This window comes from Mus pahari, chromosome 15 (genome assembly GCF_900095145.1).
Source record: "Mus pahari chromosome 15, PAHARI_EIJ_v1.1, whole genome shotgun sequence".
NCBI lineage: Eukaryota > Metazoa > Chordata > Mammalia > Rodentia > Muridae > Mus > Mus pahari.
Window position 1 is genome coordinate 39069543 of NC_034604.1, and position 72089 is coordinate 39141631.

Below are 72089 nucleotides of genomic sequence, written 5' to 3' on the forward strand. Positions count from 1 at the left end.
TCCTCTACTTGTTTCTTTTACATTTACTGTTGTAAGGGACTTCCTTTCACTACATTATCTCAGCAGATTTTAATTCTAAAGTTTAAACAGTCCTCATGTCCCAGTCTTGTAAGTAGCTGGCAGTATAGTTACAGAACACTGTGCTGTTCTGTAACTATTCTAATTCTAATTATTATCTATTATCTAATATCTATTATCTAACTATTCATTCTAATTCAATTCCCATTCTCAAGTTCCCTATGAAGAAAAATGAATAAAATGCCATTCACAATGTAATTTTCAAAGACTTTTATAATATCATTTGTTTCATTTCACATTAATATTCCCAAGGTCCCTGTATTCTTTTTGTCTTTTTTATTAGATATTTTCTTTATTTACATTTCAAACTATCCCCTTTCCTTGTTTCCCCTCCAAAACCCCCCCTATCCCATTACCCCTTCCCCTGCTCACCAACTTCTGCCTCATTGTCCTGGGATTCTCCTACACTGGGGCATGGAGCCTTCACAGGACCAAGAGCCTCTTCTCTCATTGATGTCCCACAAGGCAATCCTCTGCTACAAATGTGGCTGGAGTCATGGGTCCCCTCCATGTGTACTCTTTGGTTGGTGGTTTAGTCCCTGGGAGCTCTGGGGGTACTGGTTGGTTCATATTGTTGTTTCTCCTATGGGGCTTCAAACCCCTTCAGCTACTTGGGTCCTTTCTCTAGCTCCTCCATTGGTGACCCTGTGCTCAATCCATTGGTTGGCTGTGAGCATCCACTTCTGTATTTGTCAGGCACTGGCGAGGATGTTCCCCAGCCTTACCTGACTTCTGGGGTGAAAGCATAAAGGAAAATTTCACTCACCAAAAAGGAAGAGTATGAAGGTCAGGATAAAAAAATTGATTGAAAACATTTTATCAAATATATGGAATAAACATTTACACTATTTGTAACACATTTCTAGTGAAAGCGTCTCGTAGAGTAAGGAACTACTTATCCTCTTCTGTGGGTTGCTAACTGTGCTGGACTCTTCCCTTATTCTTCCTTGAATCCTCAAAATCAACAAGGCACAATCTGAACACAGGACTCTTAGAGACTGTCAATGCTCTTGTTACAAATCAAAGAAGGTAATTATTCTCCCAACCATTGGCTTACCCAGGAGGCACCCAGCCTCTTTGAAGGAAATATCCATAATGGAATCTCAGATTTTGCTTTTAAAATACAGAAATGGTTACTCTGCACATAAAAGACCTGGAAAAAACTTCTTTTGAGAATCTTAGACAATAGTATAACCTAAGAGTTTCTCTACCCACCTACTAGAAATTTTAAATGGAGAAATATCAGCAGTCTTGCTAATGCTGCCCGTTTTGCTTCTTTTACCTCCTCACACATGATCATCCAGCTCTTGAGACTTTTAAGTATTGTTTCAGTGGGAAACTCAGTTGAGGATAATAGAAATGACCAAGCACAATAAAAGCACTCATACGCTGTGTTCTGATTAAGCAGAGCAATGTGCCTTCTTCATAAGACACATCAAGCCCTGTCCAGAAAAACTTGTCCTGACTTGGACATTTTACAACTTACCCACATTTATCTGGAACAATGAAAAAGGAGAAAGCAATAACTACTAAGAAAGCCTGATATAATGAAGTCTGAAAAGCTTTTCAAGCAATTGGGTTGAAAACTACAAGAAAATAGAAGCAAAAAGATTACATACTTTATAATCTGCACAGCCAGATACATTCGACTTAACAGGATATTTTCTGCTTATTGTATATTTTGTTTGAAGTTCCTAAAAAGTCACACAGAATTATAGACACTTACACAGAGTGCTGCTGTGGTTAGTTTAACCAGATCCACAACTAGAGCATGTGCAAATATATAACAAATTTAAGACCAGGTATAGACATCAGGTAGGAACAGACTCCAGCTGAGGAGTCCTGATTCACCACCAAGATGCTGTCTCTAGTGTGCATACAAGCATGGGCTTTGATGTGTTTGAACAGCTCCCAAAAGAGCCTCTGGCAACAAAAAGCAAGAAATCCTTACAAAAAGGCAGAAGCAGGATGCAAATAGCATGAAGAGAGGAAGAAGCTTTGGAAAGAAATTAAGGTCACCGTGGAGAAGGTCCTAAGATAAAGGCTAATAGCTTGATCCACCTCTTTTTGTTTGTTTGTTTGTTTTTCGAGACAGGGTTTCTCTGTATAGCCCTGGCTGTCCTGGAACTCACTTTGTAGACCAGGCTGGCCTCGAACTCAGAAATCCACCTGCCTCTGTCTCCCCAGTACTGGGATTAAAGGCGTGCGCCACCACGCCCCGCTTGATGCACCTCTTAAAGTAGAATAGAAGACACTGTGGGATTTGAAGTAGGAATTCATTAGGTATTTTTAGTTAAAACCCTTTAGAGTCTGGTTTTTTGAAAGAGCTTTGGCATTGCGCACCACAGTTCAAATCCTATCTAGGACCAAATGATTTTGAAAAAATATTGAGACTTTATCATCCACAAATTTTCTACTTCATAGGTAGCAATATTTTCTACTTCAGCTTTCTCATTAAGTTTAGACTTTTCAGGTATTCCTTACATGTACACTACAATTATATTTCTTCTCTATTCCAACCTACTCTTTTAAGTAATGATTAAAGCTTTAATTTAGAAAAGAGAAGTATTTGAGTTTAGCAATATTGTATACAAATGTAGTAGATAATGACATTATCTTCTACAGGTAACATTACACAAAAAAGCAAACCTGAAATTACCAGGAAGCCCTTTCACCTCACATATTAAATGTTACTCACCTCCATTTCACATGATCATATTGTGTAGTATAAACTGGCTACACTCACCAACTTCTTTCACCCACCTTCTGAGTTTACTGACATTCTATTGAAGATTACTGGTACAATTATGAGTACCCTTGATAGTATTCAAATGTGTCCATCAGCAGAAATCACTAATGAAATCACTAATGAAATGAATGAACTACCTCAAGTAATAGTAGGTCACACACACACACACACACACACAAACACAGACACACACACACATATATATATATATATATGTACATGTTTATTTATATAAATGTATAAATAAATGTATCTTTATTTAATAAAAATTTTAAATGTTTACTGTGTGTATATTTATATATGGTGGTGCATTGCATATGGACAATTTAATTAAGGCACATATTACATATTGAACATGCTATATTACCTATATTATCTTATGTTCTTCTCCCTCCTATTGACGTTAGTTCTCTTTGCATCCACAGACAGTGTCAATTCTAATTTCTAATTAATATGTTTTTACTGAGTGCAGTGTTTTCTCTTCACATTTACTTTCATTCTGACTGTGCCATAAGAACATCCCTGTTGCATTTTACAGTCACTTTCTTTGTCATACCGAATGCACCAATACCATGTGAGTAGTCAATAGTTACAGTGTATTTGTTCTAAAGAGGCATACTGTTAAGTGGAAAGTGCAGTCTTTATTTGCCTTATTTTCCAAAAACACACATGCTTAATACATCAATCATATATTTTTATTTGTCCCATGATAAGAATCTAGGGTTAATTGTAAGTCTTACTTTGTGTGTGTGTGTGTGTGTGTGTGTGTGTGTGTGTGTGTGTGTGTATGAATGAATGAATGAAGGCATGTCTGAAGGTAGAGAGGACCGTGATCTTTCAGGCTAGAATTTGAGATCTCTTTGACTTCCAGTATGTGCTGGAAGCAGTTCATCAGGTTGTCTGCAACAGCACAATGAACACTTAAATGCTAAAATATCTCTTCAGTGCTAGAAACAGGTTTATTTATATTTGTTTAATGGGGAGGCAAGAGAGAAGTGAAAGGAAGCACAGTATCCAATATGACAGGCAGACTGGAGAGAGACCCAGAGGGTCATGAGAATGAGTGGAAACATGAAGTCGCTGTTGGTGGAGTTAAAGGAAATCTATAGAAAGCCCCAGAGATGGGATAACAGAGGCTCCCAAGTGTCAACATGGGTGACCCTAGCTGAAATGTCAATCAGTGGAAACATGGAACCCAAAGAGACCATCTCCAGTAGATAGACAGAGCTGCCAATTCTGGGTCAAAAAATTTGAAGGTGGGTTAGTGACTGGGGGCTTTGTCTAATATCTAATCTTTTAAAATTTGATCATAAGTAATTGATATATTAAAAAATAATCCCTGGGCCAAATGGTTTTAGCACAGAGTTCCACAAGACTTTCAAAGAAGAACTAATGCCAATATGCCTCAAACTATTCCACAAATTAGAAACAGAAGGCACACTGCCAAACTCATTCAATGAGGCCACAATCACCCTTGTACCTAAACCACACAATGATTCAGCAAAGAAAGAGTATTTCAGACAAATTTGCCTTTTGAACATTGATACAAAAAATAATAAAATACTCACAAACTAAATCCAAGAACACACCAAAGACATCATCTACAATCAAGAACAATTCATCCCAGGGATTCAGTGGTGGTTTAATATTAAAAATCCCATCAACATAATCCACCATATTAAAAAACTGAAAGAAAAAACACATGATTATCTCACTAGATGCATGAAAGGTCTTTGAAAATATCCAACACCCCTTCATGATAAAAATCTTGGCGAGAGCGGGAAAACAAGGGGAATACCTAGGCACAATAAAGGCAATATACTGCAAGCTGATTGCCAACATCGAATTAAATGGAAAGAAACTTAAAGAACTTATACTAAAATTGCCAAAGTACTGTCGAAATTGTTTTCCTCTGGGTTGTTTTGGCTAAGTGTTTGAAACTTCCATGTTCATTTTATTTTTCCAATATTCTACTTTTGCAGTCTGTGGTCTTGAAACTCTATCTTTCCCTTTCCCTAACAAAGCTACTCTTTGGACCTGAAGACACTTATCCCAATACCTTAATCTTCCAACATCAATCATTATTCAAGAAAATACCCCACAGGTTTGCCTATGGCTCAATCTGATACAGTCATTTTCTCACCTCAGGTTCCCTCTAACCAAATAACTCGACTTTGTATCAAGTCATAAACTCACCAGCATATTTTCTCTTACTTTAAGTGATAAATATACCATATATAGTGGTTTAAGGGTTTGAATGTAAATGAACTACTTTTAATATGGCTCTAATACAGGAAATTCCTTTTTTCCCTTGGAAAGTGTTTCATGTAACTCAGACTGATGCCACCCTCAACACATTGTTAAGAATGACCTGAAATTCCAGGTCTTTCTGAATCTACCTCTCAATTACAGAGAATTACAGGCATGCACCTTCAATTCTAGATTAAAATAGCACATTCTAGTGGGTGAGTCCAATATGAATTAATATTTGGTATGTATGTGATTAAGGAGGAACCACACTGATCACTATTTCAGATGATGAAATATTTTACCCAAAAAGAAAACTACCCCAACATGTATATGAAACAGATTGAAAGTTACCATTTACTGTGACTATATACTTCTTCCAGTAGATAAAATTTCTTAATTAAGCATTTGGTAACCTAAGTAAACATGTTCTTATTCAATGGAGAAATTCCCACTAATGTTGGTGGGAGTAGTTATGCTATCTCCAGGAAATCAGAATAACCTGAATCTCCAACTCCTCTCCCTTTCTCTATTGACTGATTCATGATAGAGAAATAAAATGTAATATGTTTTCTCTAAGTTTTAGAGATATTCCACTGTCTTTGGATAATGGAACATACTTGATGAGAGACATTTGCCTACCATTCCTTACATTAAATTCGCAAAATTGACTGGGAGTTATGTTCTAGAATTGAAGTTTCAAAATATCTTGCTACAGATTCAGATTGTTAAGGATAGAGAAGATCCCTACCATCATTTTGATGATCATTCAAATATTATATTATACATCCATCATTTAAAATGTCTCTGTTCTACCCCATTCGGGAGTCCATCCCATCATCAGCCACCAAACCTAGATACTAATGCTCATGTCAGCAAGATTCTGCTGAAGGGACCCTGATATTGTGGACTCTTGTGAGGCTATGCCAGTGTCTGGCAAACACAGAAGTGGATGCTCACAGCCAGCTATTGGGATGGAACACAGGGTCCCCTATGGAGGAGCTAGAGAAAGTACCCAAGGAACTGAAGGGGGCTGCATCCCTGTAGGTGGAACAACAATATGAACTAACCAGTACCCCCTGAGTTTGTGTCTCTAGCTGCATATGTAGCAGAAGATGGCCTAATCGGCCATCATTGGGAAGAGAGGCCCCTTGGTCTTGCAAACTTTATATGACCCAGCACAAGGCAAGGCCTGGGCCAAGTAGTGGGAGTGGGTTGGTAGGGGAGCAGAGGTGGGGGGAGGGGTATAGGAAACTTTCGGGATAGCATTTGAAATGTAAATAAAGAAAATAATATAAATAAATAAATAAATAAATAAATAAATAAATAAATAAATAAATAAAATGTCTCTGTTGTAACAATCAAAGTATATATTTACCTTAATCAACAGCTCCCACAAGAAAGGATCCTCAGTAATGTTGAAATTAATTAACACTTTATTGATTAGAACATCTATGATTCAAATTCACATTAGTATTATATACAAGAAATTTAAGAAAATGTTTTTTTCACATCACAGTCAAATAATTGAAAATATAGTCATTCAATCGCAGGTTCATGTTGGAAAGATTCTTCAATCTTCTGTATTCCACATTTTGAATCATAGAAAACTTGCTTTGTCGATTAGGAATTTAAGGCCCTGTTTGAGAACATACCATTGATAGTACGAACCACCATGAAACCATTGTTCTTAAGTACAAACACCACGATGTTTATATGAAAGATTTTTCCTACTGCAAATAAAGAAGATAGAAGAAAAATAAATTTTTGAACTACCACCTTTAATCGATCGAGGATTATATAATTACTTTTAATCAAAAATCATGAACATGAGTTGGTGTGAGGTTCCCCTGTCACCCCCTCTATATGCACCTGGGCTTCTCCTGTGCCCTACCACTCCATCCTCCATGCTAAAAGGAGCCCTTTGTCCTAACTGAGAAAAGTCAATAAATTCTACATGCTCAACCCTGACTCATACCTGGCATCTGCCAAACTGAAAAAAGAAATTGTCTAATTTTTTCCTAGAAGAAAAATAAAATTCAGAACTAAATGACCACAAATGTTCATGAAGGGAACCACTCAAGACAGAACAAAAGTGAAGTGGGTCAAATTAGAGAGAATATATGTGTGAATTTACTAGCATCAACAGCATAATGTTTACATGTGTCCTGAGTAATAAAGTGTGGAATACAATCATCAGGGATGAAGCAGAAAGGGAATTTGGAAGGAAGTGCCCTAGACTGCTCTGGACTTGAACGCTTAGGTCTGTCAAAAGGTTGAAGAGGAAAAGTAGATTCTTTAGAAGCTCCTCCTTAGCTTTAGAGCCAATTGTGATAAATTATAATTCTGTACTTGTTTCTTGCTTTTGAGTACCTGTCTTAGTTAGCTTTATATGTCAAATCTGACACAGCCTAAGAGCACCTGATTAGGAAGTCTCAATTGGTGAAATGCCCAGATCAGATTGATCTATGAGCAAGGCTTGGGGAAAATTGACTTGTTCCTTAATTGGTGTAGGGAGGCACAGCCTGCTGTAGGTGCCACAATTCCCTGGTCAAGGGGTTCATCAAGCAATGTTCTACCTGGTTTTGCTTCATCTCCTGACCTGACTTCTCTCAATGATGGAATGTAATCTGTAAGCTAAAACAAATCATTTCTTCCTCTTGGTTGTTTTTTATGATGATATTTGCAATAGCAACAAAATAAATCTACAACAGTACCCATGCTTGAACTTACAGCATTATATTTGATTAATATACTGTGTCATTTTATAAAAATTAATATAATTAATTGATCAACACTTTGGAGGAATACTCAGTAGATTCCTGCTAATAAATCAATACAAAAACTTCTATAATCAAGGAGAACTTTAAGGAAATTTGCAAATGGACTCTTGTGGATATTTTTTAGTGAAACAAATTATTTTCTAGGTATGACATATTGGTAATACCAAAAACAGTACTCTTTCACCATTCCATAACATTTTCTCCACGAATTTAGAAGAGTTAATATTAAATCATGTTCTTACAAAGTTTCAGTGCAGAAGTAACAGTGATTGTCATAAGATTTTCCATCATCTCCACAAACTGGATTCAGTGTGTCTAAACAGATTGTTACAGATCTGTAAGGCTCACAATTTGGCTGTTAAATGTAAAAAGACAACATAAAATCTATTAAATAATGATCTTGGATATAGAAATTCCTCTTGATAAAATGATTCAAAATTAAGTATTAAATATAAATATTGACATACTACAATTCTGCTTAATTTAATTCTGCTTAAAATGATATTTTAAGAATATATTTCTTTAAGTCTCATAAATTAAAGGCAATGTAAGTAAATAAGTGTGATTTCATAGTTAGATTATAATTCTCCCACTTCATCTTATACTCATCTAAAAAATCTCCTTTATTGTTCTGTACTAAGAGAAATCATAAAACTGAATGATTTGTGGTTCTCTTACCCATCTCAATATTTTCACTATGCATGTTATGAAACATATGAGTATCCTTGTTTGTGTGAATATGTGTGTGCGTGTCTGTGTGTGTGTGTGTGTGTGTGTGTTGCATATATATGATCTTATATATACAGAGTTAAAAATTATTATTGGCAATTTTTGTAGACACAATATTATGGAATTCAGATGAATCTGATTTTCACATCTGTGTAAGTTTATCTTTGTATTTATTGAAAATGGTAGCTCTTCTCAACTTTTATATAATGTTCCAGTGTCTTCATTCATTGATGGTTGACCTACCTTTGACGTCTTATTTTTTGTATTCCTTTTAGTCTTCTTCTTTTCTAGGATAATTCATTCTACATTAAACAATGTAAAACATACATTTATACAATAACGGTTTTGTCCCTAATGGAATTAATAAATAATGGAATGTTCTACCTGGTCTGTAATGTTAAGTATTTTTATATCATAGGCGAAACTACTGTTTAACCTTTGTATAATCATAAACCTTTGTATAATCATAAAACAAATGTTTTTTATTTTGTTTTAGCTGTTGTTTAGATTGTCATGTTGTACATTTTGTTTGGTGACATTTAAAAAGCAAAAACATCTACTTTTAATTTTGCATTTTAATTAGTATTCATTTACCTTTTGTATGGTATTCCCTAGATGTGCAACAGCAGTCTCTGCAACCAATAAAGGGGTACAGGAAAGAAAATATATAAGAAGAAGAGAAAGAAATGTGATAGTTTGGACATTGGCCTGAGAAGCTGAGTTCAATGTTCTAGTTTCCTCATTGTGGAAAGAGAAAATGAACTCCCAAAAGTAGTCCCCTGACTTCAACATATACACTGTGAAATATGTAAACACATCAATCTCTACAAATTATACGAATAAACAATGTAAAAAAGTTTAAAGAGTCAATGGTGGGAAATATTCATAATATCTGTAAGTGACCTATGCAATTCCTTTCTCTTGTGATATTAGAAACAAAGATGTTTGATTAGATTATTAAAATATTGTACTCATAGAATGACTGATTTCAAATATAAAAATGACACTTATTGTTTGTTTATTGTATTACAATACTTCTTTTAAAGACACCATTATTTTCTTTTCCTTATGCATCCACTTCCTGGTACCTGTGTTTACCTGTGTTGCCTTTGAATATATGTGAATATACAGTTAAAGAATATGAGAATCATTTGAATAAACTACAAGAAAACATAAATAATAACTGAATGAACTTGAATTAATTCTAGGTAGAAAAAGAGAATTCTATAAGGAGATTACTGACAAAATAGACATCAAACTAATATTGGTCAAATGGATTGTTTTTAAAGGTCAATTCTTACTGATTACAAGAACTACCCATCAAAAGGATACTATAATTCATGTATTCACAGCATACAAGGGTACCCAACTTCAGAATAAAAAATACTGCTAAATACAAAGTCACAGATTCACCTTCCCATAGTAATAACAGGTGACTTTAATACCCCACTCACACCAAGAGACAAGTTATCAAGATAAAAGATAGTTAATACTATTTCCTTTTTTATAATATGATAGAATTAGTAAAGGAAAGAACCCATTTATGGTTGGTTTTAAACATTGTAACATTGATATTATCAACATGTATAAAAAATGGATGAATTTCCTTGGGAGTAGTGTGTGTGTGTGTGTGTGTGTGTGTGTGTGTGTGTGTGTGCACCTATGTGCACATGGTCCTTTTTATGCAGTTGAATATGCATTGGTGTGCATGTAGAGAACAGACAAAACTTTAGGTGCTATTTCTCAAATGTCAAACAACTTGTGTGTGTGTTGGGAGTGTGATTGTAAAGCACAGGCATGAAATTCCCATAATAGGCAGGGAGCACAGGCCAGTGTGTCCCAGGAAGCCTTCCATCTCTGTCTTTTCTGAACTAGCATTACAGGCTCATGCCATCATGGTAATTTAGGAAGGAACTTGGGTCCTTGTGTTAGCAAGACAAGCAGTTTATTGACTGTACCTTCTACATTAACCCACTGAATGGATTTCTTAGCTTTTATCCACACATGGTCCCTTTGTTGAACTTTTATAAATTCTGAGTAGTTTTACAAGATTATGATGGTTCTTGAATATTGTGATAACATATGAAAGTAACAAAACTACTTTGTCCTGCTTTTCAGTAGTTATAGGTAAGATTTTTATTTGTGATATGATTGCCAGAAGGTCTACAACAGAGCTTGCCAAGTGATAGAAGACAGCTTTTAGGAATATCATCTAGTTCTGACACACACATAGATAGATAGATAGATAGATAGATAGATAGATAGATAGATAGATAGATAGATATAGAGATATTCAATAAATATTTTAATATCAAAAATACTTGAGAGTGTTTACATATGGAAATGACCAATTTTGAATCATTTGACTTGCATCATATAAAGTAATATGTAAAATTTAATGCATACATATTATGAAGGCAATACCTTAGGTCTATCTAATACCTCACTTTATTTTCACATTTAGAATTTGATGTGGAAGAATCAGTGAGCTATCTCTTTATAACAGAACTTGACATAAGAAGACTGAGTCTAAAAACTACAAATGACATAGTGTCATGGAACACTAGGGATGAAAGGTACTACTACGTCCCATTCTTTACATTTAACCACTACCTGAGTTCCAACGTGGGATGAGGATAAAAATCATCACTCAGTGTATAATAATGGCAACAACGACAATAAAGTCCACAATAAAGTCCACTACTTGTTTCTTTTGCATTTACTGTTTTAAGAGACCTTTTTCACTACATTATCTAAACTTACTTTAACTTCATACACTCAAATGATCCTCATGGCTCAGTCTTGTAAAGTAGCTGATATTATAGCTACAGAATCTTATGATGTTTATACCACCCATTCTAATTCAATTCACATCCTCAGGTCTCTAAGAAGAACTAAACAAAGAATTCTCTACTGAGGAATACAGAATGGCTGAGAAACACCTGAAAAAAATGTTCAACATCCTTAATCATCAGGGAAATGCAAATAAAAACAACCTTGAGATTCCATCTCACACCAGTCAGAATGGCTAAGAGCAAAAATTCAGGTGACAGCAGATGCTGGTGAGGATGTGGAGAAAGAGGAACACTCCTCCATTGCTGGTAGAGGCCACTCTCAAAGTAATTTTCAAGGACCTTTGTAACATGCTTTGCTTCATTTCACTTGACAAGTTTAATATTCCCAAAGTCCATCCATTCTTGAATTGCAGGGGATGACTCCAGAACTACCTGACTTATGGTTTGAGGGCATAATAGAAAACATTACTCACCAAAATAAGGAGGAAGTACCACATTCAAGATAAAAAGGGATTTGACCCATATTGGAGACATTTTATCAAATCTGTGGGATAAACATTTAAAACCATTTATTAACACATTTCAAGTAAAAGCCTCTTGTAGAGCAAGGAACTATTCTATGACTTCTGCCTGGGTTGCTAACTGTGCTGGAATCTTCCCTTATTCTTATTTGAATGCTCAAAATCAACAAGACATAATCTTGGCTTAGAAAGACTCTTGGAGCCTGGAAATGTGCTCATTGCTAATATAAGAACTTATTTATTCTCCCAACCCTTGGTTTATCCAGGAGGCTCCCCAGTTCATTGAAGGAAATATTCATAATGAAACCTCAGATTTTCCTTTTTAAAACCAGAATAGATTACAAATAAAGGACCTGGGAAAGTCTTTATGGAATACTGGATAGTAGTATAACCTCGGAGTGTGTCTTCCCTCCTACCTGAAATCAGAAATGGAGAAATATCAGCAGCCCTCACAGTACTGTCTGTTTTGTGCCTTTTAATTGCTCAGACATGGTCTTTCAGGTTTGGAGTCTTTTTAATCATCATTTTAGTGAGGAACTTGGTTGGAGGTAATACAAATAGCCAAGCACAGATAAAACACAGGTATTATAGGTTCTCACTGGGGGCAGCAATGTGTTATAAGACGCATCAACCCTTGTCCAGAAAATCATGTCCTGATCTATGACATTTTGCAACTTATCTTGATTTACATGGAACAATGAGAAAGGAGAAGGCAATGAATACTAAAAAAATCCTAAGATGCAGACTCTTTCCAGACAATTGGATTGAAAACTACAAGAAATGGAATCAAAAGGCTGACATACTTGGTAGTCTGCAAAGGCAGACATATTAGACTTAACAGGCTATTTGGTATTCATCATATGTTTTGTTTGGGGTTATAGGCACCTACACAGAGTACACTGTGACCACCTTAACTAGTTTTCCCACTAGAACATCTATACATCTATAGCACAACTTTAGGAGCAGGAGTAGACATTAAGTAGGAATCGATTCCAGCTGAGCTGTTTTTTCCCAAAGTCCTGATTTACCAACAAGATGCTGTGTCTATTGTGCTTACAAGTCCAATATTGGGCTTCAGTATGTTTGTAAAGCGCCTAAAAGAATTGCTGGCAACAAAAATTAGGGAAATCCTGACTAGAAGGAAGAGCAGGTTACAAAGAGCAATAAGAGAGGACAAAGCTCATGAATGAAGCTGAGGCTGCAATGGAAGAAGTCCATTGAGAAAATCCAATGAAAATAAGAAATTCTCATTGACTTTAAAATTAAGATATGCCATATATGTACATTACAATTACATTTCCCTCTTATTCTAACCTGCCTTTTAAAGTAATGATCAAAGCTTTAATTATAAAAGGGAAAGACTTGAGTTTAGCAATAGTCTATGCAAGTTTAATAGATATGACATTTGGAGTGAACACACAACACACAAATACACACAAAGACACAAATGAACAAACCTGCAATCCCTGGGAAGTCATTTTGCCTCACGCATTGAACACTAATCACCTCCATTTCACTATGTGGAAACATGATCATACTGTGTAGTACAAGCTATCTAGACTCACAATCTCTTTTGCAGCCTCTTGAGTTTACGGGCATACTCTTGAAGTTTACTTGAACCATGAGGAGTAGCTTGCTATTTTACAAATGTATTCAGTAGTAAAAATCACCAGAAAGTAAACCATTACAAGTAATAGTAAGTCACACACACACACACATGTACTTATATAAATTCATAATTACATTGTTATTTAATGTTATAATTTTTAAATGTTTCCACTGTTTATATTCTTTATATATGGTACTGCATATATACTGTTAGCATTAGTTCTCATGCATATGGGTATGTACATAAGTGTGCATGAATACTTGTGGAATTGATTGAGAAAGATGGTCAGGCCCTGCCAGTTTGTGTGTGTATGAACGTGTATGTGTCTAGGCATATTGGTCTGTGTAAATGACTTTAATTCTTTTCTTTTCCTTCCTTTATGGTTCACAAAGAGTTAACCAGCCTAGCCATCAAGAGGCTTCTGGCTGCCTGGTCAGAGAAGGGATTGCTTAAAAAAAAAAAAAAATCCTTTACCTAATCCCCCACTGCTAAACAGCATGTATTAATAGCCAGACACTAACCCTTATTTAAGCACAAAAGCACAGTTGTTTCCCCACCGTTTAAGCACAGAACAGGAATAGAGAATTATGAAATAGTGATACACCATTTAATAAAGCACAGAATTCATAAAGTTTAATAAAGGACAAAGATTTACAAAGTAAAAATAAAGCAGAGAGAAAAAGAGAAAAGATGCCACAAAAAAATTGAAGAGAAAAGAACCTAGTGATTTTCAGCACAGAATAAGGAAGAGAATGTTGTCTCTGGTATCCATCAGCTAATAGCATCCAATACAGTTAGAGAAAGTTACAAGGCCATAGATGATGAGTCTTTTGGCCCTCATCCAACATTGTGTCCTACCTTGCCTCAGTTCCACTAAGGCAGAGCAGACTCTGGCATAGATAAGTTTAGCAATGTTCCTTCCATTTGGCATTTGGTAGAATAGTTTGAGGGGTATTGGTATTAGTTCTTCTATAAAAGTACAGTAGAATTCTATGCTAAAAACACATGAAACTCAAGAAGGAAAACCAAAGTGTGGATACTTTGTTCCTNCTTAGAATGGGGAGCAAAATACCCATGGAGGGAGTTACAGAGACAAAGTTTGGAGCTGAGATGGAAGGAAGGNCCATCCAGAGACTGCCCCACCTGAGGCTGCATCCCATATACAGCCACCAAAACCAGACACTATTGTATATACCAGCAAGATTTTGCTGACAGAACCCTGATATAGCTGTCTCTTGTGAGGCTATGCCAGTGCATAGCAAATACAGAAGTGGATGCTCACAGTCATTTATTGGATGGAACACAGAGCCCCCAATGGANGAGCTAGAGAAAGTACCCAAGGAGCTGAAGGGGTCTGCAACCCTNTAGGTGGAACAATAGGAACTAACCAGTGTCTCTAGCTGAGAGCTCGTGTCTCTAACTGCATATGTAGCAGAAGATGGCCTAGTTGGCCATCACTGGGAGGAGAGGCCCTTGGTCTTGCGAAGATTAAATGACCCAGTTCAGGGGAATGCCAGGGCCAGGAAGCAGGAGTGGGTAGGTTGGGGAGAAGGGCAGGGGGAGGGTATAGGGGACTTTCAGGATAGCATTTGAAATTAAATGAAAAAATATCTAATAAAAAAAGCCATCCATTAAAAAAAAAAAAAAGCACATACAGTCTGTTGTTTGGACTCACTAAACAGGAACACATTTTTGTGGGAGAAATTAAACTTATTTAATTTATTATTAAATTAGTTATTTCTGTTATTTCTCCCTTTTCATTTCTGATTTTGTGAATTTGGTATTTTCTCTCTGCCTTTTAGTTAATTTGGCTAAAGGTTTGTCTATCATATTGATTTTCTAAAAGAATCAGCTCTTGCTTTCATTGATTCGTTGTATTATTCTCTTTGTTTCTAAGTGAATGATTTCAGTCCTGAGTTTGATTATTTCCTGCCATTACCATCTTTTCCTCTTGAGTGTATTTTCTTCTTTTTTTCTAGGTGTTTCCGGTGTACTTTTGCACTGTTAGTATGAGAACTCTCTGATTTCATTATGAAGGCAGTGCTTCTCTTATTTTCTTCATTGTTTTCTATGAGTCTGTGTATATTGTGCCTTCATTTTCATTGGATTAGAGAAAGTCTTTTATTTCCTTCTTTATTTCTTCCCTGACCCAGTGACCATTGAGGTGAGTGGAGAGTTGCTCAGTTTCAATGAGTATATAGGCTTTCTGTTGTTTCTACCATTGTTGAATTACAGCTTTAATTTCATGGTGGTCTGAAAGGATTCAAGGAGTTATTTCAATTTTCTTGTATTTGTTGAATCTTGCTTTTTGACCAAAAATATGCTCAGTTTTGGAGAAGGTTCCATGAAGTATTCAAAAGGAGATATTGTCTTTTGTGTCTAGGAGAAATATTCTGTATATATCTGTTAGGTCCATTTGAGTTAGTCTGTTGGTTTCATTATTTCTGTTTAGTTTATGTCTCATTGGCCTATCCATTGGAGATAGTGGAGTACTGAAGTCTCCCACTATCAATGTGTATGGCTCAGTGTGTGGTCTAAGCTGTAGTAATGTTTCTTTTACGTACGTGAATTTCTTTACATTTGGGGCATAGATGTACAAAACTGATACATCATCTTGGTGGATCTTTCCTTTGATGAATATAAAGTGTTCGTCTGTATACCTTTTGATTACTTTTGTTGAAAATCTATTTTATTAGACGTTAAACATTAAAAACCTAGAACTTTAGCTTGTTTCTTGGTTCCATTTGCTTGGAAAACCTTTTTCCAGCCCTTTGCAGTGAGGTAATGTCTATCTTTGTTGCTAAGGATTGTATTTGATATGTAGCAGAATGATGGATCTGTTTAAACATACAATCTGTTAGTCTGTGCTTTTTTTATTGGGGAATTGAAATCAATAATGTTGAATGGCATTAATGACAAATGATTGATTATTAGGTCTCATTATGTTGATGGTGGTGGTGGTGGTGGTAGTTGTGTGTGTGTGTGTGTGTGTGTGTGTGTGTGTGTGTGTGTGTTTTCTTCTTTTGATTTTGCTGATGTGGAATTATCTATTTCTTATTTTTTTCCTGAGCATAGTTAACCTCCTTGTGTTGGAGTTTTTCTTCTAATATACTTTGTAGGGCTGGATTTGAGTAAAGAAAGGCTACTAGTGATTTATTTGAGTTAATTTTATATCTAGCCACTTTGCTAAAATTGTTTATCAAGTTTAGGAGTTCTCTGGTGGAATTTTTGGGGTCATCTAAGGATACAATCTTATCATCTACAAATAGTGATATTTTGACTTCTTCTCTTGCAATTTGTATCCCTTTGATCTCCTTTTGTTGTCTAATTGCTCTAGCTAGAACTTCAAGTACTATACTAAATAGATAGGGAGAGAGTAGGCAGCCTTGTCTAGTCCCTGACTTTAGTAAGATTGCTTCAAATTTCTCTCCATTTAGTTTGGTGTTGGCTACTGGTTTGCTGTATATTGCTTTTACTATGTTTAGGTATGGGCCCTGAATTCCTGATCTTTCCAAGACTTTTAACATGAAGGGATGTTGAATTTTGTCAAATGCTTTTTCAGCATCTAATGAAATGATCATGTGGATTTGTTCTTTGAGTTTATGTAGTGGATTACATTGATGGATTTCTGTATGTCTGCCCACAATGATGGCTACCAGGTAATATTGAGATAGATATCTTAGCTGGTGGTTGCTGATGGCTGCAGATTTCTGCAATTGTAGTTAGAAGTGTGGACTAGAAGACAGAATTTGGGGCTTGGGGAACTCACCTGGTTGTTACCTTCTTTCTAAACTTAATCTAAGACCTACAGAAATTTCAGGCTGCTATATACAGCATCAAGGCAGCCTCCAGGAGCCAGTTGTTTAATCTTTCTCAGTTTAATATCTTTTTGTGATTCACAAACCACAAAGACATTGTCTTAGTCAGGGTTTCTATTCCTGCACAAACATCATGACCAAGAAGCAAGTTGGAGAGGAAAGGATTTATTCGGCTTACATTTCCATACTGCTGTTGATCACCAAAGAATGCAGGACTGGAACTCAAGCAGGTCAGAAAGCAGGAGCTGATGCAGAAGCCATGGAGGGATGTTCTTTACTGGCTTGCTTCTTTTGGCTTGCTCAGCCTGCTCTCTATGGAATCCAAGACTATCAGCCCAGAGATGGTCCCACCTACACGGGGCCTCTCTCCCTTGATCGCTAATTGAGAAAATGCCCCACAGCTGGATCTCATGGAGGCATTTCCCCAACTAAAGCTCCTTTCTCTGTGATAACTCCAGCTGTGTCAAGTTGACACAAAACTAGCCAGTACAGACATCAACTAGAGAGGCTACCACTATGGAGTAGCAAGTTATCAGCCGGGTTTGATAGAACTGTATGGAACTCTCATATATTAATTACTAATAGGAACAACAGAAAATACAAACCTTGTAAGACTAATTCTGGTTGTAAACTCGACTAGGTAGAGAGATGCCAAACTAGTTGGTAAATCACACCTGTAAGTGTTTCTGGAAGCATTTCCAGAAAAGGACACAATGGTCAGTGAACTGAGTAGTAAGTCCTATCCTGAAAGTGGACAGTACCGTAAGCTTTTCTGGAAGTGCTGGTAGAGTGAAAAAGCAGAAGCAAATATTCTCTCTCTCTCTCTCTCTCTCTCTCTCTCTCTCTCTCTCTCTCTCTCTCTCCTCTCTTGCAGGTGTATTTTCTTCTGTTGGGATCCATGAACATCATATTGCCTTTCAATGGACATTTGTTCCAACAGCAAGCCAGGGGGACTTCAGGATTTCTGCTTGATTGGGTTGCAGTCTTGGCTGGTCTGTCTCTCTGAAGTACCTGATTTCTTGAGCTAAGTAGGGTCTGCTTTCCCTGGCTCTCAACATTAGAGTTGTGAAATTTTTCAGTCACTGTGATAAATCTAATAAAGTGTCTCTGATATTATTATGCATTCCATTGTGAAGCCCTGGCTTATTGATAGAGTCCCATCAGAAACCTGTTGTCCAGGTGTACCAAAAGTTCAACATGCAATCATCCTGTGAACCATCCTTTCACCTCCTAAACCTACAAATTTTTTTCTGAATTATGCAAGGATCCTAAAGTCAAATTATACTAAATGCTGCTTTTTGTTTTTAATTGTTTCAAATAACATTTATACTATGCCAAAAATGTTAACTTTTTGTGTAAACATTTCCCACAGTAAGATGATATTTGAAAAGAATAAATGTGAGGTTTTCTACCTAAATTATATTTTATTACTAGAACATCATATGTTAAATATCATATTTAAAATTTCATCTGCCTTTTTTTCATGTTACCTACATATAGAGTTAATATCCAGTGAGATTCTATTTATAAAGTCTAAGTTATCATTTTTTTCAAAAAACTATTTTTTTGGAAAAAAACAGTCACTAAATGTTGGAGAATTTACATTCATTAAAGCACAATAATTTCACCAGTAGATTTAAGTTCCTAGAGAGCAATGGCAAACTCATTTCTGTTTTCTCTCTTATGTTTGACACTAGACACAGAGTCTAAAATATCATTATCTTAACATATCATTGCACACATATCTTAACATATTATTATATTTACCACATTTGCCTCTTCAGAGTATATATACTGGAGGGCTAGTAAGAAGGCACAGAGGGCAAAGGGTTGTACCACCAAGCCTGATGATCTGACATCCAGAATCTGTAATCACAGGATGCAAGCAAAGAACTGTCTCAAACAAACTGTCCTCTGAGCTCCATACATATGCTATGATGCAAATACACACACATGCATGATAAATAAACAAGCAAAGTGTAATAGAAATTACATAATATATTTATCATTGTTCAAAATATTTATATATCATATATGAAAAATTTAAAGATATATTTAATTTAATACATAGTAAAATAATATTTTACAAATTATTATTCTATTTTCTTGAGATATTAGAGATGATAAATTAAATAGCCTCCAGGTCCATTGTTATTTACAAGTAAAAATAGTAGTTGAAAATAACATTCCTGCTATTTGATAATCTAAAAGTATCAAGTTGTATTTCCAACAGTCCAGGACCATTTCCATTAATACATTCAGTGTTTAAATTGTTACTAATGAGCAGAGAGTGGACCTTGAAAGTGTCAATAAACCAAGTATAACCAGGAGTGTTTACTAAGTCAATTAATTAAGGAAGCAATAGTAAAAGGCTGAGAAAGACTATTTATTCAATATACCACATTGGGAAGAAGGACAAAGATCTAGGAAGCCCCCTTTTTCCTAAAATAAAGATAAGTTTTAAATAGAAGGAAAGAAATCCGTAATTCATGGGTGTGATCAAGAAGTAAGAGAGACAGATGCCGTGGCCAGCATAGCAAGGGAGCCTTTAGTTGGAGAGAAGTAGGAAGAGAGCTTTCGAGATTATCAAAGTGAGAGAATGAGAGCCAGATATCTCACGCTTCATCAGTTCCGTACAGAACTTGGGAAGCCAAGCCAAATCTCAAAACCAGATTTTTGGTAAGCATCCTTTTCTTCGGATCTCTATTTGTTTATAGAGATAAGGAAGTAGGGTTCTGACCAAGCTCCTGTTTTCTCTGCAGGAACATTCAGAGATAATGGGGGACATTTTTATACAGGCCAGTATTCTCTCCCCAGGAGGCAGAGACCAGATCTGAAGAAATGTGGAATGATTTCTCTAGACTGTAGATCTAAACTCTTAACATAACCAATGTCTTAAAATGCCAGGCTTGTAATCTAACACTACAGTTTTAGACAGACCAGAGGAAAATGCTTTTACTGAATGTCCACAGACATTAGTTACAACATTTCGCTAAAACACTAACAAGAGGGCCAAAACAAATTTGAATATTGCGTACTTACTTATTTACCAGTGTCCAGACCCTTTTAATTATCAGAAAGGACTGGTTGGTTTGGTCATCTTCAGCACCTTAGTTAAGAAAATAATCATACTGTAATCATGAATATATAAACATAAAATGAAAGAAGGAAAGGGGAAAAAGGATCAAGTCTATTTCCTACTTTCTCTTTTATCAGGTTTCGGTTCTCAGGCCTTATGGTGAGATAGATCTTCAATCCATCTGCTGTTTCCTGCAGGGTGAGACAAAAGGATCAAGGTTCATTCTTTTGCATGTAGCTTTAGCTCATTTGAGCAGCACCTTTTGTTAAAGGTGCAATCTAGTTTCCACTGATTAAATCCATAACTGATACCTTCAAAACCTACATAAAAAATATTAGTATTTTCTGCAAAGAGTGTAAAACTATTATTTAGAACAAGGAATTCAAATCATTTAATGCCACCCTCTCCCTCCATCTTGTAAGACTTCTATAAAAAATTGTTTTACCTACCCGACTTCGATAATTCTGAATGGAAAAGCTCTAATCCTTCCTACATGGGTAAGACTTCTATTCACACAAAGGCCCTCTGCCTTCTCCATACATGAATGACTTCATTAAGTCCTTCCCACTTTCCCTCACTTCCTTTGTAACCATTCTTTTAAAATTAGCCAATTGCAAAAGACTGGGGGGAACAACCACAGACAATGAGAGAAAAGACACAGTCACTGTACAACCTAAGCAGGACAATGAGGCTATCAGATGCCCCGCAGGAGCTGTCAACATGACAGCTCCTGTCAAAATGGTGGCACCACTCTACCTCCTCAGCCTGCAGCAGGGACAAGGGCTGTCCACAGTGGTACATCTCCTTCCCTACCTCAGCCTATGGCCTTCATGAAATACCACAGCAGAAGCCATCCCACAGGAGCTGTCCACAATGCCAGCACATTCTTCACTCAACACTCAGGCCAACACTCAGCCTTCCTGAGCATCTTCATGGACATGGCAGCTCAGACAAAGCCACCTGCACAAGGAAGGACTTCCCATCCTAACCCATAGGCCCAATGTGGGGGGTGGGGGTGGTGGTAAAAGAAGTCTGCAATCCCTGAGCAGGAAAAAAAACAAAAACAAAACACCAAGCTCAGGATTTGAAATCCCACCAATCCACAATCTAGAAATCTCTGCCCTGACAAGCTCAGCCCCCTAGGAAACCCAATTTAAGCCCTGGCCTTTGTTCAGTTCCCTGATGTCTGCTCCTGGGAGCAGAGGCAGTCACTCCTGGGTTTGTCCCTCTCTCCCTGGACCTTCCAATAAATCTTTTATGATATTTGCTACCTGATATGACTGACTCAAAGGAAGAATTCAAGAAGCATTGAAGAGAAGAGAGAAAAAAGTAGAAATGTAGAGTGTGGTTGAGGATCTCAAAGCTGTATGGTTCCTGAACTCCCATGTCTTCGGGTGTCCTTCCCTTGGGACACAGTTCTGCCTTAGAGTTCTGTGGTTCCTGGACTCTAGTGTCTGAGAATGACCTTCCCTTGGGACACTGTCCCACCTCAGAGCTGTGTGGTTCCTGAGTTCCCATGTTTCACAATGCTGTTGCATTGGGATAACTTTTCTCTCAGAGTTGTGTAGTTTCTGGGCTTCCAACTCCCAGGATTCCCTTCCATCCAAGTAGAAACTTACAGTCATCAACTCAGGATAAAAACCTAGCATACTTCCTGCCCTAATGTTCTTGCTAATCCACTTTTGTGAGCAGCAGACTTGTAAAGGACATACAACGGTGATTGCTTAAACTCTAACTGAGTGAACAGTAGCCTAAAACATATTTAAATCACAAACCAATGTTTCCAATGATTCTTGTACATACAGTTGTTGGTCCTGAAACAGACTGGAGGATAGACTGACTAACTACCTGGTTTCTTTGAGGGCCTAGAGAAGGCAGAGAGGGGACACACGTTTCTAAACTGGAAACTCCCCTTCAGTTTCCTTTGACTAGTCATTATGACATAACCTCAGCAGTTGGGATAGTTTTGTTACTAACAACCTACACAAAAAGAGGCTACCACTAACCTTGAGCACCTGAGTTTAATTCCTGGAACCCAAACTTTGGAAAAAGAGAACCAAATCTCAAAACTCATCTTCTTACATGCACACACATTCAAAATAGCCTCATCAAATGAAGAAAACCACAAGGTGCTGCTGGACCTTGAGTTTATCAATAATGCAGTAATCCTGCTACATCCTCTGATGGCTAATGCTTGTACTCTTCCATCTCAGAAACATAAAGTCTATTAAAGGGCATGCAGTATGTCTTGTTATGGTTTTACTGCTGTGAACAGATACTGTGACCAAGACAACTCTTATAAGAACAACCTATAACTGGGGCTGGTTTACAGGTTCAGAGGTTCAGCCCATTATCATTAAGGCGTGGCAGCATCCAGGCAGGCAAGGTACAGGAGGAGCTGAGAGTTCTACATCTTCATCTGAAGGCTGCTAGCAGAATACTGACTTCCAGGCAGCTAGAGTGAGGGTCATGTCCACAGTGTCACACCTACTCCAACAAGGCCACACCTCCTAATAGTGGCACTCCCTGGGCCAAGCATATACAAACCATCAAACAATGTTAATCTAAAAGATGTTCATTTTGGATTCCTCTCCATGCTGATCTTGACACTTGTTGTATTTTGAATGGGAAGACCCAATCCCTGGACTTCACCAGCCACACACTTGGGCATTCCTCAGGCAAAGCCTCAGTGACAGCGCTCACCTTTCTCTAGCACCCTACTAAAACATCTAAGAGAACTGTTTTTCAGTGGAAGCCATTCTACAATATATAGTATCTATTTTTACATGAAATCCTATCATAGAAAGTACAGACCAAAATATTGTCACAGTCCTCAACTTTCTATTCTCTTGATGCTACTGAGTCTCCCAGAAAAATACCATGTAATTCAGAATTGTTTGGGAAACATTTTGACTCCTGGTATAGAACAATTTTCCCCCGCCTAAATTTAGATCCATAATTAAAACAATTCTACCAAACAAAAAGGAACAACTTCAATCATTTTGGTGGATGACTAAATCTTGTCTGTCTAAAGACCCAGATCAGATAAAGAATAAATCTCTCTATGAGGCTATCTCATGTCCTGGACCATGAAACCCTTAACTGGGATAGCCATTTGAAACAAGCCACCAGGTAAATACATCAGGCTCTGAAGACTGACACAGAAAGTAGATGCACAATCCCCTGAAGCCCTTTCATTCATTTGTTTCAGAAAAACAAGGGCTTGACCTTAGTATGTTAACTCATGAATAGACAGAATGGAGGATTTAGTGTATTTTTCAGAAAAACTACATATCAAATCATGAGAGTGGCCCTCTTGTTTAAGAACTAGAGCAGTATAGATTTTGTACACTCACTGCAAAATAAAAATAAATCAGTTCTTTGGGGTTTTTTTTTTCTTCCTCTTTCTTCAGAAATGAGGCATTCACTGTTTCCTATTTGAAACACAGTGAATGATTTCAGCAATTTCTTTGAGTTTTGCCTTAATTAGCAAAAACTTCACTAGGAACATCTTTCCCTTAGAAGATCCTTAATCTGTAAATAAGACATGGCACTCACTGAAACTTATACCCAGGCTTTAGATGTAACCTGTACAATGAAATGATCAAAAGTCGGTGGAGAGTAACTCAAGTATCCAAACTGGCATAGTTTTTCTTCAGGCGATGTATTTAAGCAAATGACTACTTGGGGTGGGGGGAGGTTGAGTTTATTTCTGTTGTGGGACTAGTCATTCACAAGGATGCTACCTTGTACTGTGTCACTGTGCACTTAATTATTCCCTTAGTAAACACTGTTAACCAGTAGTACTGGAAGCAAGATTTTTATACATCTTTCTCAAAATAGTTTTTTCCTTGCCATAAAATCACAGTAAATGCTACTAAGCCACTTTGTAATAATTCAATCTTCTAATGTATATTAACCCCCTACCCCCACCCTAAAAAAATGACCTTCCAGGTGCTTAGTCCTGCTGGGACTAGATGTCCCAGGTTGGGGTGGTATCCAAGTGGGGGCTTCCCCTTCTCTGAGAAGAAAGGAAGGGGGTAATAAGGAGAGGGATTTCCAAGGGTGGAACTGGGAGGAGAGGAGGGAGGAAAGGTTGGAATTGGGGTGTTGTGTGAATCAAAATATTACAGAAAAAATGGCCTCTCAGTCTCTCCAAAGTATGCATAAATCACAATTAGGTTTGAAAATGACTATTTTCTATGGGACTATCCAAAATATAAAATCTCTCCTCACTTCAGAACTTCTGTGGTAATGTTTCATGACTAAATATAGATCCAGTAGCTGAACGATTACTACAAAACTACAAGACCCTGTAGAGTTCTCCTTATATGGAATAATAGTATTATCTATCCTGCCCCAGAGATGACAAAGTCAATATAGTGCTGTGTCTACTGCTTTCTAAATCTTCTGAGTACAATTTCAAAACTATATTATATATAGTCTTTATATAGTTATATTACCACATGACATCTTTCCTCACCTTCCTATCAGAAAGAGAGAGATGACACCAGTATACCCAAATATTCTTTAGTGGGCTACAAACTAAGCTTCCAGTATTAGAATGACCATGACCAAGTTTTCTTCTGCATGCAAGAGTTTTACATTTAGAAATATTAATCAGGCATTAGGGAGGGGCATTCTACTTGTGCTTGGGGTACAACTAAGCCTTGACAGACTTGTACCAATGATCCTTCAGATGATCTTCAATAATGTTTGTGTAACATGGCTCCAGAAATGAGTGGGCCCCCAGAACTGACTCCATAACGGAAGCACTATCTAGGCTGTAAAACTCAGCACATCGACAGCACTATCTGCTAAAACCAAAACAAAGGCCTAGTCCATCAAAGATGAGACAGTCTCCCAATGTACTAATCTTGCTGTTCTGCTTCTATAGTTCTGCTTCTGGCTGTTCTTGTTAACTGAGGCATGTCAGCCCAGAACATGGTTTTTATGCTTAAAAGCTCATCCTGAGAAAGGCTTGGTGCTATATTGGGATCAGGAACACACAGGGCACACACCCTCTGGCTAAATAAAGACTTTCTATTGGCTTTCATGTGTGTGCCAGTAGACGTCTTTGATAGATACCCCCCACAACATTGGCACCCCTGGCAGGTAGGGATATGAAGTATTTAATTATACGTTGTGCTTTTAGATTTATAACCTACAAAACGTTGGGAATATTTTTAAATGTGGTGGACACCACGCAGGACAAGTGAGCCTCTTGGGGACAACCCACAGTAATGCGCAATTTTACTGTGGGTCAATATGTGTATGGACTTTCATAAAATAATGTTGTTTGGATGAATTAATGATTTTACAGAATTCCTGATTTGATTCAAAATGGTTTTTAGCAAATTAGAGAATTGATAGAACGCTTAAAGAGATGGCTTAAGTTGTTTTGCTAAAGACATATCATAAAATTAGAATTAAGAACAGAATGTGGGCTGGTGAGATGGCTCAGTGGGTAAGAGCACCCAACTGCTCTTCTGAAGGTCCAGAGTTCAAATCCCAGCAACCACATGGTGGCTCATAACCATCCGTAACAAGATCTGACGGCCTCTTCTGGAGTGTCGGAAGATAGCTACAGTGTACTTACATAAAATAAATAAATAAATCTTTAAAAAAAAAAAAAAGAAAAAAGAAAAACTAAAAATAAATAAATAAATTAAAATAAAAGCAAAACTATTAAAAAAAAAAAAAAAAAAAGAACAGAATGTGCCCCCTCCCTTGTGCAATGATGAGGGCTACATAAGTCAGAAAAGGAGTACAGTGAGGTTTCATGTGTTACAAGCACAGAATTGTACTTGAAAGAGAAAAATGGGCTTGGAAAAAAGAAATTTCATTCTAGGTTGGGTTTGAGTTCCTAGATCTAGTGATCTATGAATGTAGCCACAGGTTTCAAGTGTTAGACGAATAAAGAGTAAACAATTCTATTTTGAGTATAAGAAAAGAGAATATATTATTAACAAGTTTAGCTGAAAAGGGCTTGAAAAATAAGATATATGATGATCTGTTTCTTGGTAAATACAAATTGTCATCAGCTCAGAATAGGAAAAAAAAAACTTGCTACTTTATCCTGGCTTGCTTAATCTGTGTTAATCAATGATAAAAGAATTATTTCTTTGGGGTTGTGTTGAACTGGTGGAAAAAAAATAGATGGGGAATGTTTAGTTAGATATGTGTTTCAAAAGAAGAATATATAATCAATAATCCTGCTGTAATTTTCATTTGTGTAATTTTAATCTGTTTTTCAAGAGTATGTTTTCATGGTGATTATTTTTAGAGAATATATAACTTATAGCTATGAGATGGTATAAAAAGACAATGAGAAAAAAAGAAAGTGTTGGAGCTTTGCTCAATCCATCCAATATTTCTGTCTGTCTCTGTTTATGTATGTATGTATGTATGTATGTATGTATGAATGAATGTATATATGTATGTATGTGTATATGTGTGAAGTTGTTGGAGCTTGTCTTGCTTTATCCGTGTGTGTGTGTATGTGTGTGTGTGTGTGTGTGTGTGTGTGTGTGTGTGTGTGTGTGTGTGTGTGTGTGTGTGTGTGTGTGTGTGTGTGTGTGTGTGTGTGTGTGTGAAAGAGAGACAGAGACAGAGAGACAGAGAGACAGAGAGACAGAGAGACAGAGATTTCCTCCTAAGATAAAAAATCAAGTGACAGCAGATGCTGGTGAGGATGTGGAGAAAGAGGAACACTCCTCTACTGCTGGTGGTATTGCAAACTGATACAACCACTCTGGAAATCCATTTGGCGGTTCCTCAGAAAATTGGACATAGTTCTTCCAGAAGATCCAACAATACCACTCCTGGGCATCTACCCAGAAGATGCTCCAACATGTCATAAGGACACATGCTCCACTATGTTCATAGAAGCCTTATTTCTAATAGCCAGAAGCTGGAAAGAACCCAGATGTCCCTCAACAGAGGAATGAATGCAGAAAATGTGACACATTTATACAATGGAGTACTACTCAGATATTAAAAACAATGAATATATGAAATTCTTATTCAAATGGATGGTTCTAGAGGATATTATCCTGAGTGAGGTAAACCAATCACAAAAGAACACACATCATATGCACTCACTGATAAGTAGATATTAGCCCAGAAACTCAGAATAAATAAGATACAATTTGCAAACCATGTGAAATTCAAGAAGAAGGAAGACCAAAGTGTGGATACTTCGATTCTTCTTAGAAGGGGGAACAAAATCCCAATGGAAGAAGTTACAGAGACAAAGTTTGGAGCAGATACTGAAGGAATGACCATCCAGAGACTGCCCCACCTGGGGATCCATCCCATAAACAACCACCAAACCCAGACACTATTGCAGATGCCAACAAGATTTTGTTGACGGGAGCCTGATATAGCGGTCTCCTGAGAAGTTCTGCCAGTGCCCAGAAAATACAGAAGTGGATGCACAGAGTCATCCATTGGACAGAGCACAATGAAGGAGCTAGAGAAAGTACCCATGGAGTTGAAAGGTTTTGCAGCCCTATAGGAGAACCAACAATATGAACTAATCAGTACCCCCAGAGCCCCTGGGACTAAGTCACCAATCAAAGAAATCACATGGTGGGACTCATGTCTCTAGCTGCACATGTAGAAGAGGATGGCCAAGTCAGCCATCAATGGGAGGAGAGGCCGTTGGTCTTGTGAAGGTTCTATGCCCCAGTATAGGGGAATGCCAGGGCCAGGAGGCGGGAGTGGGTGGGCTGGGGAGCAAGAAGATATGGGGGGAAGGAATAGGGGATTTTCAAAGAGGAAATTAGGAAAGGGTAACATTTGAAATGTAAGTAAAGAAAATATCTAATTAAAAACTGGAAAATATAAAGAAGAAATTGATGTACATTTGAGAATTAATAAAAAATAAGACATGCTATGCAAAATGTAAAAAAAAGCAAACAAAAATAATCACAGGTTACTTATATCACTGCAAATAAAAGAAATATTAAATTTTGTAAAGAATGAAAAAAATTGTTCCTAGGAAGTAGCTAGGGAGTAACTCTAGCCAAGGAGAAGCCATGGGATCCTTCCTGATATTTAGGTGTAGCTTGGGTTCTGCTGTAGGTCAAGCTCTTGGACTATTTATTTATTTAATAAATAAAAGCCAGTCTCAAGATGGAGTAGGTTTGGCCTCTCAGGTCACAGCCGTGACCTCCATTTCTGGAGTGAACAAAGAGGTAGTCTCCAGTGTTTTGATGGTATTTTCTGTAGATATGTATTATGTCCATTTGGCCTATGATCTCTTCTCCCTCTCCCATTCCTTCCCTTCCCTCTTGCCTCCCTCAATTAAGAAGGGATATCATGTTTTCAAGGTTGATCTCCAACTGACTATGTACCTAAAGATGACTTTGAATGGCTTTCTATTCTATAAATCTTTCAAAATCTGGATTATGGGCCTTAATTCTAACAGATACTTCCATTATGAGTTCATGTGCATGCAAAGATGAATAATCAGGCCCCACATAGTACTCATTCAGAGTCACTCATATATTTACTGAAAAAGAAAATATGATCAGTAAATATATTTAGCAGATTGAAAGGTATCATCCAATAGCTACTCAGCATTTCTTCCAGCAAAGTCATTTTTTCCAGCTCATTAATGTAATTTTATAATGCATTAAAACTAAGTCATTCAGACATGTGTTTTGAAAAGAAAGAAGGGAAAAAATGGACCTATAGCTAACCAGATGATACACAGGCAGATACAGAATGATTAAGAGGACTCAAATGATAAATACTGTATTGAACTATAACATCAGTAGTCATGAGTTCTTTAAAATTATGAAGAAGACCTCAGAAAATTGGACATACTACTACTTGAGGATCCAGCTATACTACTCCTAGGCATATACCCAAAAGATGTTCCAACATGTAATAAGGACACATGCTCTACTATGTTCATAGCAGCCTTATATATGATAGCTAGGAGCTGGAAAGAGCCCAGATGTCCCTTCACAGAGAAATTAATACAGAAAATGTGGTACATTTGCACAATGGGATACTACTTAGCTATTAAAAACAATGAATTCATGAAATTCTTAGACAAATGGATGGAACAATAAAATATCATCCTGAGTAAGGTAACCCAATCACAAAAGAACACACACTCGCTGATAAGTGGATATTAGCCCAGAAGGTCAGAATACCCAAGATACAATTCACAGACTAAATGAAGCTCAAGAAAAAGGAAGAAAGTGTGGATACTTTGGTCCTTCTTAGAAGGGGGAACAAAATACCCATGGGAGGAGATACAGAGACAAAGTGTGAAGCAGAGACTGAAGGAAAGGACATTCAGAGTCACCCCACCTGGGGATCCATCCCATATACAGTCACCTAATGCAGACCCTATTGTGGATGCCAAAAAGTGCTTCCTGACAGGAGCCTGATATAGCTGTCTCCTGAGAGGCTCTGCCAGTGTCTGACAAATACAGAGGTGGATGTTCTCAGCCAACCACTGGACTGAGCACAAGGTCCCCAATGGAGGAGCTAGAGAAAGGACTGAAGGAGCTGAAGGAGCTTGCAGCCCCATAGGAGGAACAACCATATGAACCAACCAGAACCTCCAGAGCTCCCAGGGACTAAACTACCAACAAAAGAGTACACATGGAGGGACCCATGGCTCCAGTCTTGTTGGACATCAGTGGGAGGAAAGGCCCTTTGTCCTGAGAAGGCTTGATGCCCCAGTGTAGGGGAATCCCAGGACAGGGAAGTGGGAGTGGGTGGGTAGGTAAGCAGGGGGAGGGGGGATGGGATAGGGGGTTAGGAGAGGAATGTAAATAAAGAAAATATCTAATAAAAAAGAAAAAAGTTATGAGGAAGTGGCTAGAGGTTACTGTTGGGCATCTATTCTCTAGCTCTGCATCTTAGCTTTTAAAACAAGGGATATTTAGCAACCCAATGAAGCCTACTTTTGTTAAATGGAAAAACTGTTGTACCCATTCAAAAAAATGTTCATGAACTTCATAAGACGACCAACAAGCTGATTCTGATGCAATCGCACTTGGGTCTTTTTACTCAAGCTTGAGCTTGGGCTCACCTCTGACAGTGACACAGTAAGATGGGAGGGTGAAGCCTGGAACCCTCAACAGGACAAGGTATTTTAGGAAATGACAAGCAAGTAAGGGGGTTTTCAGCCTGGCAAGCATCTAATTGGATGGCTGTCATGACTTCGGTTGTCCTTTAAGCCGACAGGTGGGTGCTATGAAGCAAAGCCATGAACAATCACAAACCATCTAAAAGTGCATCTGGAACTACCAGACTAATCCTAGTAGTGACTTTATTACCATAAGCCAAATAGTCCCAAGTCTTTCTTTCATGAACTGAACTGATTTGTTTAAAATATAGGGACCAACGGTGAGGAGCAGAAGTATAATGATGAGCAGCGGGCCCAGTAGGGTGGATATCAGGGTGATCAGCCATGGGGAGCTGTTGATCCATGACTCAAACCAACCTTGTGTCTGTTTTTGTTTGTTTGTTTGTTTGTTTGTTTGTGCTGTTTTTTGCTAGACCATTTTTAACTTTAGCCATCTATTCTTTGACTACTCTAGAATAGTTGACATAAAAACATAGCCCGCATTTTTGTCACCTGTACTCTTTAGGATCCTCAGTCTCAGTGAAGTTCCCAATTAGGGCTATGTCCTTAAAATAGGGTGGTTTTATCTCATAACATAACCATCATGATTCAGTTAATTCAGGCCTGGATGTATTGGTGACCTGAAAGGACTGGACTGTCATCTCTCAGAGGGGGTCAGTGTTGTCATCGCCTAGTCCTCATGGTGTCCCTGGGGGTGGTGGATTCGGTCTGCAATCTTGTCATCAGGATGATGATATAGGGACCTTTCCAATGAGGCTGTAGTGACCTCTGGTGGTGTCTCTTTATTAGGACATAGTCTCTGGACTAGAACCAGTGAGGGCTCTGGAGATGTTAGGACCTGTTTCCTAGAGGGCATGAAGTTTAGGCTTGATATGTTTGTGGACCCTTTAGACACCCTCAAGTTCATCCAATAGTTGGCAGTCATCTGACTTGGCAATGACTTCTGTCCGAAGGTTAGAAATGATGGGAGTGAGGAACTGAACATGATCTCAAAGCTGGTCAGTCCCATTTGGTATGGGGAGTTTCATAACTGGATCTAATTTCTTGACAGATAGGCCATCGGTCAGCACCAGGGCTGAAAGTCTGAGTCAATACCCCTTTTGCTATTCTAGATCACTCGTCCATGGAGAGATGAAAGGATGTATTCACACCTGACAACCCAAGGCTGGTATATATTAAGGCCTTCTTTAAGATGTCAAAGGATTTCTGATGTCCCTCCATCCCAACAAAGCTCTCAGGAGGCCCTTTGGTGGCCTCATATACTGGCTACAAAGCCTGCTATTCATTTTCTGCACAATTTATCAGACCCTAAGAATTTCCTTACCTGGCAGGGAGTCTTGGGTGTTGGAAGGCACAGGGCAGTTTCCTTCCTGGCCTCAAAGAGCCACCTGTGACCTTCCTTTAATATGTAACCTAGATAGATCACTTGTGGTTGACAGAGCTGGGCCCTGTTTTAGCAGAGGCTAGGTAGCCCCAATTTTCCAAGGCCTCTAAGCACTCCAGGCGTTTCTGTTTGGTCTCTGTTACCACTAGGACTTTACTCATATACTGTAAGGGTCAAGGTTAGGATGCTGGCTTCTGTACTCATCCAGGTCTTCATGAAGAGCCTCATCAAAGATGGTAGGTAAGTGTTGGTGTCTCCCGCCCCCACTAACCACTCCCTTTCCACAGGAATACCAGAGTGCTACCCAGTTCCCTCGGACTGCCCACCATCGCCCGGACCGCCCATCATCGCTCGGACTGCCGTGACAACTTCAAAGGACTCAGGGGCATGCTGGGAACCCTTCCTAACCCTTCCTTGTACTTAAGCAAGTCCGAACAGTAAAAATTCGAGTCTTGATCAGAATTCTTGCCAAGGCCTCCATATTTCTTTTCGCAGCCCTTTTCCCTTTCAGGAGTTCCTGCTCTCCAGTTCGGATCCAGACCAGAGTGTTTCTGCAGGCAGAAACACTCAATTGGCGCCCAAATATGAGTTATAAAATGTCGTAGAACAGGTAAGATCTTAAATCCTTGGGGCAGATGGGTCTAAGTCAACTGTCTGCTAATCCTAAACTCTCAATATTGTTTAATTTCTGTTGCCCCTTGGACCCAAGACCTTTTTGAAGGAACTTTATCTTCACGTTTTAATAAGACAGATTATTGAACTCTGCTATCAACAGGGAGGCTGGTGACTTTCCCCTCTATTTTTAGGGGTCTTGAAGTAAGGGTTCTCTCTACCCTTGGGAACCCTTTTACCTCCTTTCTGGAAGCCATCTGTTTCAGGCATCTCCTATGTTCCTATGGTTCAGCTGTGGCTGACAACACAATCCTTGTCAGATCTAGAGTCTGTTGCTGCCAGTCTTTTACCTGTCTTTACCTTTTTTTTTTTTTTTTTTTTGTCACTGTCACTATATCTCTCAACCCTCTGGAGTTTTCTCTTAATATCTCATGCTGCCTGACATCTTTATCTGGCTGATAAAGGCTAGAGCTACCTCTGCTTTCACTTCTGGTAATTCAGGGTCCACGAAGGTGTATCTCCACAACACTCTCTAAGAAGGCTGTAGGGCTCTCATTGTCTCCCCGACTCATAAATACTTTGGCCAAACTAGTGGACTGTCATGCAGACACGCTGAGACCTGCCAAAAGAGCCTGGCAGTAGACTAAGAGTCCCCCCCCCCTTACCTTTAGCGGTGTTGAAGACCCAATCTGGTTGAGTTAAGGGTAAGCCAGCATGAATAGATACTTGGTTAAGAGATTCTCAAGAGTCCCTCTTCAGTGGCTCTGTGTCCTTGCATCAGGCCCTGCCCCTGCCTCCTGTTTGGCTGTGAAGGCTGCAGTTCTGCCTGATGAGAGGGTGGGGGGTGGACTGGGGAAAAAAATTTTAAGCCAAGAGGGTGGCTCAGGTCTAGCTAGACCACTACATAAGGTACTTGGTCTGGGTGGCCAAGTTTGAGTTTGAAAAAAATCTTCTCAATCTCTTGGACCAATCTGAGATCAAAGGATCCCTCTGGGGGGGGGGGGTCAAGCAGTATTGAAGGCAGGCCATTCTGACTTGTAAAATGTAGGTTAGTTTATCTTTCCTACTGATGACAGAGAAATTCTGACCCCTAATCTTAACATCCTTAAAATAGCTAGGAAGCGAGGGGGTTTCTAGCCTGGCAAGCATCTAGTTGGATGACTATTATGACATACGCTGTCCTTTGAACTGAAAGATGGGTGCTATGAAGCAAAACCATGAACAATCATAAACAGTCTGAAAGTACATCTAGAACTACCAAACTAATCCTGATTATCTGTTGCTAGAGAGTAGCTAGGGAGTAACTCGAGGGTATGGGCCAGAGACAAACTATGTGGTTCTTCCTGGAACCTGGATGTAGCTTGGGTCACGTACTCATGCTCTTTTTCTTTTAAAATAGAGGCTGGTTCCAAGATGGAGTCCCACAGGAAGACCAAGCTGTGCGACGGTTACATCGGCCCATCACATGCATGTTCTCCATTTGGTGCTTCAGTCTCTGTGAGCCCCATGGGCCCAGGTTAATTGAATCCGTGGGTTTTCTTGTGGTGTCTTTGACTCCTCTGGCTCCTACAATCCTTCCCTCTCTCTTTTACAGGAGCTCCCAAACTCCACCTAACATTAGCGAGTGGTGGGTCTCTGCATGTTTCCATCAGCTGCTGGGTGAAGCCTCTCAGATGGCAGTTATGCTAGGCACCTGTCTGCAGGTGAAGGGAAGGACTGAAGGATGGGGAAGAGGGAAGGTGAAAGGGAGGGAATAAGAGGAGAGGAAGAAGGAGAAGCTTCAACAGGATGTGAACTTAAGTAATTAGTTTTTTAATTCACTTACTGTGACTCAGCTACCTTTTGCCAGCAAGTCATCATTCAAGAACAGAATCATTCTAACTACTCAACCTGTTAATTAGCACTGACTGAACTCCAACACCCAGAAGAGTCTAACTACCCTAAGTCATGGTAAGACTAGTTACAGTTCCACATGCTCTCTGACCAAAAGTGAACAACACATTCATACTTGAGATGGAATTCAACTAACTCCACATATACAAATATAACATACAGACTAAAAATAGATAGATGATAGATGATAGATAGATAGATAGATAGATAGATAGATAGATAGATAGATAGATAGATAGATAAAGAAAACCAAGGCAATAATATATCTCCCTCTAAAATCACCAATCTCATAGAAATGGTCCCTGAGGAGGGCTTCTGGGAAGAAATTTCAAAGAATTCAAACAAGTAGTTAAAAAATATTCACTGAATTTAAAAAGGACAAGAAAAGTGTGGAGAATTGAATCCAAGAGAACATATACAAACAGCTGAATGAGATAAGAAATCATATATAAAATTAAACATATTCAATAAAAATTTAATAGTTCAAAAGAAATAAGAAAATAAAAGATTGCAAATAAAAGACTGAACCAGTCAAATCAGAAGCTAAGTAGTGGGGCTCCCTCACTACCAGTATGATGTCATGTGGAGGTCAGAATTGCTAGGTGATGAAAAAGAAGACTTGAATTATAATAAAGAATGACAGAAAAAAATTTAAGGTCATCCATTACCAAAGTACAGTATATAAATCTAGCATTCCCTGGCCCTGGAGGGGTAAGGGTAGAAAATTTACTCACTGAGATTAAATGCCAAGGCCAGAATGAAAATGATTTTGATCCACAAGGAAGAGGAAGACATTTTACTAGGTCTGTAGAGGAACCATTATTTAATGGAGTTTATAACATTTCTGAAGGGAGACTTCTTATCCTGAGACCAAGGGAGAAACTACCCCACATCACTTGTCCAGATTCCAAATTATAAACTTTCTTCTCTCTTTAGTCTTAGAATTGATAAGGTACAACATGAGCACAGAGAGCCTTCTGAAGACTTGAAGTGCCCTTCCATACACATTGGGGGACTTATTTTCTCCCAACCTTTGGCTTAGCCCAGCAGAAGCATGGCAAACTTGAAGGAAATACCCATATCAAACCAGATCTCTGGTTTTCTCTTATAAAAATAAAATGATATTGTTATTTACAAAAGAAAGTACCTGGGCAATATAGCAGAGTGCCCCCCCCCCAATCTATCTGAAAATCGGTCAAGAAACAGAAACATTAAAAGCTCTCAAAGTGCTCTTTCGTAAGCTCATCTTATCAACCACTGGCTCTAGTTCAAGATTCTGCACTGGCCTTTTGGTCAAAACCATGGTTGGGGATAAGATCAATATCCAAGCATAGATAAAGAACACTCACTCATCCAGGACACTTCAAAACAATGAGAGTCACATTTCTTAGATGAATGTAAAAAAACGAAGGCAGTGAATGCTGAGATATCCCAAGGTGGAATGATATGATAGTTTTCAAAGACATTGGACTAGAAAGTATAAGAGATTAAAAGGGAAAATAGATCATTTAAAGAATTATAAGGACTCCCATGTTTACATTCCTGGTAGTCTTCAACACTTAAGACATGTTAGATTTAATTGGAAATTTGGTGTTTATTGACATTTTGTTTTAGGTGCCTGAAGATTCTCATGACATTTTATGCACTTAAGCAGAGTGATCACTTCAATCAGTTTCCCAAGTGGGGTATTTATCTACCTACAGTAAAAATTTGCAGCCAAGAATAAAAATTAATGAGAAATCATTTGCAAAAAGGCTCATTTACTACCAAAATGGTAAATGTGTTGTTTCTCTCAGGGAAAGCCTGGGCAACAGTTTATTTGAACTCTGCCAGATGAGTTTCTGGTGATCAGCAACAGAAAATCCTGAGTAGAGAGTGAGAGCAGGATAGAAACAGCAGAAAGAATGGAAGGAAGCTAAGGGGGAGTGGAGGAAGGCCTAAGGTTTATGCTAATAGGTGGGTCTATGTCTTAGAATTGGGTAGGAGATGCTTTGGGGTTGAAGGAGTAACTCATTTGAGACTTCTCACGAAAAAGCTTTTCAGAGTCTGACCTCCTGAAAAAACTTTGGAACTGAAGCTACCAGTTCAAATCCTATCTAAGAACAAATGACCTTTACAGAATATCCACCCTTCACATTCTACAACTAACTTCAAATGTGAGAATATCTATCTCACAGCTTTCACAGCAATTTTAGAATTTTTAAAGGATCTATATTTTTAAACCATTGTTGATAAATCTAATAAATATTCTCTCACATTGAAATGCATACTATTGTATTCTTATCCAGGGGAACGCCAGCTGGTACAGTTGCATTTAAAACCTGTTTGCTGGGTTCTCCAAAATTTCAGCACACAGGTACCCTGTGAGCCATCCATTCTCCCCCTAGACTTACATATCTTTTCTGAATTATGCAAGAATTCTAACATGAAGTTGTACTAGAGGTTGATTTTCTCTGTAGTTCTTTCAAAGTACATTTCTATTACACCAAAAAAACACTGACACTTGATATTAAAATTTTCTCCGGTAGGCTGATTCTTAAAGAGAATAAAGTGTCAAGATTTCTATTTATATAATAGTCTATTACTAGAATCTCATATTTAAAATACCAACAAAATTCTTTTAATTCTTTTTTCATTTTACCTAAATATGGAGTTAGTGGCTAATGAGATTCCGCTCATACAAACTAAGTTGTCATTTAGAAATTCTTTTTCAAAAGATTTTGTGGAGATAAGTCACAAAGTGTTGGAGAATTTACATTCATTAATTTAAGTAGTAGTCTTAAGATTCTTGAAAGCCATGACAAATTTACTCTTGTTTACTATCTTTTCATTGGCACTACATAGAGTCTAACGTATCATAAGCCTGCATTTAACACACTTACCTCTTGCAAAGTATACACACTGGACAGCCAATGAGATGGACCAATGGGTAAAAGGATGTGCCATCAAGTCTGATGAGCTGACTTGCATATTCTATACTCACAGGACAGAAAGCACTCACTCTAGCAAGTTATTCTCTGACTGCCACACATGAGCTGTAATATAAGCATACACACATATGCAAAATAAACAAGTAAATAAAATAAATAAAATATAATAAAATTATACATACTTAATAAATAATGCTGAGTAAAGATTTTTTTACATACAAGTCAAATATTTTAAAGATGTAATTAATTCAATGTATTTTATAATATTTCTTTACAACTTAATATTTTATTATCTTTAGGGAAATATTACAGATATTAAAAAAAAAATGATAGTTCCCAGCCATACTGTCCTTTACAGGTAAAAAGAGTAGGTGGAAAAATAACACCCCCTGTTATCTTGTAACAGATATCCAGTTATCTTCCAACAGTCAGGGAATAATTTTATCATTCATCTAAATGTATCACACATTTAGTGTTTTAATTTTTACTTAGGATCAGAGACCTGGCTATTACACCCTTAATGAACCCAGTTCTAACAGGCATCTTTATTAAGCCAATTAGTCAAGAAATCAAAAGTAAAAGGTAAAGACAGAACAGTTATTCAATGTGGCCACACTGTGAACACAGACAAAATTCAGCATCCCTTTACAGCCAGTTCAGGGGGGTCTACCATAATGATAACTTTTAATCAAAGGGAAGACTTGTATAATTTATCAGTCCAGATCAAGGTGTAGCCCCCGCTATCGCTGAGCCATCCTTGTCTGGGCTTTAGTCTCTCCCACAAAGGGTTCTGACAAAGTATCAACATTGTAAAATCTATTTCTGGGAAACTAGTTTTCTCTATGGAGAGAACCAGGCTTGAGCCTTTTCCTCCTCTCACTGAGATTACTGGAGGAGTCTCTAATAGCCTTAAGCTCCTTGTTTTCATCTTCCCCATATCCTGACTGGGAATTTTACAAGAATCTATTTTTTTACATGTTATAATCACTATTTATTAGATATTTTCTTTACTTACATTTCAAATGTTATCCCCTTTCCTGGTTTCCCCTCTGAAAATCCCCCATCTCTTCCAAACATCCTCATTGCTTTTCCACGTGGTTTTCATTTATATTTTTCTCTAGTCTTTGTTTCAATACTTCAATCTTGAAGTGAGGTATCTGTATGCCAGAAGTAAAAGCACAGACAGAACACAGGCTAGAATGCATTGCTAAAATCAGACAGCTTACAGGAGAACCGTCGCATAATACCTACTTAGCTTCAGTTGTTTTGGAAGAACTAGGAAAGTAAACGCACTAGGTTGTTGCTTTAAGACAGGTTGTCAACATGAGACTTGGCTGGATTCAAATTTATAATCTTCCCACTTGAGCTTCCCTGGGATTATAGGAAAGCGTCACAACACTCACCTTCATTTCCAATCTGAAAACCAGCACCCTCTCCCCACTCCCCTGGTGTCAACAATATTTCTGAAGACATTGCTGATTAGCTTTTGGTGGTTTTGTTCTGTGGTAAGATTTGTCCCATTTGGGTTTGTTTTGTGGAGATAAGTGGCATGTACCAAGGTGCTGAGGTCAATAAACCAACTTTTCACAATAGAGAGGTCTAGAAGGAATGGTTTGGAGACCCAGACACAATTGGAACCCACTCTGTTTGTCTTGTGGGGGGATGTGATTAAATTCTCTTGTTCAGGTTAATATGCTAGAAGTAATATTTCACCAGAACATCAACAAGTTAAGGGAGTGGGGGGACTACAAATCCAGTCCGCCAAGAAGAAAGCTGTCTTTGACTGCCCTTCGGAAGGAGATTATTAGGAGAGAGCTTTGTGGCCATGGAAGTTATAGTTGGACTTTGACGTGGACAGCAATTAAACAGCAATTACAAGGGTTAGAGCATCCCTTGACAACATGAAGGACCTTTAAAGGAAATAGATGTTTCCACTTAATTTTCAGAAAGGATCTTTACTAAGAGAGATTGCATAGCATAAAGAAATGAGAGAGACACCTATCCTGGGCATAAAAGGGAGAGTCTAAAGTGGGGGACAGGCGGGGTAGCGGAGCAAGAAAGGGAAGCAGTGAGGAAGAAAGAGATAAAGAGAGACAAAGAAGGACTGAGAGATTGTGGTGAGAGTAAGTTAAGGGGCAGGAATCCTATACTTTTATCAAATCTTCCCTGGGACAGGGTGGAAGGCCTGGTCCTATCTCAAAGTTACCTCTCTGGAAGATTTTAGAATTATTTATTTGGAATGGTAAACATAAGGAAAAATTTGTATTCTGAGTTTCTTCTGTGTCTGTTGGAGATAGAACTAAAAGGTAGATTAGAAAGGATTGAAGGGTTTTGCAACTTCATAGGAAGAACAACAATATCAACCAACTAGATACCCCTGGAGCTCTCAGGGACTAAACCACCAACCAAAGAGTACACATGGAGCGACCCATGGCTCCAGCCACATGTGTAGCATGATGGCCTTGTCAGGCATCAGTGGGAGGAGAGACCCTTGGTCCTGTGAAGGCTCAATATCCCAGTATAGAGGAATGCCAGGGCAGGGAGGCAGAAGTGGGTAAGTGGGTAAGTGGGTGGGGGCACACCTTCATAGAAGCAGGAGGAGGGGTGAAGGGAGAGGGTTTCCAGAGGGGAAATTTGGAAATGGGATAACATTTGAAATGTAAATAAATAAAATATTTAATAAAAGAAAAAAGTAAAAGAGAAAAGAAAAAGAAAACAGATTCCTTTACAAATCTTTGCCCCTTCCCTAGAAGTTTAGGACCAGAGCTAGAGGGGAGGAGTGCTGTGATTTCTATAGGCAGTAGATCTCATCTCTCAGTATAACAAATGCCTTAACATTCATCTCCATGATCTAACAGTACAGCTTTACACAGACACAGGGAGCATACTTTTACAGAACGTCCACAGACAATAGTTATAAGGCTTTACAAAAGCACAGCCAACAAGGATGAACGTTTAAAACTTAACGTTTAAATGTTTAGAACACTCACCTACATATATGCAATGTCCATTTACCCTTTTAATTATCAGAAAGTACACATACTTCTTTTCTTAATTTGTAACAATTCCTTTAACAAGTATTAGGATAGAAAGTCAACAGGGAATTATAGTTGAATCTAAGTCTTTCCACTGCTCCATTTAAGGAAAACTGAAGGCTTTAAATTCAACTGCAGATTATAAAATCAAAAAAAGGGAAAAATAATGATGATAAACACTGTTTCTGTAAACACTTATATCTTTTCCAAATATTAATCCCTTTCTACTAAGAGAATAACGTGCACAGTCATATTAGAACTCCTTATTGAGAACCCAGCATAGCAGTTTAAAACATATTGCATAATTACCACAGATTTTCAGTTCACAAGGGATATATAACTATTTGAACAAAGTGGTACATGGAAGAAATGCTCATACAAGAATGGAGAAAGAAGTGTAAACTTTTTGTACCATAAGAAAGATATGCAATTTCTGTTATTAAAAGGAAAAGCAAGTACCCAAGAGATTTTTTAATATTGAGTATTAGCAAGTTACACTATTTCCTTGGTCTGATGTGTCTGAGAAGTGTTTCAACTTTGTCCCTTCCAAATGAGTTTTAAAATGTTCATGTAGCCCTATGTTCTCAATTCATACTTAGAAATCAGTATGTTTTCATCCTTTCTACTCTTAGGAATAAATTTATCATTTTGAACTGCACAAATGTAGTGGGTTTGACCTAATACTGCTTGTATTATAATGTTAATTCTAGTCCCCAAAACTGCTTACGTAAGTGTCTGCATGTAAGACACTGAGGGGCCCTGCCCCCGGTTGGTTCTGATTGGTAAATAAAGATTCCAGCAGCCAATGGCTGGGCAGAGCAGGCAGAGGTGGGACTTTTAGAATTCCCAGACTAGAGACGGAGAGAAGGGAGGAAGAGAGAGATCTGCAGGGAGAGTATGGGGGAGAGGAGACACCATGCCAGAGAAGAGTGGAGAATAGGTACTCATAGCCATCATGTGAAGGAGCCAGGAGATTGAAGCCCAAAGTGCTGCCCAACTGGGTCCAGGGCAGCCAAGGAAAAATATAGAATTTAGTAAGTGATAACTCAGGATTATCAGCAGAAGGTAGATTCTAACAGCCTGGAGATTATGCAGTGGCCCAGCTATTGCCCTGTTTAGGGCATCAAAATACAAAGACTGTGGGTGTGTCTTTCACTGAAGAACACAGAAATTTGGAGCAGGTAGCATGAAACTGCACCTAATCCTGTAAAGATTTAATGCTCCAAGGAAAGAGGATGCCCCAGGGGTGGGGGGTGAACACCCTCTCAGAGTCAAAGGGAAGAGGGAGGGGTGAAGAACTTTAGGAGAGGGGACTGAGAGGGGGCAACATTTGGAATGTAGATAGATAGATAGATAGATAGATAGATAGATAGATAGATAGATAGATAGATAGATAGATAGATAGAACTTGTGGACAACAAAAAAAGGAAAAAAAAAAAGAAAGCTGTTGTAAACATTTCATCTCAATCAGGGTGTTCTAATCTCACCCCTTTGGTCATTCAGCTATTATGTCTATTTTTCTGCCAATAACCCCCAAAATGACTTGACATATTCTTTCTGGGCTGCTCTTAACTTTAATGGTCATGGCCTCATGGCCATGATTTTCTGATTCTTATTACAAGGTCTCTTCTCCTCTCTCCACTTTCCTCTCCCCCTCATAGATCTCCTCAGACTCCAAGCCCATGAACCCAAGATCCAGCCTATCTATTAGCTGTAGGCATCCTTGTTCACCAGTCAGGGATAACTTTGCGGGGGCAAGGTTATATAGCATCACTTGGGTACATGCAGACTTTCTCATCCCTGGGCAGGGGAGTGGCAATCAGGTCTAGGAGGCCAGTATTTTAACATTGCAATACAAGTAAAAGACCACACTTCAACAGAAATCTGCTTATTCTACGCATCCCCTTTACTCGGGTAATATTTATCCTTCTCAGATTTCTGATGAGATTGAAGAGTAGATCATTATGTTCTTACAATTTTCCTTGTTATCAGATGCAAAAAAGAAAACTCATGAAATAGGTAGGAAGTTTATAAAAACATAAAAGCCTAAGTTGTTTAGGATATAAAAGAAATGTTTTAGAGTTTATGATGTTTTAAGGTTGGTAAATGCAAGTTATGAGGCTAGAGCATACAAAAGCTTATATAATGATAGGAAATTATTTAAGTAATAGAAGTGATTTAGGTATAGAACTATAAGCTCACCAAAACAGGATAGATAGTGGAGTACTTTCTCCAAGGTTGCCAAATACAAATGGACTGAATATTGTAAATATAATTCCTACATGATAGTTCTAATAATTATCCTTATTGTTCAATATTAAAGGTATTTCTTGGACTAAGAGGGGGAGATGTTGGGATCTTTTCTTTTTACTTTGTGTGAAGGTATGTTTCTATATTTTCAATTGTTAATTCTGTACTAGCAGACATTGTCATTCCCATGGGCCATCACTGGGCTTTTCTATTTTACAAATATTTGTCTTTCCTTACCTGCCTAAAGGCAATCTGAGATGTGTCAGAGGTTGTTTCTCTATTGATTGGTTGTAATGAAAATCTATTGATCAATAGCTGGAGCAGGAAATGGAGGGCAGAACTTCTGGACAGAGAGAATGACGCAGGGGAAAAAAGAGATTTAATTCAGAGAGTTAACACAAAGGGGAACAGACACAGAATGCAACAGACTTAAAAGGTGCTAGCCACAGGGTGTGTTGTAGACTGGAAAGTCAGGTAAAATTTAAAAGGTCTCTGGGAGACTGCCCAAGCAATAGGCCCAGGCTTTAAACTATATTAAAAGCCTTCATGTTATTATTTATACCTTGGTAAGTCCAAGAAAGTTCTAGTCTACTGAGATTTCATCTTAACCCAGTCAGAACAGCCCAGGTCAACAAAGCAAATTCTTACTTGTGATGGTGAGGATATGAGAAAAGAGGAATACTTATTCATTGCTGGTGGAAGTAAAAACTTATATAGCCACTATGGGAATCAATATGGGAATTCCTTAAAAAGATGAAAATCAACCTTCAGCAAGGTCCAGCTATACCACCCTGGGACATATCCTCAAAGGACACTATATCTGAATACAGAGATGCGTGTTCATCATGTTTATTGATCTCTATTCATAATAGCCAAAAAAAAAAAAAAAAGCAGAAACAACCTAGATTTCTGACTCCTGAGGAATAGGTAATAGAGACGTGGAACATTTACACAATGAAATATCCACCTGTTAAGAAAATTAATTTCTCTCCTATTGAGTCAAAATTCAAGTCTTTGTCTTGAGGATAGGTGTGTAGTTGCATTGTTCAGTTTCTCTGCTTCCACTGAGCTAGGACTGACTCCATCTTCCTCCATATTTTCTAGCCAATTTGCTTAAAACTACCTTCTAATTCAAGCAGTTTAGAGATGGTGTACTCCCTGATTATGGTGGTTACTCAATACTACCCATTATTAAGCCCCTCTTACATGGAAAATGATGGGTTCTCCCTTCCTGGGTATTAACTATATCTAAGGAGTATCTTCCATTATTTCTACCTTGCATTCCTCCCCATCATTTTCCAACTATTCCCAAGATTTCTGAGATCTTGGGTTCTAAGAGGGGCTCTTCAACACAGATATACCTTGAGCTCTCTCTGTAGTTCCTAAAGCTACAGAGAACAGAATGCCAGCAAACCCATCTCACCCTCCCTATTGCCTAGTTTACTCATTGTACATAAACATTCACACACAGAGAGAAGGGGGGGGCACTCACCTCAAAGAAGCAAGAAAACAAGAGGTAGTTTACTTCAGAGCCAAATTTGAGTACTGTGGCCCATAAATCATGGGACTAGGTTATCCTGGCTTCATGTTTCCATGTGGAAGATGTCCCATGAGGTCTTTTAGTCGCAGAACAAAGAAATTCATAAATCAAGGCAAGTTTAAAACACATTGATGGGTACATCAGAGAGCCAGTTGCAAAAAGAATGGGTTTTGTTTTTGGTTTTGTTTTTGTTTTTTCAATAAGTCTCGGATGCTTTCCTATGATACTCTTAGCTTCTGGGTTGGTAAAAACCAGTGGTCTTTTAGGTTAATAGATTAAAAACGGTTGTTAATTATTAGTCACAGGAAGTTAGCTATGACATAGAGGTGGGCAAATGATTCAGGAAGCTAAAATTAACCCAACATAAGGTAACAAGGATATGGATCTGCAATATTCCAACTTCTCCCCATCACTGAAGTTCTAGTCAATCAATCTGTCTTTTAGGCACACCTTCTTTCCAGGAATTCTCACTGGTAGTTTCACCTATCAACAAAGCATCATATTTTGTGCATACGAGTGGCCACATATTATTTGTGAAATACTGTAAGCTCCCTAGTAGCTAAGGAGGCTCATTGTTAGGATCTAACGTAGATGAGACTGAGTCTTGGACAGAATACCAATCTTCAGGAAAGAATACCTGGTTAAAAAAAAAAAAAAGAAAATTAAGAAAGAAATTTGTGAGTCATAAAGACTATTAGCCATCATAGTCCAGATCTAACTTCTTTTTTCTTTTTTTTTAGTATTATTTTCTTTATTTACATTTCAAATGCTGTCCCGAAAGTTCCCTATACCCCACCCCCCGCCCCTGCTCCCCTACCCACCCACTCCCACTACTTGGCCCTGGCCTTCCCCTGTGCTGGGTCATATAAAGTTTACAAGACCAAGGGGCCTCTCTTCTCAATGATAGCTGATTAGGCCATCTTCTGCTACATATGCAGCTAGAGACACAANCTCAGGGGGTACTGGTTAGTTCATATTGTTGTTGCACCTACAAGGGTGCAGCCCCCTTCAGCTCCTTGGGTACTTTCTCTAGCTCCTCCATTGGGGACCCTGTGTTCCATCCAATAGCTGGCTGTGAGCATCAACTTCTGTGTTTGCCAGGCACTGACATAGCCTCACAAGAGGCCTCTATATCAGGGTCCCTTCAGCAGAATCTTGCTGGCATGTGCATTAGTATCTGGGTTTGGTGGCTGATGATGACTTATTTTTTCTTATGCCCTCTGTATGTGGTATAACATTTACTTGTGACATTTAATAGGACTAATAAACCTAGACTTAAAATAATCAATAGCACAGTTTGGCCTAATGGAGTGAAGAGATGAAGGGGACATGTATTTTAAATAACCAAAATTTGAATAAGAAATAGTCTCCTAATGATATTTAAAGTACAAACCATTTTCAGTGCCTATCTTCTTTTAAAGCAACAGACAGTCAATTGTTAGTTTGTTAAGTCATATATAAAAATCACATTTCTATCTGGTATAGTGGGTACACATCTGCAATCTCAGTCTTCGGCAGGTGGAAGCAGAAGGATAGTGATCCCAAACTCATCCTCAATTACATAACTTCAAGGCCAGCCAAGGCTACATGATGCAAAAAAAAAAAAAAAAAAAAACTTTTAATTTATCTTTTTCTAAGAAATTCAGTGTTAATTTCAAACCTTAAAACATTTTATTAGTTATAAATTATGGCCCAATAAGATAAAATCCATCTATTGAGTGAAAGAAAAATTTCTACAACTAGCTACTAATGTACACTAATCATTTTCCAGGGACTTATAAATTAACTTTCAGAATTTTACAAAGCTACCCTTGTTCAAAAAGAATCACTACATATTCCAGAAAATGCTACAGCTTTTCCCGACACACTTTTATCATCTCTGCAGACACTAGAGAGTGGCATTTGTAACATTTTTCACATCACTTAAGCAGCTATAGCAAGGTTTCACTGCTGCCAAGGGTCCTGACTCCTCCCTTCACGCTCCGCAGTGGCCTTCAGCACCCACAGGATTCCAGCCTCTCTGCCTAGATAATGATTCCAACTCCAGGGAACAGCTGCTGAAGTGAAGCTACGATAAATACATCAGGACAGGAAAAGGAAGCCTTGGAACTTGGAGAGATGGCTAGTGTGGCATCCTTCTGCGGGAAAGTAATCTTTAAGAATAGCAGGACTGAAGAAAGCAAGCATGTGGGAGACGAAAGCAGAGCGACAGACTGAACATTTCTAGCAGGTAAGCAACTGGGAAACCAACTTGTCAAAAATATGTCTTATAAATAAGGTTTTCAGTTATGCGTTTTGTGCTGAGGTATTCAGTATTATAAAATCATTAGAAACTAGAATTCTTCGGTTTCCAAGTTTAATAGCACCAATGGAATTCTTGTTTCTGTGATCTTAAAAATTAAATCCATAGCTTTAGAATGCACCATAGTAGGTATACGATTGAGTTTTGAATGGGCAAATACTGGAGCGGAATAAAGAGGTTTAGATAATGTTAGTCAGGCCAATTGTAGTTTTTATTAAGGCTAGGAAAAAGTATGACATGCTTTTTGATACTTACTGTGGGTACTCACTGCATCTTCATTCTTAGGGGTGTACAAGATTCTAATTTTATTTGTCTTCGTGGAACTATTCATTTCACTGTTTTCTTTAAAGAAAAACAATTTAAATGACTACAAAAATAAGTCTTGGTATATGGTATGGAATATACAATTCTAATTGATCATGACCAAGTCAGTGGATCATAGTTCATAAGTGAAAAATTAAGTGCCTTTCCTAGTGAAAACATGAGACAGGGTGAAGATCAGGTTAAGGCAGTCTGCCTTGTCAGTACAGGACTGCTGGGTGAATGAACTAATAAACGTGCAGTACTTTAAAAACCATTAATTCTCTAACAACTAAAGATTCTAGCATGATGATAGAATTTGAGGGTTTTGTTCTCAGAAAATTAAGGAGAAAACATGAGTTCAGGAATGTGTGTGTGTGGTGTGTGTGTGTGTGTGTGTGTGTGTGTGTGTGTGTGTGTGTGTGCACTACAGAGTGTTCCTGCCAATTTCGAACAACTAAGAATAGAACATATAGGACATATTAATAAAAAGTATAACAAGAAAATAGCGGCAAGCATGTAGAACTCTGAAGGCCAGGAGATTTGAGCCGTGCTCAGGGTGATGTCTGTCAAATGAGGACAGTACAGAAGGATGACTTTCAAGCCAAAGTGTTTAGAGTTTCTTTATACTTCATATAATGTAAAAATATGTTTTTTGTTTTCCTAAAATGTATCCAGAGTTAAAGAAAGAGGAAACAGAAATTAGAGATGGACAGATGAACAGAAAATGAAGGTATTAGTGATAAGAAAAAAGAGTGATCAAGGACAAATACAAAGTCTGTACCCTACTTCACCTTTCTTCCCTCCAATAAGAATTGTGTTAATTAAAAAAGAACAAACACAACATAACAAAAAGATATCAAAATAAGTAAAAAAAAAGCATTGAAAATTTCATAATTTCAAAATTCTCTTATTTTGTTCATCTTAAAATATATAAATCAAAAATATTTTAAGTTAATTTAACATGAAATTAATATACCACAATACATAAATAAAACACATTAAGGTAGACATTTCAATAAGTAAGATATAATCAAATTAAAGGTTAGAGAGTACCTACCTCTGTCATGTGCTACCCATAGATTTAACCAATAGTCGCTTGTTCACTTGAGATCTTACATCTCCAGCATTTCTACCAAGCAATTCAAGATGAACATTCCTAAAATAGAATTGTATCCTAAGAATCTTTTTATGAACTTCAGCTTAACATTACTTCAGTTCCTGATAAGAAGGATTTTCAGAGTTACCAATTAAGTAAAGTGCAAAGCCCACAGTGCAATTTAAGGCCCATATTTAGGGATTTCCCTACTAATCGTTGAGCTGTGCAGAGAGCATCCGGGTACTACACCTCTGGCATTCATCTCTGAGTCCCTCCCAGATGAAGTCCATCCAACACTCTTCTGACTTTTCTGAGCTCCGAGCCTCTATTGGAATTTACAGACTTGAGAGCGATTCTTTTCCTTGAATAGTAATCAACCTACAAAGGGGTAGAAAGGTTTCTTCCCAGCCTTGTACTTGCTGTTGCTGGGTGGCAAGGACCACCATCCTCTGTGAACACATTAACAAGAAAGAACAAGTAAAGGCTGTTGATGTGTACTCCTTGCTTGCTTGCTAGGGACTCTGTAACGTTCTATGCATTTTCACATCTGTAAAGAGAAAGCTAGTACCAGCTGTATTCCCAGGATTCATGGGAAGTGTGTTTTTCTAACAGACAACAAAAACTGTAGAGAAAATCAGTTACACACACACACGGGGGGGGGGGCGGGGAGAGAGAGAGAGAGAGAGAGAGAGAGAGAGAGAGAGAGAGAGAGAGAGAGAGAGAGAGAGAGAGAGAGAGAAAGTCCAGCTAATTTCTTGGATTTTCTGAGACTTGATTTTTCTGTAAATTAGGCAGAACTAGAACATTCCCACCCCTTCCCACAAAAATTCTACCCAAGTAGCTGACATAGTCAACAATACAATAATGAACACTGTTTAGCAGTTTATGAAATGTTCTCAACATACCATTTCATTGGCCATTATGAAATGATAAAGCAGCCAGTTTTAAATTTAATTAGACTGATGAAGAAGTTGAGCATGAGCTAGCAGCAGATATGTCCTCTGTGAGGAAGTCCCGTGCCATGCCAGCACACCAGACTGCACATGCAGTTACCGCCCATCTCCTTTTCTTTCCTTTTCCTATCTAAGTGAATTTTGCTTGATAGAAAGCCTTTAATTTGAAATCAAAGCTTTATATTTCTCATCTGTAGTTCTGGTCTATCAATTGACATAAAAAGCTTGAATATATTTTGAAATGTCCCTTCAGTCAATATCTGTGAACGTCAGGTCTGTAAAAATCCTGATGTTTTTAACATGGCTATTTTTCCTTGTCACCACATCGTTGACAAGTCCTTTTGGCTGTCTTTATAAAGTACACTGTGTTTATCAGTGGTTCTATTCATCCACGGTATTTTTATGGTGTTCTTCATTATGGTGTTTATTGTACAAGCAAAAAGCATTCTTGAGGTGATTTCTTTCCAGTAACAATCTTCTAAGCCTTTGAACTTGGGGAAAAGCAAGCCAAAGTAATTTCACTCTGTAAAGAAAAGTTCATGCCCTCCCATTCCTATTGCTCAGTCTCCTTTATCAGTGTTATTTGTGTTTCTTTCCCAAGATTCCTAAAGAATAAACCAATATGAGGAGGGTTTGTTTTCATCCTTCCCTTTCTGCCCTCCTTCCATTTGTCCTATTTAGAAAAGAAATCTCACCATTGATTCTTTATTAATTAACTTTGTGATGTCTCCTGATAAAAATAATTCCACTGAATATGACCACTCCAAACTCTGCTGAGCCATGGGTCCAGGGCCCTTTATCCATTGGACATTAGAAGAAATTTAGAGGAAGGAAAAAGTGATGGAACAATTATAAACAAAATTAATTCTAAATAGTAGATGTCTATGCATTTAATTCCATCTTTGATTCCCAAAAGCTGAGGAAGACACCAAACATTTACTTCACCCTAGAAAACAAAGACACAAAAAGAGAATGTATACATTAGTTCACAGCACCTGTGTTCTGTAATCCTAGCTCCCATCTTGAAAACTTTAACCTAGCTCAGGGCAATGGAGGGGACAGTTTTTAACAGCACATACACTGAATATCTACTCTCTCCCATACGTTGAGGATGAGAGAATAATTTGGTTGCACAATGTTACTTAATTGTCACAACTCAAGCAGGTAGGCATTATTTAGCCCCATTCTTCAGATAGGAATCTGGCTTAAATCATTTCCAGTAATGCTTTCATTGAATATATACAATCTACAACCTGCATGCTACATAAAAGTGGGTGATGGTAGATATGAGAGTGTCAGAACATAAATTCATGAACACTCTTTGAAAGTTATAAAAAATTTTTTTGCAATTTTTTTGTAACTTAATCACATGGTTCTCAAGCATGAACTTTGTAGGAGACAAAGTTGTAGTCCCTTGTCAAAAATTCAGGTACAACTTCTTGGAACCTGAATTAATCCAATTCCATTATGCTGCTAGAAATACCATATGTTAGATAGTTTATAAGCAACAAATATTTATTTCTCATAGTTTTGCTCATTAGTAAGTTCAAAATCAATGTGTTGGAAACTTCCTGAAGTTGTGTGAAGTCTAGTGAGGACCACTGCCTGCTTCACAGGATGATGCTTTTGTAGAGGAGACAAGTACTCAGTCCTTACATGCAAAGGAGACAGAAGCAGCAAAATCCTTGATGGGTGCATAAGTTAAAAGGTGTACAGATCTTTGAAAGAGATAGAACACAATGCCTTGTATGTGTTAAGTAAGTACTCTACCGCGAAGCTGCATCCAAAAGCACTCATCCCTCTTCATGTGGCACCAATTCATGATTGGAAAGATTGTTTAGCCTGCTTATTCCCTAAAAGTCTCATCTCTTAGTATTGTTACCATGAATAAGAACCATGAGTTTTGGAATGGACATAAGCACTAACATTGACAGATACAAATACAAATACAAACATAACCTTCTGGCCCTCATAGTGCAAGCTCTACCTTAGTGATCTGCACGGTCTATGGGATGAAGAGTGCACATGTTCATATAATTCTTAAAATGGGCAGAAATTAAAGGGGATGGAAATATATACATTTGTACTGCCTTACATAGTCACCGGGATATTGTCACATTCTTCTTTTGCTGATTCTGAAGCCTACACTGATAGAATTAATAAAATACTGAGAGAGAGAGAGAGAGAGAGAGAGAGAGAGAGAGAGAGAGAGAGAGAGAAAACAAGGTTAGAGATCTGCTTAACTTTTATCCACATTCTCTCAGGAGCGTTGTCCTATTTATAGAATTATCTATATTGTTAAGAATCATCTCTATGGTTAAGATTATGTGGGCTGGAGATCTAGCTGTTGATAAAGTGCTTGCCTAACATGTATGAAGTCCTAGGTTCTATTCCCAAGGCTATATAAAACCTTGTGTGGTGATGAATGCCTGTGATCCTGGTACTCAGCAAATAGGGGCAAGGAGGATCAGAAGTTCAAGGACATCATTTTGTACATAGTGAGTTCAAGGAAAGCTGAGGTTACATGGAACTCTCTCAAAAACAAAACCTTCTACTAATATTCTGGGTTTGTTTGATTTTTAGGATCTCAAGAGCATGCTGACGTCGTTTATGCATTTCCATCAGATACAGACAGAGATCATAAACATTTAACTCATTGATCATATGTTGAGAGTTGCAGAGCCAGGAGTCCCTCAAGAACCAGTGGCCAAACATCCACTTACGATACCCGGAAGCTTAGGAAATCTCTAATTAAAATCCTGACATAATGGAAGTGCCCACAAACCAGCCAACACCTAATAAAACCAGTGGCAAGAGCAACAACTCTGCATTTTTCTACTTTGAATCTTGCCAACCCCCTTTTCTAGCCACACTCTTGATACTCATAGCATATACTGTGGTCCTAATCATGGGCATTTTTGGAAACCTCTCTCTTATCATCATCATCTTTAAAAAACAGAGAGAAGCTCAAAATGTTACCAACATACTGATTGCCAATCTGTCCCTCTCAGACATCTTGGTGTGTGTCATGTGCATCCCTTTTACGGTCATCTACACTCTGATGGACCACTGGGTATTCGGGAACACTATGTGTAAACTCACTTCCTATGTGCAAAGTGTCTCCGTCTCTGTGTCCATATTCTCCCTTGTGTTGATTGCTATTGAACGATATCAGCTGATTGTGAACCCCCGTGGCTGGAAACCCAGGGTATCTCATGCCTATTGGGGCATCATCTTGATTTGGCTCATTTCTCTGACATTGTCTATTCCCTTATTCTTGTCCTACAACCTCACCAATGAGCCCTTTCATAATCTCTCTCTCCCTACTGACATCTACACCCACCAGGTAGTCTGTGTGGAGATTTGGCCTTCTAAACTGAACCAACTTCTCTTCTCCACATCATTATTTATGCTCCAGTATTTTGTCCCTCTGGGTTTCATTCTTATCTGCTACCTGAAGATTGTTTTCTGCCTCCGAAAAAGAACGAGGCAGGTGGACAGGAGGAGGGAAAATAAGAGCCGTCTCAATGAGAACAAGAGGGTAAATGTGATGTTGATTTCCATCGTAGTGACTTTTGGAGCCTGCTGGTTGCCCTTGAACATCTTCAATGTCATCTTTGACTGGTATCATGAGATGCTGATGAGCTGCCACCATGACCTGGTATTTGTAGTTTGCCACTTGGTTGCTATGGTTTCTACGTGCATAAACCCTCTCTTTTATGGATTTCTCAACAAAAACTTCCAGAAGGATCTAATGATGCTTATTCACCACTGTTGGTGTGGTGAACCTCAGGAAAGTTATGAAAATATTGCCATGTCCACTATGCACACAGATGAATCCAAGGGATCATTAAAAGTGGCTCATATACCAACAGGCATATAGAAACTGATAAGCAAAACCAAAGCCCTTCTGTTATGAAAAGAGAAGAAATAGTATGGAATTGGGCAAGGTGCCGAGGAATCCAGAGTTAAACACATAATATCTTTGGGCCCAGTTTTGCTTCAGTTAAGCATGTCTATTCCTTTAAGCCATAGGAGATTTATCCCTACCCTGTCTTTTTGTTCCCCTTTGGAAGAATAATAACTTAAACAACCTAGCCATCATTACTGAGGTAGAGAACACAAATGAGAGAGCACACAAGGACAGCAGAGATGTCTGGGGTACAAAATTCATGTTATTCACTGGAATAGCCAGAAAGTTCTTAGTTGTGCTGCAGGCAGGAAAAGCCCATACTATGCCTCCTTTGCATCAAAGGAATTCAGCTTTCACATGTGAAATTACAACTTTCAATCACATAACTATTCAATTAATTAGATAAATCAGAAAGCATAGTACCATAAATTATTAGTTAATTATATCTGGATTATAATTAAAAGCTTGTTTTAACATTTATACTGAACACTATAGTTATAATTAATTTCCCTATCTGTATCAGATTCTGAAGTTGTTATAACATTCCATTTCTTTTGCTTACAATGCTATTAAGACTAGGAAAACTAGTCATTGATCCGATAGCACTCCAATTATAACAGAGATCATTTTATCTAAGGAATGTGCTGTATCGATAGAGATTTCATTACAAAATGACCTTTTATCCTGATGTCTTTATGTATATTAAGTAGGGGTTCATTATAACTTTGTAAACTGGGAGATTATTATCAACAGTGGCATTATAATTAACTCCAGCATTCCAGAAAATTATCATCTATCTCATTACTTAAACGTTATTCAAGAATATTCACTAAATAAGACCATCAGCTAGATTAGTTACAAGATAATTGACCTTTTTTTTAAACATCTGTTAGCTCAGAGACTTCTACTAATTCATACAAGCTTTACCATTTCCCTAGGTAAACCTCCCTGATATTTATTAAATTTGACTGCAGTCTATGTGTGTCATATACAAATGTAAGCATGTCTTCTTTTGAATAAATATTCTAATACCTGTGATTATTTATTTCCCTTCTTGTAATCTATCATGGCTTTCTCCCTTCCTCCTTCCTTTCATTCTTTTCCAATTCTCATCGGAATTTCTACTTTCTGCCATTTGGGGATGAATGAACCATGAAAGCACTACAAGGCACCCAAGGTGAGTAAAATGTGATGGCCTCATAATACGGATTGGCGGCTCAGAATCCTGAAAGCACAAGACTCTGAAACCTTAGCAAACAAACAGTTGAGTTTCTCCTTACCCATTCTACCTCTCCTCATTGAGTTCTGTAATTAATATCCAATGTAATCCCTTATTTGCATAGTAAAGAAATACCAACCCTAGTTTCATTGCTACCCAATACTACTCAAGTTACTAAAAGCAGGGAATACCCCAAACAAACACTACTGTTCCCTTGTGTGACCCACACTCTTACTGACTCCTCAACCTGGGTTCCCTTGTGTGACCACACTCTTACTGTCTCCTCAATGTAGACTCCCCCTGGTTCCACAGTACGAGTGTTTTTTTTCATCTGCTTCCTTTACTTTTCTTTTAAATGTCCCATAAACTTTCATAAAACAGAAGTTACTAGTGCTGTAACTGTTCATGACTATCTGGTGTTTATCTTTTAACACTGAAAAGGAGTAAAGAAAAGGAAAGCTTGGGAGACAAGATTTCACCCTGTAATCAAGCTGTCCTCTAACTCGTGGCAATAGACCTGCTTCAGTTTTGTCCTGAGCCACCACACCACACTCTTAAATTTTTCAAAGGGCCTTCCATCAAGACAGCAAGAGAAGGGCCATCTGAGAGCTAGACTAAGGTATCCTAGGTTCACACTGGCTCTGGCAGGCCCTGACTGTCTGGGTGTGGTCAAAGAAGGCTAACAATAAGAATCCATCAGGAGAGCTGCCAAGTTTGGGCAAGGAAAACAGAAAGTCTGCCAAAACCCAAGAGAGTTCTGCTCTGATCTGTCCCTTCACATGACCATGGAATAGGGTATAGAGAAAGTTCTGAACTTTCCTGTTAGTTCCTAGCTTGGATTTGTGTCGGGCCAATGGAGTCAGTGAGTGACACCTGGAAGTCTAAGCTTCTGGCTGAGAAGATCACCTCAAGTTCTGTGGCTGGGGGCTGTCCCATTTGCCATGGAGAAAATTTGATCATTTGGTATTTTCCTTCCTGTCAGTACATATTTCCCTTCCTTGGCCACTGAGAAGTGGGTGCCAGTCTGAGATTAAGAACTATGCCATGAGACCAGGCTCTGACATTTAGAGGAACATGTACACTGTTTTCTACAATGACTGTATTCACTTATAAGATTAACCAAGAATTCGGAAAGCTTTCCTTCCTTTTGGCCAGACTTAAAGCTGCCTATGAGAAAATTCAGACCGTGTAAATATAAAGTTAATACCAAAGGTGGAGTTAATTTGCACTTATCCACAAGTAAGGATACTACAGAAGAAAGAAAAAAATTAGTGTTTCAAAATACCTATGTCCAGGAATCCCTCCATGAAGTCAAGAATGCAATAAAGGGGGAGACAGAAGGTAAATGTTTCTTGTGGGCTGAAGAAGATCTCTTTCCCCCATTTATGTGCTCTTCAAATCAAACTTGTAGTTGAGGTTGATGTTTCTCCTGAGAGAGAAGCTAAATGGTAGATAGTGGTGGCAGGGCCTTTAGAACCTAGTGATAGACTATCTGTGTTTTTCTCTATTGTACATAACAATAGGTAAATCTGTTCTTCAGACTAGCCTCCAAACTTTTGGAGATCTTTGTTTTTAATCTTTCTGTGGAAGCTTCTCACCATCCCCACCCATAAATATAAGATAGAAAGAGGCAAAGAAAACGTGCTTTGGAAAATGAAGAATATCTTGATGTTAGTTTCTCAAAATAATTTGGAATTATATCCAATCCTATAAGTCAATACAATAAATCCTTTTATGTTTATACATATTTATAAATACATACATACATATATGCACATATATTTGTATGTGTGTGTCGTCTGTGTAATCCTTGAAAGCAACGATATGTAGCTTATTCAGTTGGATAGATCCAAGATCAACTATGGTAGCATCAGCCACAGATCTAGAATAACATGTGGATAACAAATCTTTGCTTGAAAATGATGTGGAGACCTAAATATAAAGACTTAGTGTCTGATGCTAAAATTGCTATTGAAATATCAAGACTTATGACATTTTTTATGACAAGAATACCAACAAAACCACTCTTCCTCCTTGGAGGATTCAAGGACAAGGTAGACTTTTTTGGCTGTCTTAGTCTCTGTCGTATTGCTATGAACAGACACCATGACCAGGGCAACTCTAAATTTAATTTAAAGAGAAAAAAGCTTGCTTACAATTTCAGAAAGTTAGTCCAGGATCATCATGGTGGAAAGTGTGACAGCACATAGCAGGTGCTGTGGTAGCAGAGAGTGTTACATCCTGATAAGCAATAGAGACACTGGGCCTAGCAAGGGCTTTTGAAACTTTAAAGTGACATGCCTCCTTCAACAAGGCCATGCCCCTTGATCCTTCCAAACAGTTCACCAACTGGCAACTCAGCATGAAAGTATATAAGCCTATGGGGATCAATCATGCTCATCCAAACCATCACAATGGCTTGAATGCCATTTGGTAATGAGAGATAGCTAACTGACATGTCTTGGAACTGAGTAGAAATCCTCTACAAGCACCTGTTTTGCCATGCTGGAAGATTCCTGAAGCAAATAGCTTTTAAAATAAAAAGACTTCCAGGACACCTGGTCTCTAGAAGAATGATACAATTAAAATTCTGTGAGAGAAACTAGATTTTCTATAATGTGAAAAACAAGAGAGCTCTATTCTTTCAGAGAATGAAATTATTCTTTAACAAGGAAACAATGATGCTAAAAACAAAAGTTCTAGAGTTAATACCAAAGAATCCGAAGCCTATAAGAAGTTTTGTCATACAGAGGCAAATCAGAAATTTAGCTTGAGATTTGGGCAAATCATCTATCCACCCATTCAATCAAATAAAATGTTTAATAAACATCTACTATGTGCTTAAATGCAACAGGCAGCAAGAGAGGCATAAACTATGTTTTCATTGATTTAAGGTCTATCATAGATGATAGCTTGTTAAAAAATATGGAAAAATAGAATGAAATGTTGGGGTTTTAGCTCAGTGGTAGAGTAGCTGTCTAGAATATTTAAGGCTTGATCTCTGGCAATGCAGAATAAGAAGCAGAGGGAGGACTTTGAGGAGGAGAAGGGAAAAAAGACTAGAGAAGGAGGAGGAGATAAGACAATGGCAGAGGAGGAAGAAACAGAGGAGAAGATAGATAAAGTGAACAAAGATACAATAGAAAAAGTTTATCACAAATACACTTATCAAGAATTTTCTGGAGGCTTATATTTTTAAATCTGCTTTAATAAGTGTACTTAAATACTTTAAATAGCTTCTAGCCCTCCACCCACCAGTGGTAGTGGGGGAAAAGGGGGGGTTATAAAGCAAAGGAGGATGTGGAACCGTTTAGAAATAGTTCTTTTAGTCGAATCCAATCTGCATTGTCAGGGTATCAGTAGTTTAGTTTGCATGAATTGGCAGCAGTAGCTCCATCCACTCGCAAACATCATATGAATCAGCAACAGCAGTTTAAACCAGAAGAAACTATGAGGCTCTGCCAGTTGGCCCTAATCCGCAGAAGTGGCAAGAAGCCACCAAAACACCACCAGTAGTTTTTTGGTGTGTTTCTGTCTACGAAGGCACAACGAATGACCTGCAAAGAATGGCAAGGCAAACCAATACTAAACAGCAGCATCAGTGAAGATCAGCATCAACAAACCCCAAAAAAGACCAGCAAAGAGTGGCAAGGTGAACCAATACCACACAGCATCATCTATTATCTGTTGGGTTATATTTATACTCTTATTAAACATCATGTGTTCTCTCAAGCATCTGCTCTAGCAAAATAGTACATGTCTTTTTTTAAAGATAGCTTCCGCCGGACGTGGTGGCGCACGCCTTTAATCCCAGCACTCGGGAGGCAGAGGCAGGTGGATTTCTGAGTTCGAGGCCAGCCTGGTCTACAAAGTGAGTTCCAGGANGTCTACAAAGTGAGTTCCAGGACAGCCAGGGCTACACAGAGAAACCCTGTCTCGAAAAACCAAAAAAAAAAAAAAAAAAAAAAAAAAAAAAGATAGCTTCCAGAAAAACATCACGTGTCTATTTTCAGCAAAACGTCCTCTCACAAATCTGTTTCAACAAAAATATCCTCTCATAAGTCAGTTTCCAGAAAAACACCATATGATACAACTGAGTCTCCAAAGAAACCAAAATTTTCCACTTCAATTATCTCTATCTAAGAGGTAGAGAGTTTTTCTGGAAGATGCAGAGGATTAATAGAAGTTAAGCAGGAATGATATGGGGCTAGTGTTCTCTTAGCTGCTTTGTGAGTTCCAGAGAGCAAAGGGACAACACACGTCTTATCTCTCCACTCATATCTCAACCAATCCTAAAAATGATATTGAAGGTAAATGAACCCACTCCACCTCAGAAATAAGGAAGCTGCTGGTTAGGCGAGTTGCCCTGAGTCAGGCAGGGGTAAATCTAGCATCTGATTTGGAAGAATGATCTATATAAAAGAAGAATGCCCATAATCCAGACAAAGGGTAGGAATTAAAGGGGAAAGTAGGATAAAGTCTTCTCACTAGAACCTACATCTTCAGATCCTGCAGGAAACCAATGGTCATTCAGAACAATTATGCACTTTGGTTAAAAAAAATGAAATTAAAACCTTGTATCCTGACTGGTCCTGTCTGCTAGCGATAGTAACATGGGGTACATGTGACCTGCCAATCTGTTCAGATAAATAACTTCAAGGAGTATTGATGTCCAGATGGTACACATTACTCTTACAGTAAAATGGGCATGCTTTTTATCCAAATGAGAAGAATGTCAGCACCAAGTTCATGGATGTTTAGACAGACACATATAAGTGAAGTCAAGCCTGAGAGAGCCATGAAACACTTGAAGATCATTTCTAGGCAAAGCCACTCCTCATCTATATATCTAGAAATCATGCCCACAGTCCCTAAAAAACATTGGATTTCTGCACTTCTGATGGAAATTGTGAACCCAGGTCTTTCAGAAACAAATATTGGGTGTAGGTTTAGAGCCTAAGAGAAATGTTAGGTACCTGGCTTACTGGAAGAATTTGGAATATGGCTTATAAGACAAAAATTCAGCAGGATCTAGTCCTACAGTATTATGTAAAGAGACCTTAGTTTCTCATATAGCAAATAGCAGAAAACACCTGATGGGTCTCATAAACTTTCTCATCCTTCTGAGAAGCCACATGAAATATTAACTTGCCCACTGTTGCTAATACTGCCAACTTGTTTAGATTGAGAATTGAAATGGAAACGTACATCAGTGTGTGTGTATGAGGGCATTTCTGGAAAGGTTTAACTGAATGAGAAAACACACACTGAATGTGGGACACACTGTCTCATGGGCTAGCATCCTAAAATGATCATCTCTCTTCATCCATATCTCTCTCTCTCTCTCTCTCTCTCTCTCTCTCTCTCTCTCTCTCTCTCTCTCTCTCTCTCTCTCTCTCTGTGTGTGTGTGTGTGTGTGTATGTGTACTTCTTCACCATGAAAAACTTTATGCTCAGTCTAGGAGACAAAATAAATCCTCCCTTCTTTAAGTGTTTTTGTCAGCTATTAATCACAGCAATGAGAAAAGTAAGTGATATACGTGTAATTTTAGAACTACAATATTATTGTATCTATTGTTGACAGGAAGAGGGACTATTAAGATCTGTTTGAGTCCATAAATCTGTCATTTTTGTCCAAATTCTTCATAGACTTGTTTTAGATCCCTAAGCAGGACACTTAATACCCACCCCCACTCCCTTGTCTCTGTCCATGGAACAGAATTTTTTGTGGTGTTGCTTCTAAGATTGGAGAAAAAAGAAAATATAAACACGCTATCAAAAACACATTTACAGGATCTTCACAGCAGAACTAACACCAAAACCCTTCAATTATTCCATAACATAGAAAAGAAACAAACACTTTTCAAATTGGGTAAGGCAAACCAAGAATTACCCAAAACAAGATAAAAAGTATTACCAAAAACAGGTAAAGAGACAATAAAAGGAATAATTAGAGGTCAATTTCCATAGTGAACAGAGACACTAAAATCCTTGCAAACTGAAATCAAGAACATATACACAAGAGTATTTGCCACAGTCAAGTAGCCTCCATCACAAAGATGCAGGGATGTTTTAACACATGAAAATCAATCAATGTAATTGACCGCATAAATTGACTCCAGGACAGAAACTACAGAATCCAACATTCCTTCATGATAAGAGGGTGCAGTGGGCATATCCCAACATAACAAAGGAAATATAAAACAAACACACAGCCAACATCATGCTAAATTGAAAGAAATTTGAAATATTTCCCACCAAGTCAGAAAAAAGACAAGGTTATCTACTCTCTCCACTTCTGTTCAATATTGTGTTTTAAAACTTAGCTAGAGAAATAGAACGAATGAGAAAGGTAAAGAGGGTGTAAATGGGAAAGGGGGGGTCAAGTAATCTTTATTTGAAGATGATACTATTCTATATATAAAAGGTCTTAAAGAAGCAATCAGAAAACTGCAACTGATGAACATACTCAACAAAGTAGCAGGAACAAAATTAACAAACAAAAATCAGTAAGTCCCTTCATATATACAAGTGACAAATAAAGCAAGAAAAATTAGAGAAGCAACCTCATTCACAATAGCCTCAAAACCAATAGATCTTGCAATACCTCTAGCTATGGAGGTGAAAACCTGTGCAGTGGAAACCTTAATACACGAAGGAAAGACTTGGCAGAACACACCGATGGGATGCACATGGATTGTCAAGATTAACTCTGGGAAAATAAATATCATGCCGAGAGTAACCTAAAGATTGACCACAGTCCTCACCAAAATCCCAATTCAATGCTTCACAGAAATAGGAAAAAAAAAAATCATATAAAATACAAAAGATATGCAATAACCAAAATTATCCTGAACAAGTAAAATACCACTGATAGTATCTCCAGTCAAGATTTTAAATTATAATATAGAGCCATGGTAATCAAACCAGAATGGCACTTGTACAAAAACAGACACATTGATCAAAGGAATAGAATTGAGACCTTTTATAAGTTATCCCATGCTCCTACACTTAACTGGTTTTTGAAAGGTGATAAAACTAAACAGTGGATGGTGGGCTCGGGTCCAAGCTTACTGTGGGTAATGGGTAACTATATAAAACAGTTCTGCTGACCTCTGTCACGATTGGTGTCCAAGGGTACAGAACATAACAGAATACGTAATCAATTTTGACATTACAAAGTTCCCTGGTAACAGCAGAAATATATGAAAAAGTTTCTTTATAATGGCAGGCTAGCCAATGTTACCCAGACCTTAACATTTTACCTAGGTCTTAACATTCCAACTGGGCCTTAATATTTCACCTAGTCCTTAACAATAGCACCTTTTATTTATTTTTACTGACATTACACAGACAGTATAACTGAGGTCCAGAAAGACTAACCTCTCAGAGATTGCCAGCCCCAAGGGTAGATTTTTGTCATCATCATTACATAAACCAGACAATTAAACATGTGAAAGATGAATAAAAGTAAGTGGGTTTGACTTTAAGTCAGCATCTGTTGGATTCTGAAGTCTATGTTCATTTATTTGAGTCCAATTCAATCTTGGCATGAATTGTCAACAGCAAATATTCACAGTCGCTTCCTTCATTTTTATGCCCTTTTGTATCCTGACAATGGCTTTATCTGAAGAGGTGCCTCCAAAGGGAAGGCATCAGGCTGGGGTTCTGAAGCAGCACACACTTTCCTGGGGCAGCTGTTGCGCTCTTCCCACTACAATGGTCTTATTTATTCCTTATTTGCCTATCGGACACTTAGTAGCTCCTTACCTAGCGAAATGACCCCTCTGATCTAACCAGTGGTTATGATAGAGGCCTCTCCCATTTTCTTATGGTTCACACAGTCCTCAAAATCCTCTCCAGTGGAAAAAAAAATCAAAACTACTTCAACATGCCCTCCCCTAAACTACCTTAAAAGCATAATTTAAATGAGCAGTTCCTCAAGAAAGAATCTGGTTAGAATTTTAGTTAGTTGGTTAGTTGGTTAGTTAGTTAGTTAGTTTAAAGGTAAATATCACTGTGTATCCTGAGCTGACCTAGAGCTCACTATGTAGCCCAAGCAGGCCTAGAACGTGGAGTTGCAGTCTTGGCCTTGAAGGTGGGACGTGCTACCATGCCCAAGGAAGCCTTAACCACTGAGGGAACTGATTACTTAATCTTGGAAGAATTGATTCCTTTGTTTATACATTTTAATAGTAGAGAAAGTATTCTGAGTCTAGGTCGAGACTTTAAGACATAATTCAGGAGTTAAGTTACCTAACAACCCTTTTCCAGTGTCTTTGCTTTCAAGCCCCTACTAAAGAGCAAAGATGGGACTCTGCTGCCACCTAGTGACCGAATTAAGAAGCATTGAAAGGACCATAACTTGGCAAGCTAAATGGCACTGTGGGAATCAAACTCACCCCCTTGTACTACTTTTGCACTGGGCTCTGTAACTCATAGCACACTCTTAAGTTTATTCGTTCATCTTACTCTCTTAAAAATTCTATGTTGTAGAAGAAAGCAAAGCTCAGAAAAACTACTGTGAACAAAAGTTCTCTGAAAGTAGCTGTGCCCTTTATTGAACCTTCTGTAAGGCTAGTTAACTTCTTAGCACCTCAGTGACTGCAGAAACTTTGGAAGGTTACAAGTCCAGAGCCAAATTATCTTGGATAACCTCAATCCCTCTTAATAGCCCTCCTTTGTATGTGAGCTAACATCTGTGTCACCATTAGGTAAATTCTTTGAAATGTGCAGACACCTACCCTTCACCCATCGAATAGCTAAGAGTATCATCAAAGATGTACAAGGCCAATAGCAGAGATTCCCTACTTTACTGTCTCAGTTACAATTTCTATTGCTGTGATAAAAACACGATGACCTAAAGAAACCCTTGGAGAGGAAAGGGGTAATTTCAGCTTACACTTCCAGGACCTTGATCCTGGTGAGCATTTCACAGTCTGCATGTCTTAGTCAGGGTTTCTTTTCCTGCACAAACATCTTGATCAAGAAGCAAGTTGGGGAGGAAAGCGTTTGTTCAGCTTACATTTCCAGATTGCTGTTCATCACCAAAGGATGTCAGGCTGGAACTCAAGCAGGTCAGGAAGCAGGAGCTGATGCAGAACCCATGGAGGGATGTTACTTACTGGCTTGCTTCCCCTGGCTTGCTCAGCCTGCTCTCTTATAGAACCCAAGACTACCAGCCCAGAGATGGCCCCACCCACAAGGAACCCTCCCTGCTTGATCACTAATTGAGAAAATGCCTTACAGCTGGATCTCATGGAGGCATTGCCTTAACCGAAGCTCCTTTCTCTGGGATAACTCCAGCCTGTGTATATAGTTTGGTTAAGGGAAAGAAAAAGTATAACCATGTGTGGTGTAAATTGGGTGTTCAGTGGCTGAGAAAAGAGCAAGGGTCCCTCTGGTTTGGTGGTTAGGGGTCAGGTCTTGAAAGTAGATAAAGAAGAGACCCTATGCATTCAGCACACTAAGTCCCCTCTCACATCATGCCTTTACAGATCCTCCTACAATTCCTTCTTCATCTCACCCTATCACACTCTGAATGTAAGTTTTTTTTTTCCAATAATTTAAAAGAGAGAATGGACTTGGAAATATGTAGGCCTTGCTCCAAATCCAATCGCTGATATTTTAGACAACATGGCAAAGTTATGGACACACACACACACACACACACACCAGCCTCAGTTACTAGGCCTATAAAGAAAGCCTTATAAAACACTCATTTAGAACCCATGGGATTTCTCAGTGATTAAAGGTAATTGCTGCCAAACCTGAAGACTTGAGTTCGGTTCCCTGGACCCACGTGGTTAACCTACAATACCCATGAGTTGTCCTGTGACCACACCAAAAAAAAAAAAAAAAAAAAAAAACCAAAAAAAAAAAAAAAAAAAAAAACCCTCAAAACACTCATTTTAAAAAGTTTATGCATACGTGTGAATCAAGTGAAACAGGAGGCACAGAGTTGTATGTACGTCGAAAGATACTAAAGGTGATCAAATGGCACCTTATCTTGTTATCCCTGTGGTTCGCCCATTCTCCACTTGCCTGCTGTCTCCTTCACCTCCTCCCTCTATTCCACTTCTAAATTTCTGTCCATCACACTCCCAAATCCCTCAATAAGAATCATTACTTCTGTTCACATGGCCCATGCTGCCCTGTGATGTAGCAATTTGTATTTCTCTGTAAGTCTCTTTCTGCTCTGCTCTGCTCTGCTCTGCTCTGCTCTGCTCTGCTCTGCTCTGCTCTGCTCTGCTCTGCTCTGCTCTGCTGAGCTGCAGGCAAGGCAAGAGGTACATCTTATTCATTCTGCCCTAGTACTTAGCACAAAATGATTTGAAGTACCAACAGAGAAGTGGTTGGTGAAGGAATAAAATTGTAACTGGGACTGAGGAGGTGGGGATGAGAGTTACAACATGATTCTAAATACCTTTTTAACATAAATGCTAACCTGGTAATAGTGTCGATTAATCCATTGACTGCTGCAGAATTCATTGAAAAGGATTAGCCTTTAAGATGCAGTCATATTGTTGGGAACTTGGGGTAGAAGTGCATATGAATAGGAGCCTAGAGCACTGAGGCAGCCCAAAAATTGGTATAGGACTTCCTCCAGCAGCCAGGGCCATGTTGAACATATTTGATGTAAGGAAGGTATTCACTTTAAAATGGTCACCAGGGGACTGGAAGAATGGATGGCTCAGATGCTAAGAGCAGTGACTGCTCATTCCTCCCGTCTGTTACAGTGATCCTTCTTTAAATCAAATGAATAAAGAAGAGAATTGTAGTCTGTATTTTAGGATTGTTAAAGGTTTCTCTGTTTTTGACAGTTTGGCTTTCTTTATGTAGTGTTACACATGCTATAAGACAATATTATTTTACCATGTCAAAGTTGCTTTCACCATTTGGAGCACATCTATCATCAAAACTCAACTAAATGGAGTCTCTCTATCTTCAACTAAAAAACAAACAAACAAACAAACAAACAAAAAAACACCTATATGACAGCTCACACTTGTCTGTGACTGCTCCTGGCGATCCAGCGCCCTCTTCCAGCCTCCACAGGTACTGCCCACAAATGGTGCAGTTGTGCATGCAGAAAAAACACCCAAACGCATAAAATAAAAATTAAAAGAATATTTTATTAGAAGAAGAATGGACACAACTTTAAGGCCAAACAGAAGAAGGGGAAAACAGAAAGAAAGAAATCTAAAATGTTCAGGGGTGGTTCCAAAGGGAAAACAACACTATACATTGTATTGAAATGCACAAGAGACTTACAAGTGTTGGTGTATGCACGAAGGCTTCCACTCTGCTCATTATGAGACTGTACTCATTGTCTACAGAGCTGTTCGATGCAATAGGAAAGACACTTTCAGGCCCTGGGAAGACAATTAAAATTTTTCCAGCCATTATTTTTTCAAATACTTCAAATTCTGCCCATTTACAACCCTAGTGACACACCCCACACATGATGTGATATTGCCCCACAGCCTGCTGATGTGGCATACTTTTGTCCCCAGTCTTCATTCTTTGCACTTTATCCTGGATAGTTTCAGTTATTACATCTTCATATGTATTAACCGTGCCTTTGACTGTTTCTAACCTGCTGTTTATCCTACCCAACATATGTTTCATTTGATATACGTTCAGCTCTAAAAGTATGGCTTTAGTTTTTGTATACCTCCCATCCTTTTCTCTTGTTCAGATCACATTCTGTTTTGCCTCTTTGAAAGCACGTTTCTATTTGATGTGGTAATGCCATCTTCTCCTAACTATAATCAGTGTCCGTCCTGAATTCTGTCTCTATTAATTAAATTCTATTCATGCTGTAGGTTATATGGTCCTACCTCTTTGGATTTTCCAAACTCTTCACTGGATGCCAGACTTTATATCATCTTCCTTCCGATAAGGACAATAAGCTAGTGATGCTTGTTGTCCAAGGTATAAAAATCATTGGTCTATAAGATTACTTGGGTTTTTTTCATTGCTTAAGGTGAGATAGTAAATTCTGTTCCTAATATTCCATAGATAGCAATGGAAGGCCCTGCATACTCTATCAGAGTTTATGTCTTAGCCATTACATAACATTGTTACCACGAAAAGATAGTCAGACACCACTTGCCTCCTAGTGGGAAAACATTATATTGCCTGTGGAGCAGTCATGGAAAGGAGAACAGAAATGCAAACTTGAATCTGGTCCATGAACTAAACCCAGTGGTCAACATACAGGAATATCTCATATCTCGCCAAAAAGATGTAATCAACAGAATCAATACTGCAGCAAACTCCATGTAATAAACAGTTAGTTTCCATGTGGTGGTAGCACACAACCCTAGGTCCAGCACTTGGGAGGCAGAGGCAGGTGGATCTCTGAGTTCAGGGCCAGCCTTGTCTACAGAGTGAATTCTACGACAACCAGGGCTACACAGAGGAACCCTGCCTTGAAATTCCATTAAAAAATTTAAAAGATATAAAAAATAAATATTTCCTCAATAATTAAATTATAAGCAAACAAAATGACAGGAAAAAAGACTATGGATTAGAAGAGGCTTTTTTTTAAAGATATGAAAATCTATTCAAATGTGTGAACCTTCTCTGGATTCTGATTCAAACAAAATACAAGACAAAATTATGAGATGGATACTTTGACTCATATTTTATATTTAATGCTATTAAGAAGTTATCCTGTTTAGGTGAGATGTCAGCACTATTGTTATTATTATACATTTCTGTATAATAATACAGAAACATACTAGTGTAGGTTAGATAATATAATGGTTACTATTTGCTTCAAAATAGTATATTGAGAGTAAAAAATGTGCAATTACAAATGATATAAATTAGTCATGGATATGCAATTGAGAAGCCAGTGTGTATATAAAAACACAGATATTTATACCTGAAACTTTTTATTGTAACAATTTTTTAAAGAGTCATAAAACTGAGCCACGAATTCTCAGTCTGGCTCTGACGTTTCTTTGCTCCCAGTCTATGAAATAATTACCTCTTCCTTGGTCTCACATTTCTCTATAAAACACGAAATATCAAACACATTCTAACACCCTTCCAATGACATGACATTCACTTATGAGCCGTATAACATAAGAAAGTTAACAAATTTTGCCTATTTTGAGAGTTTGTCTGTGTCATCCAGGCTGATCTCACACTCAGGATCCTCCTTGCTCCTGAGTGATAGAATTATTGGTGCCCAAGATCACAGTTTCCTTTTCCTTGTCTGGAAAAGGAGATGAAATTAGTGTTACCCTTAAGATGTAGTGTTTGTCAAATTAGTTGTATATTGAAAGCTGTATACTGCATATTGCACAAAGGGCTCAATAAACTTTTCTATCATCATTATTCCTATCTCCAGCTATACCTAAGAAATGCCAGTAGATGGATACTGTATGTGATGAAATCAAGAGGTCTCTATAGTACACAGTGTTGTCTCTTGTCCTTTTCTACCACGTCCATCCTTTTTTGTGGTTGTTTTCCAAAAAGCAACAAAATCTGAAACATCCCCCCCCCCGAAAATCTATGGGCCAACATTCCTGACAGCACAAGCGGGGCCGGAGAGTCTTGGCTCCCCTTCCCAGAGAGAGTCACCACTGTGGGTAGGAAAAACAGGCTCAGCTTGCGTCACTTTCGGAGTATAGTCTGCAGCTGCTCTCCTGGAATGCCACACATCCTGAGGTTGCTCCCAGGGGCTAAAAACAGCTCAGTCAAGTCTGTTCTTTTCCAAGGTGGCCTCAAATAAAATGGACCCTCAGTATGTAACTCTTTAGAGGAAGAGTTAGTCTTCTCATGGGACCCTGCAACCCGGACTCTTTTGGAGCAATGCAAAGGTGTCTTTGAAGTTCATGCTCCTAGCAAAGTACTCAGGATGATTGCTTTGACCAGGAGTGAGAGGGGGACTCTGGCTTTAGTATTTCTGTGCTTGGCATCAACTCGGGGCTTTACAAATACTAAGCAATGGAGCTACACTTTGAGCCCCTCCTCCTCCCTTTTTGAGACAGGGCTTCGGTACACGTTGGGCTGGCTTGGGTTCATTACATAGCCAAAGCTGGCCTTGAACTCAGCTTGAACCCCATGAGTGGTGGGATTGCACCTCTTCACCTTAAAACCTTACTAGTTTTTAACTTTTATTATATTTTTCTTTTTATTGCCAGCTGGAGGCTGCATGGGAAACTTGCCCAAATCATGCCGCCCTGATCCTCACACTTCTTTGTCTTGTATGCACAAAAACCACACACGTCACTTAAAAAGAGCAGTTAGCAAGAAGCAGAAGTACAGAAGCAGAAGTACAGAAGCCAAAAGAGTAAGGTTAGTTTATTTAGGGACTTGCCTGAATCCTGGAAGTACGGATCAGGTTGCTGGATCAGGTCTTTCTTCTCCTTTTGACAGATGTTATGGCTTATGGTCTGGGTTTTGAACAAAATGGTGCTTCCAACTTGGCATCCGTTGTGCGAAGGTTTGGGAGTGTGTTACATTTCCCCACTGGTTCTATGGGCATGAATCAAGTGGACTCATCTTGGAGCAGAAGGTTATATCATCCCTTCCTTCGGGCACTAATAATTCAGGAGTTTACTTTAGGATTTACATAGTTAAGTAGGCGATTAAGCGGGGGTGGGGGGGGNGGGGGGGATGGGTTCCTATGGTGAGGACAAGAAGCAAGAGAGTTAATGTCCCAACCATGGCTCTAAGTAAAGTAGAGAACTAAGGGGGAAAGGTAACAAGGATGGATACCAATTGTTAGATTCTCGGTGTCTCCTTTCTCTTCCCTGAAGTTTTTTTTTTAATTAGATATTTTCTTCATTTACATTTCAAATGCTATCCCGAAAGTCCCCTATACACTCCCCCCACCCTGCTTCTGACCATGGCTAAACTTTCTCCAATTACCCCTGACTGGGTGGCACAGAAGCACCCACTTTCTCTCGGTGCTCTCTAGAGACCTTCTTACTTCATAGAGAGACTCTCCAGGCTCTTTGACTCTGAAGGACAACCTCAGTGAAGGGGTCCTTTCTGGAGTTCCAGATGAGAAACAGAATTTTCAGATGGCTCAGGTCTGTGTCTACATGGCACAGAGTTCCTTAAGTAGTTTGTTCCCCGCCCCCCCCGCCCCTAATTAGAGCTGAGGTCCCAACTGCAGCAGAGCCAACAATATCTGTAACAAAGTCAGTTTACCAGCTTCTTTCACTATCATGGCTGGAAAAGCCACTTTCCACAAACAAGCCAGACAACTGGAAGAAACAGGATCAAGTCTTTAGGCCACTGGCCTCTTCCAGGGTCTGGACTTTCCCAGTTAGAGGATATGGGCAGTTTGACACCAACCAGGAAACTTTCCACTACTTTTGATGTAACCCTGTGTTCCTGTGGGCTCAGTGAAATAGAGCCCTAGCCCCATTAGTCCTCTTCAAAATGGAGGATCTTTTTCCCTCTTCCACTTTGGTCATTTATTTTTCCACTGTCCTTTTTTTTTTTTTTTTTTCTATAAGCACACTGGCCCTTCTCTAGCCTCTTCCTCTCCAGGTGCCTCTGAGATCTTTTTTATCAGTCTCCCTGGGCACTACCATAATTGCTCTAGTCAATCTTGTGTTCCAATTTTCATCTACAGAGTCATGGTTGTTGTAAATCTTTTGAGAAATATCCAATAATTGGGATCTATTCAAGCCCTAATATCATCTGAAATGTTTTTATAATATCTGAGTTTTAGGGAATAACAAAAGCAATATTAGTTGTTCTTTGGTTTTCTGGAACATCTGGGTCTCTAATGGTTAAATTCTCAGTGTGCCCCAGTGGAAGATTCTTGAGATCTTGGATGACCTCATTCACCTTAGACAGATTGGTGGGTTCTCTAGCACCTGCCTTCAATCCTCCTGATAAAAACTCTGGTGAAAACTGTTGAGGGCCTCTAACCCTGGTTGGTGTTAGGGTACAGTCAGCTTAGGCAGAGGATAAAATCAAATGATCCAGGCTGCACAGCTTGGCAATGACCCCCTGCTCAGCCCAAGAGCAGCTTTCCTTCTCTCAAGCAGATCCTGTCCACTTCCCGGCTGTGAAGAGGGGGTTTCCAGGAGCTGCAGACCATCATCCCAGGTCCACTGGTAGGTTTAAAAAGAATTCTCGAGGAGGCTAATGAGAGCCTGAGGTTTTTTCAGAGAAAGGTAGGTTCCATGTTTTCCAATTATACAGACTACTGGTTGAAAAGGAGACAAAAACTATGAAAGAAGGAGAGGAAGGACCTTTGTGTCTTGGGCCTGCTGAAAGACTGTGAGGTTGTCTGTGTAACAAACAAATTTCTCCAGGAGTCCCCATAGCCATAGCCACTCCATATGTATGGTGGGAGTAAGGGGCTCAAAATAGAGGAGACTACTTCCCTAAACCCCAGCACAATAAAGAAAACTATTTCCCTCATGTCAGTGTACTCCACATAGAAGCACACAGATGCAAAAAGATAGACAGCAAGAGAGTCCTTGTGGATGCAGAGAGGGGCCAAACTATGAAGGGCTCAAGGCCATGATGAACAGAGGTGATTCTCCCACTCTAAGGATGGGAGGAGGCACTCCCAGGGTCGAGACAAGGAAGAGCAATGCTGTTCCAGGGAGAAAAGCAAGGGATGAAAGTGAGACCTCAAGCAGCAAAGCATAGCCAGGAGTCGTAAGCATGCTGAGAGTCAAAGGAAATGGAAGAACTTTACAGAGGTGGGCGGTCATGGATGGCCATGGTCGGCCATGGATAGCTGTGGTTGGCCATGGACTGTTGTGGAGGGGAAAGGGGGCCCAAGATAGAAGACACTACCTTCCTTTCCCCTGAGTATATCCAGCAGAACTGTTTTCCTCTCCCTAGGGAGCCACTCTGGAGGATATGGAAGGGGAAATCAAGTTCCTCTGGTGGGGCCAAGAGAAAGAGTGAGTTTTGGGATTCTCTGGGCAATCTGAACCAGTCAAGAGGATTCAGGTCTGCAACAAAAGGGTTTTAAATCCTGGGGTACAATCTCACACCAAAGGAAGCCACTTGTCATAATACACATCCTTGACTGCACAACCCCTTGAAGTTTTTAAGATGTACCTCAATAGTGTCTTGGGACATCCTACCCACCATCATTTTAGATCTAGTTTTCCAACTAACAGAGACTCACAGTCAAGTAACAACAGAAAACCAGGCATGGCTACCACACAGATACAAACCAAGGATTAGTGATATCTCACATGGGGCCTGGACACTGGAATTTGGGCTACATTCAACCTTTCCTAACTGTACTAGGCTGAAAGTGCCATAAAGAGAATCACCTATCGAAGAGAGATCCAGACAACTTTCTGTAGTTTATCGTTTAGTGTAGAGGCATCGGGAGCCTCTAGGTCAACAGAGGCAGAGGTGGAAGAAGTTTCTGAGACCTTGGAACATCTCAGTGTGCACACCTCTTAGGAACTGTCCATTCCCCCAACACCACCATCCCAAAGGGATCCAAGACCCCCAGTGTCACAGCATTTTAGTCTCGGGGAATCATCTGAGGCCACCAGAAAGTTATGAGTTAAATCCACCATAGAACGCACAAAGAACCTCTTAAAGTCAAAAGGAAAGTCTTTATTGCATGTTAGTAGCTACACCCAAATCATACAGCCCTAAGTCCTTAGAGTTCTTTGTTTCTTATACAAAAGAACAACATTCTAGTTGAGATGCTCCTGCTAGCAAGAACAGTTAGAAAAAGCAGAATAACAGACACCAAGAGGCAAGATTAGCACATTTAGGGACTTTACTGAATCCTGGAAGCATAGACCAAGTCTTTGATGGTTTGGGTTTTTTATTCTCATTTTGGCAGGTGCTGAGGCCTACTTGCAGGGTTTTAAAGTCAGGATGGTGCCTCTGACATGGCTGAGTTGTGCTAATGTCTCCGTTAGGCCTTCAGAAGTCTGTTACACTAAGTGTTTGGGACAGAAAGCATACTCCATCCAGCAGATAAATGATTGTTGGAGGCAAGGATTTCTTCACAGGATAACAGTAATAAAAGAGTACTGATAGGCAAAGAATGAACCATTTCAAACGTGTGTGTGTGTGTGTGTGTGTGTGCACATGTACATGCATAAGTGTGAGTGGGTGGGTTTGGGTGTGGGTGTTTAGTAAGTGCAAACTCAATCACAACT

The 72089-nt window shown here is 38.6% G+C and overlaps 1 protein-coding gene across 1 annotated transcript; it reads left to right on the plus strand.

Moving 5' to 3' along the window:
• The first annotated feature begins 46172 nt into the window (after positions 1-46172).
• On the plus strand, positions 46173-53763 carry LOC110333527 (neuropeptide Y receptor type 6). The gene is made up of 2 exons (XM_021215094.2): positions 46173-46399; positions 51407-53763. The coding sequence occupies exon 2, from the start codon at positions 51591-51593 to the stop codon at positions 52704-52706; it is 1116 nt and encodes a 371-aa protein (XP_021070753.1). The 5' UTR covers positions 46173-46399; positions 51407-51590; the 3' UTR covers positions 52707-53763.
• Positions 53764-72089: the final 18326 nt, after the last annotated feature.

Coding starts and splice junctions, on each gene's coding strand:
- LOC110333527 (XM_021215094.2), top strand. CDS start 51,591: ATGGAAGTGCCCACAAACCAGCCAACACCTAATAAAACCAGTGGCAAG.